This window comes from Salvia splendens, chromosome 1, assembly GCF_004379255.2.
Source record: "Salvia splendens isolate huo1 chromosome 1, SspV2, whole genome shotgun sequence".
Classification (NCBI taxonomy): Eukaryota; Viridiplantae; Streptophyta; class Magnoliopsida; order Lamiales; family Lamiaceae; genus Salvia; species Salvia splendens.
The window spans coordinates 36743574-36815662 of NC_056032.1; the positions used below are offsets into that span (position 1 = coordinate 36743574).

General features: G+C 39.7%; 4 protein-coding genes and 1 long non-coding RNA gene across 10 annotated transcripts in view; 2 read left to right on the top strand and 3 right to left on the bottom strand.

Annotated features, from left to right (window-relative positions):
• Positions 1-375: 375 nt before the first annotated feature.
• LOC121783012 (Werner Syndrome-like exonuclease) lies at positions 376-987 on the bottom strand. Its single transcript, XM_042181083.1, has one exon. It carries the CDS (start codon positions 985-987, stop codon positions 376-378), a length of 612 nt encoding a protein of 203 aa, XP_042037017.1.
• Positions 988-2614: 1627 nt separating this feature from the next.
• On the top strand, positions 2615-14343 carry LOC121748926 (protein SUPPRESSOR OF QUENCHING 1, chloroplastic). Of its 2 annotated transcripts, none has more exons than XM_042143510.1 (28): positions 2615-3097; positions 3203-3303; positions 3398-3454; positions 3528-3622; positions 4055-4154; positions 4493-4551; positions 5536-5660; positions 5971-6097; positions 6539-6626; positions 6712-6806; positions 6917-6979; positions 7059-7134; positions 7301-7411; positions 8028-8123; positions 9029-9151; positions 9722-9919; positions 10391-10495; positions 10601-10665; positions 10736-10829; positions 11006-11160; positions 11597-11646; positions 11754-11875; positions 11968-12072; positions 12189-12281; positions 12980-13016; positions 13266-13513; positions 13627-13776; positions 13975-14343. In XM_042143510.1, the coding sequence occupies exons 1-28, from the start codon at positions 2734-2736 to the stop codon at positions 14140-14142; spliced, it is 3270 nt and encodes a 1089-aa protein (XP_041999444.1). In that variant the 5' UTR covers positions 2615-2733; the 3' UTR covers positions 14143-14343. The 2 variants fall into 2 exon arrangements, with proteins under 2 accessions (XP_041999444.1, XP_041999453.1); XM_042143519.1 differs by having other exon boundaries at positions 6729-6807; positions 6919-6979.
• Positions 14344-27076: 12733 nt separating this feature from the next.
• On the bottom strand, positions 27077-29400 carry LOC121799473. Its single transcript, XR_006050320.1, has 3 exons — positions 29159-29400; positions 28243-28334; positions 27077-27389 (listed from the first exon to the last, which is right to left on the bottom strand). It is a non-coding gene; the product is annotated as an uncharacterized LOC121799473 (long non-coding RNA).
• A 28620-nt stretch (positions 29401-58020) lies between these two features.
• LOC121804818 (60S ribosomal protein L26-1-like) lies at positions 58021-58555 on the bottom strand. Its single transcript, XM_042204504.1, has one exon. The coding sequence runs from the start codon at positions 58553-58555 to the stop codon at positions 58115-58117; it is 441 nt and encodes a 146-aa protein (XP_042060438.1). The 3' UTR covers positions 58021-58114.
• A 7808-nt stretch (positions 58556-66363) lies between these two features.
• The window catches only part of LOC121748941 (solute carrier family 40 member 3, chloroplastic-like), a 7872-nt gene continuing 2146 nt past the window's right edge, over positions 66364-72089 (top strand). For 4 of the 5 annotated variants that reach the window (XM_042143531.1, XM_042143539.1, XM_042143546.1 and 1 more), the window contains exons 1-12: positions 66364-66728; positions 66924-67122; positions 67233-67293; positions 67775-67899; positions 68542-68631; positions 68710-68886; positions 68971-69045; positions 69145-69246; positions 69328-69445; positions 69526-69672; positions 71216-71322; positions 71409-71522. In XM_042143531.1, the coding sequence (XP_041999465.1) occupies positions 66589-66728; positions 66924-67122; positions 67233-67293; positions 67775-67899; positions 68542-68631; positions 68710-68886; positions 68971-69045; positions 69145-69246; positions 69328-69445; positions 69526-69527 (1089 nt within the window). In that variant the 5' untranslated portion in view covers positions 66364-66588 and the 3' untranslated portion in view covers positions 69528-69672; positions 71216-71322; positions 71409-71522. The remainder of the gene's footprint in view (positions 66729-66923; positions 67123-67232; positions 67294-67774; positions 67900-68541; positions 68632-68709; positions 68887-68970; positions 69046-69144; positions 69247-69327; positions 69446-69525; positions 69673-71215; positions 71323-71408; positions 71523-72089) is intronic. The other variant, XM_042143563.1, reaches the window with a different exon arrangement.

A 72089-nucleotide genomic window follows, 5' to 3' on the forward strand; every position in this document is an offset into this window, starting at 1 on the left:
TTACTATTTGTTTACTGTCTAAACTGGTAATTGGAGAGTGAAAGTAAAAAAAATGTATAATGTCTCGTAACCATAATTTAATCGGGGAATGCATGCTCAATTAGACATCCTACGCATGTAGGCTTATGTTGGGATACAATCCAATCCCAATGTGAATTTGCATTTGATCGGTTCCATTTCCTATCCATACAAAAAACATGCTAGCTGTCCTGCATATACAAAAATGCTTCTAATGGTTTAGCTTTTACGATCATTTAAATAATTGAGCAACATTTAAATAAAATAAGCATCATTCTTAATTAATAGTCCAAACTCCAGCTCTTATTTAGGCTGGTATATTTTAAAAAGGAAATACATATGATAATACTCAAAGAATTAAACCTCGAAAGTGAGCTTATGCCCAATTTTGAAAGAAGCAAAAGCATCAATGCAAGCATACTCAACTTGAGCTTCACTGAGCACTCTAGCCTCCCAATTACTCATGCACACATGCTTCGGTTTCAACATGTTGAGCCCACACAATTCCTTCGCAAGATCCTTCAGCCCGGGCCGCCTAAACCTGTAAGGCCAGCGGGCTTTAGCTGCAGCCCGAATGTCCTTGCTCTTGAGGCAATCCAGCCCGTACTCGTTCCTCAGCTTCTTCACATCGTCTTCGACCTCGATCCCTACGAACGTGAAATTAGGGCTGAGGAGAAAGTCCTTGATTGATTGGGGGATTTGGTCCATGTAGAAGAGCTGCATGATGAGGCATTTGTCGTTGATGCACAGCTGGAGTGTAGCGGACTTGTTGCTCATGTAGCTGACGTGATGGGGCCGCCACTCGACATCGAGGCCGACCACCGCGGGGCTTGTGCCGTGGAGGGCGGTGATCTCGCGGACCCAGTCGGAGGCGATGTGGGCCTTGTCGGTGACGGTGGTCTCGATGGTTGTTCCGGCGAAGGTGACATGGTATTTGGAGGTTCTAGGGTTCAACGAAATTGAAGACATTTCTGTTTTGATTTAGTGATAGTGATAGTGATAGTGATGGTGATTGCATTACTATCCTATTTATAATGATTGAATGCTTCATATACAAATGCATATAGTGCAGAAGATAAAAGGGTTTGTTGTTTAAGAGACTTTTGATCTGGACCTAATTTGATGCTCAAGTTAAACTGTCGAATGAAGATGAATCGAAGTCGGGAGCGATGTCATTACTCTGTATGGAGTTAGTGCATGGGCAATGAATGTATCGACGAAAAACCGCTTTGTAGTTTTGAACTAAAAACAATGTTCGATTTTAATTGGTGCGTGGCCTATCTTTTTGTTTAAACGTCACTGCCACATCTAATAATAATAATAATAATAAAATGACGTGGACGATTTTTTTTCCGGGCTCAACTAGAATCAAAGCACTATTACTCAATTTACAATCAAAATACTATCTCAAATCATGATTAGAGGTTAAATTAGAATATCATATCTAGACTAGCTAGGTTTGCTGGCTGACTACTTTACTTTGTGGTTGATTTTTCTATATAATCGAAACACCAATACCAGAACAGTATTAGAATTTAAACTCAAATACCTGCAAAACCTGGTATGAACATTAACAAAGCTATCAATTAATAGTTTAAACGGTTGAACCGGTTAAATTGATTTGATTTAAAGTGAAAATAAATCTTACTATATCATAATTAGAGAAATGATATGCTGCGCGACAGTGCGTGAGCGACCGCGACTGTGATTTAATTATTTTTTTTATCATTTCTCATCATAATTAAGCCGCATATGATTAAGTGGGTAAAAAACAGGTGGTATAAATTTAATTATTTCATGTTCATTATTTACATTCTAATTGTAATGAATTGCAACAACATTTTAAAAATAGGCCAAATGTGTATAGCCGTAATAATTCAAAAATACACATATTTTTTAGCGTTAAAATTACTTGAGTCATTAAAAGCCTTTAAACAACTGTGTGCAAATTCAAAAATATATTTAAATATTAGTATTTTTTTGGCATCATATACATTGAATTAAGTTCATATTATTTCAGTTACAAAAAGTAATTCACTCACAACACTTATTTTTTTTACCTTTCGCACTTTAGCAAATTTATAAACCAAGACTATTTTAGCAATGGACAAAAGGATTATAAAGATGCATAGTTAATTAATTTTCTTCTCTTTTGTATGCAAATTATAAATACATATTTTTATTCATTATGATTTACAAATAACTAATTATGTAAGTTTCGAAATTTGTTTTTCATAAATGAGTATAAGAGGCAAATTATGGTAACTACCACATCTATATCTGAAACTGCCATATAGGACGTATAAATTCATCTACAAAAATCAGTTTTATTAAATTATCTTCAAAATTCCCATTTTGTCTACGTATAGATTTGGGAAAAGCCGACTAATTGATTAATGATTATGGAAGACTACTATTTTCTCACTTCTTTTTACCCCAAAAATAAGTACTGACATTACTCATTAGTGAATAATTCCGTTAGATATAACGGAAACCGCCTCACAGAAATAAGTACTGACATTAGTGAATAATTCCGTTAGATATAACGGCAGTATTGATGCTGAAAAATTCGACACCAGAAAAAATAAGGGAGGGAAAAAATGAGAGAAAATCTTCCAACAGTTATATTGCAGAATTATGCATGTTACGATAAGGTTCTCAACTCCAACTCCCTACCACCATAAACCAAACTCAATCACTCTCCTTCCCTGATCGATGGCCTTGAGACTAGTTCCAACCCCCTTTTCACTATGCAGTTCAAGAACCCACTTCACAAATCTGTGCTTCTTTAACTCCAAATCAAAATTTCTCGAAAATCAGTTGCACAGAAAGGATAAATCTTCGAATTTATGTGGGAGGAGAACGATTGGAAGAACGGTGAAGGCGTGCGTGAGATTGGAAGAGAGAAACCCGCAGGAAACCGGCAGCAGCGAATGGGGGAAAGTGTCGGCGGTGCTGTTTGACATGGACGGGGTGCTGTGTAACAGCGAGGAGCTCTCGAGGTTGGCGGCAGTCGATGTTTTCGCGGAGATGGGAGTTCAAGTCACTGTTGAAGACTTCGTGCCTTTCATGGGCACAGGTAGGTAATCTCATGTTTTTGTTTCCACTAATTTCTATGTCTCATCTTATCAATGTGCAATCTCTAGAGATACTTTTTAAGATGTGGTCCATTAATTTGAATCAGGTGAAGCTAAATTTTTGGGAGGTGTTGCTTCTGTGAAGGGCGTGGAGGGATTTAATCCCGAGTCAGCAAAGAAGAGATTCTTTGAGATATATCTGGATAAGGTGATTCAAAATAATTTCATGCGATTCATTTATTTACCCGTTTCATTATATTGATAATCAGTTTGATTTGATTAAAGCATTTAACTTTTTGTAGTATGCAAGGCCAAATTCTGGCATAGGCTTCCCTGGTGCATACGAACTTGTAGAGCAGGTATACCAAAGCATTTTATTGCTCATTTTCAAAATTTTATTTGCTGTTGAATTTTACTGCTATTGAATAACAGTGTAAAACCAAATGCCTTAAAGTTGCTGTTGCATCTAGTGCTGACCGTATCAAGGTTGATGCCAATTTAGCAGCTGCTGGTTTGCAATTATCAATGTGAGTTTAGTTATAAAATCTTGATAACATTGTTTACACGGTGAAAAGCAATCTTGAAGTAACAATGGAGAAAAGGTTGTACTAACAGAGAGAAAGAATGTTAACTTTGTCTCAAGACTCATTTGAGCTTGAACTTCTTTTAATGGCAGGAATGTTATTCATCCTAGGCATTTTAATCAATATCATTATTATTCTAAACTCTAGCTCCATATGAGTGTTAATACAACTGTGTGAATACTTGGACATAGTGTATCGTAATGACCATATGCAAATAATGATTAGTCAGTAGAACCATCGCAGAATTGAGCATTTAAATAATGCAAGGCACTTGTGATGGCTACTGACATATTCATCATGTAATGATTTTAAAACTTTTATGTGATTATACCATTTCCAGGCTGTGAGTCTGTTCTGTTTCTGTTACATGAACAGGTTTGATGCTATTGTGTCTGCGGATGCATTTGAAAACTTGAAACCTGCCCCTGATATTTTCTTAGCTGCATCAAAGATATTGGATGTGCCAACAAATGAGGTGTGCTTCACTGCTTCTATAACTTCCTTTCTTGGTGGCTATTGTCCTTTGGTTCTTATTCTTAGTTATTTATTTGGGTGTCGGGGCTGTCCTTTTGTTCTTGTTCTTAGTTCTTATTGGACATTATTGGAGTCATGGTTTAGTGATCTAAGCTATTAAGTTCACTGTTATCATCTAATAGTTATTTGGACATTTCAGATATCTGTACATTGTAAAATATCTAGTTACTGCACTTCGCTGTAAAAACTCGTTGATCCTTTTGAAATATAAATATTGAGGGCTTGCCCAGTATGAAAAGATTGCCAGAACTTAGACTGATGGCGGGAATCTTTGTGCAGTGCCTTGTGATTGAAGATGCATTAGCAGGAATTCAAGCTGCAAAATCTGCTGGCATGAGGTAAGGATTTGTGGCATATTTATCATTTGGATTGTTCAGCATTGCTCCCAACTCTTCCTGCAGGGTTCTCTTTGTTGCATTTGAGTACATTGATGTAAGTCTATAATTTCACTTCACATGCCAAATTTTTGTCTTGTTCTGTTTTCAAATTATCATATGTAATGAGATTTTTGAAGTACAGCATGTTGTAATAGGTTGGGCTATACCAATTAATGTATGGAAAAGTATGACTAAATGCTCCACATTATAACAGTGTAAAAAGCACAGAGAAGTTTGAAATGTTTTTAGTTTGACACCCAACAGCAAGTGGTACGACCTTACTGTATCTCAGACTTTATTTGCAAAGTCCTCTAGGTTTTCAAGTGCTTGCTTTTTCCTTTAAAACCAAAGGAACCAGGATATGCTGGGTACAGTCACATTCTATAAGAACAAATCAATAATGATTGCCCCACCTTGTTAGACAGCTTGTTCTGCAATTGGTCTGGTTTCACCACTGCTTTTTTTCCCTCTATTAGGTCCGTGCACGACTCACAATACTTACCAAACTTTTAAAGCAGGACCATTTCTCCACTCGGCACTCACACACCACCAACCATTTTATTAAAACCCATGCTGTTGATGGAGGGATATCTCCTGTTTAGAGTTTCTATCTTATTATGACTATCTTGTAGTTTGTTCTTTTACTTTTGTTTTCTTGTTTTGTTTTGTATATTTTTTATATATCTGTTCTTGGTTTATGTGTGATTAACAGTTTGACCTCTTTGATAAGAGGAAAGTAGGTGTGGGGAAGGGTTTGGACCCTAACTCTGTTGTCTAGAGGTTATAAAGCATTATCATATTATTCAAATGTATCAGTTTAATGTTGAGCATTGGTCTCTACTTTCTTTCTTTTTGCTGACCATCAATTGAATGTCACCCCCTTTCCTCTTCTCTTTCTCATTTTGATAAATTTATGGGTTTTAAGAGAATTTGGTGTGCTTGCAGATGTATAGCTGTTACAACGACATTAGCTGAAGATACTTTGAGGGCTGCTGGTCCATCACTTATCAGGAGGGAGATAGGAGATATTTCCCTTGATGATATTCTTAATGGTGGCTCTGATTCTCATAGTATGTAGTTGTGGAAGTACACATAATTTCCATTTTGCATCATAAATGATGAACTAGGCTGAGACTCCTCTTGTATAAGATCTGAAACATATTTCATATAAAGTCCCATGTACTTGACAGATTTTATCCATTTTGATGAATAAAAAATTTGTTTTCACTGTTTATGCTTTTTTGTTGCTATAAACTTCGTTCTTTCTTTCAGACGATCAAGGGTAAATTCTCTTAGCCATACACTTTCTGCAATAGCATTGGTGCTTGATGTTGAAAATTTCTGATGCAAAACAATATCTAATGACAAGAAATATTGCAGATCCAGAGAGGCAACCTTCTCAAAACAATAGTGCTTCCACACAAAGTCTGTCCGATTTGTACAGTAAAGAAAGTGAAGCATTTCAGGGTAAAGATTCTATGGCAGATCCAATCTTCTCATTTGGAGGGTAAGGTTCTATTTATCAATTTGGTTTTTGCATAGGAACTGCAATATCTAGACGACCTCTTAAACTAGTTAGAAACCTATTATTGGGAAATGCAATTTTGTTTACTCTCATAGAGTTTGCTAGAAAAAGATCTAGGCTTGGACATTAGGAATGCTATGTTCCAATTTGTTGTGGCCAGAAGGCCTCAGTAGATATCTGACTCTGCTATTAGTCATGATTGCCTATTTTAGTTACTGAATTGAATGACTGTACATTTTTATTTTGTCTATAAAGTAAATTAGCACCTGACTTCAAATTTGTTTGGTCTCTTCTTCATACTCATCACATGTTTTTCACTTTACCAGTTATTCATGATGAACTTTAAATGCTATCAGTAGTGAGTAGTGTAAAAAGGACCATTCAGTCCGTTACTACTTGAATTGTAGAATGATTCTTTGACAGGTTTCAGGGTTCTCGGCGTAATATTTTGAGATATGGAAGTTTGGGAATCGCTCTTTCTTGCGTTGCCTTTATTGTCACAAACCGTAAGGTATACTACTTTTATAAAAAAAATGCAACTTGGGAAATTGATTACCTATGCTTCATTAGTTTAATTAAAGATGTATCTTTGCAAGCTTTCATGTCTATGCAGGCTATGCAGTATGCATCTCCAAAAGCCATCTGGAATTCATTATTTGGGGCTGGCAGTCCTTCTTTTGGACCCAAAAAAGGTCTATCATCAATAAACTTTTGTTAATTTCATCATCCTTTTGATCGTATGTTTTTCGCTGTTGATTATGAGATAAAAAAAATACAATCTAGTCCCTTTTGATTGGTTGCAGAAGAATCTCGTGATGATAGAATCCAACAGTTTGTCAACTACATATCTGATCTGGAGAAAAGGTATATAGAACTTTGATTTTGTAAATAAATTTTTAAGATACTTGTTCAAACTGACGCATGCTACTTTTTGTTATATAAGGGGAACTGCAACAACTGTGCCGGAGTTTCCATCTAAGCTAGACTGGCTAAACACGGCTCCCCTTCAACTACAAAGGGTATATCTGTGCACTATTAAGTGCTTTTTTACTTTTAGTCTGACCTGATTGAATAGGTTCACTTGAAAAGAAAATATGTTCCAATCTATACGCCCGCTTAGATAGTAGAAGCAAGTGGAGATCAAGTACACAGTGCTACTTCTGATGAAATCCTTTTATCGGACAGGATTTGATAGGAAAAGTGGTTATTCTCGATTTTTGGACCTATTGCTGCATAAACTGCATGCATGTCTTACCAGATCTTGAGTTTCTTGAGAGAAAATATAAAGATGCGCCGGTATGATCTTTTTCTTCTTTCTTTTCTTATTTCTTATTATTTCTCTAATTGTTTTATTTACGTTATAGTTGATCGGGGTGAAAGTTATCTGGTTCAAGAGTTGCTTTTATGTTGATTTCATTTATGTTCTCTCTCAAATTCAAGTTCCTTTCTTTTCTTTCAAATTTTTTAATCACTTGATAATTTATATAAATGGAAAATGTTGTCCTCCACTAATATAACCTCTATTCAGCAAAAGGTGATTATGTCCATCAGTTTTAGTTATTGTTGAAACTCCCATTTCTTATTCCATATCAACTTGGCAAGGATCTTGTCTAATCTATATATGAGTAAATAACCTTCCCCCCTTATGAGGCCTTTTAAGGGGGTGAGTGACTCATTTCTACACGATATCAGAACATAACCAAGTCGATTATGGATCTCTTTGTCTATCTCTTTGTTTCACACTTGGAAATTTTATGTGCATTCCTGCCCACATGTCATTTGGTGTTCACCGTCTAAAGTTATGTAGAAGATACAATCTATAAATTATTTCATGATAATGAATTCCCATGTTGTTTATAACTTTATTATGTCATGGTTTGTAAATGTTGTGAGTAATATATGGTTATTGCAGTTTGCTGTAGTAGGAGTTCACTCTGCCAAGTTTGATAATGAGAAAGACTTGGAGGCTATTAGAAATGCAGTTTTAAGATATGGAATCACTCACCCGGTATGTTTATGCATTCACCTGACTGTTTATTGGCTATTAAATTTATACAGTGTGACTTAGGCAGGACCATCTAACTTAACAAAGTCAGGAGCATGGAGAATTTAGAAGATTATTACCAATAAGATGAAGTAGTAAGGCCCTTCTTGGTATGATGGAATGGAATGAGAGTGGAAAGGAATAAAGGTAGGAATGGAATGAAATGACAATTCTTTGCATTTTTATTTCATTCCCTCCTTCATTCCATCATACCAAGCAAATGAATAGCATGGAAGTAGGAATCACATTGCATTCCATCATACCGAGAAGGGCCTAATACTTTGCGCATTCCGATTCCAAATATGTAAAGGTGCCAAATAAGACATTTGGATCAACATTATACAAGCATATAATTTTTACAAATATAAAGTGACACTTTAAGGTTACTTTCTATATCTGATCCCTCTTTTTTAGAATTCTATAGCTGATCCTTAATTAAGCAGAAATAAGCTATAGTTTATATTACTGGTTGCTGATTCTTTATTCCATTCAGGGTTAAATACCACCACCCAGAAACTCCTAATGGGAAAAAGGAATGTACATAAAAATTAAAAAGCTCAAAAAAGGTGAAAACGAAGGGAAATGAAAAAAGAAGAATTAAGCCAAAGAAAGTGGTTTGTTGCATTGTTGGTGGAAGTGGTAGCAGCAGCCATACTGGCCAAGAATAGAGATGCGAATAGTATAAAAGGGGAGTAACAACATATGAAAGAAAAATAAGGTCTAGGTGGATCAAGTTTTATCACCACAATCAATCCAACACCACTGACCTCTATGTAAATATATTCATGCCTATCTATGCATAATCGGCTTTCTGGAAAGGCCAATCATATTTTGATCAGTCACTGTGCTACTTTTTGAAACTGACTCAGGTGGTGAATGATGGTGATATGTATTTGTGGAGAGAATTGGGTATAAACTCATGGCCTACATTTGCCATTGTTGGGCCAAACGGGAAGCTTATAGCACAAGTATCTGGTGAGGGTCGCCGGAAGGTAATCACTTATGCATAGAGTAACGCAAAGATAATTCATCCTTTTCTCTTTACCTCTGGCATATTTGTCTCTAAACTTTCTAGTGCTGATGTGTATGTATAGGAAAGAGATAACTATGCTTGCATCTGTTCAGTTTTGGGCTTAATTCAGTTATATGATTGTCTAATTGTTGGCATCATGTTCTTTTAATAGTTTGGTCCAACCCATTACTAATACAGATTGATTATCTGATTCACTTTCAACTCAGTAGTCTGCTAATAATTTGGTTTGTTTCTTGTCTTTGTTTCTCTTTTCCTATTAAGCTTATGTAGAGCAGATATTATGTTCATGTTGTTTCATTGCTATTGTTTCTGAGTTTATCCATCTAGGGTCTGTACCCATTAGAAATCACTGCATTTCCGTTTTGGATTGTATAATATTGTTGTTCCAGAATGTATATACTTTCTACAGTTTATCACAATTAGGCATCGTTGTAACTTTAAAATAAGGTTCATTTGCTGATCAAATATATTATACTCAGTACTGCATGATATAAACAGCATTAACTTTGTATATACTTTCCTTCGCAAGGATCTCTATGATTTGGTTGAAGCAGCATTACTATATTATGGTAGTAAGAAAGTATTGGACAACAGACCTCTTCCTTTGAGTTTGGAAAAGGACAATGATCCTCGATTATTGACATCCCCATTGAAATTTCCTGGTAAATTGGAGGTTGATGTTCTCAATAACCGGCTCTTCATTTCTGACAGCAACCACAACCGCATAGTAAGTGTCCATTATCTACCCTAATCTCCTTGTCTTTGTAAAAGGGAAGGCTTCTTCCTCTCTTTGTGATTCCGCTTCTATAATCGTGTCTCAAAAGGCTAGCAATTACACTAGTGCATTTGTTTGCTTTTTCCAAGAGTGAGATGCATCATTCAATTGGTATCATTAAAAAACCATCACATTCATCTTTGTATTGCTTTTTTTAAAAACTTTTTTCGGTGATGTACAGTTGATTATACTTGGATGAAAAATCAGCAGGAAAATATATAAAGTTTCAGCATTTTCTAGAAATTTTAGCTTTTAAAACACATCCTAAGCTGCATAGCTTATCTTCATTTTCATAAAGTGATATTGCCAGGGGCCACATCATTTATTCTCAGCACACATTATCTTATTATTTTCAATGGAAGCCAAAGCTTGTGGAGATGCGCGTAGACTGAGAATACCTATTCGAGTCTTGATTGGTTTCAGGTAGTCACTGATCTTGATGGTAACTTCAAAATGCAAATTGGAAGCTCTGGAGAAGAGGGCTTTCGTGATGGTAACTTTGATGATGCCATGTTCAACCGCCCACAGGTAATAGTATTTTTATTCTTTTAACACTCATCTACTTTTTCAGTTACTCGTACGTTTTGAATCTGGCGATTCTGAAACAGTGATCACATTTTGTTTGATTTGTAGGGACTTTCCTATAATGCAAAGAAAAATCTCTTATATGTAGCTGACACTGAAAATCACGCTCTAAGGTAGCAGTTACCCCCTGGAAATTTTTTAAGCTTTCTGCATTCTGAATGCATTTTCCTTTGTATTCTTTAGGGTGATTGATTTCGTCAATGAGACCGTGCAAACACTTGCTGGAAATGGAAAAAAGGGTTCTGACTACCAGGGAGGAGGATCTGGAACATCCCAGGCAAGATTTTCTATTGTATTATTCACAGACAGTACTTGATCATATGACAATGTTATGATATGAAGATTTTATTATACGATGTTTTTAATCTTTTGATTGTGAACTTAATTAGCAGAAGAGACTGAAATGATAAGCTCACTGCATGGCTTGACATTCTTAAATTCTTATATTTTCAGCTCCTTAATTCACCCTGGGATGTCTGCTTTGATCCTGTAAACGATATGGTTTACATTGCAATGGCCGGCCAGCATCAAATTTGGACACATGCACCAGATGGAACTACTAGAACTTTTAGTGGTGACGGCTATGAAAGAAATTTGAATGGTTCGAGGTAAAAGATGTGTTGCAGTTATGCTGAAGTTAGGCTTCTGAACTGAAAAATGACATGAATTCGCCTCATATTAGGTGTAACGAGCTGGGTTGTCATGACATTTTATACAGTTTTCACAAGCAAATATGGATCTTCACTAGTCTATGACTATGACTATAGAATCCGAGACCAGTGTTTATTTTCATCTTTAGTCACTTGTTCGCGTAATGCCATTGCCTAAACAGTTAGTGATGATATGCTTTGATAGTGATAATTATCATAGTTTTCAATGAATATCTAACTTGCTTTAGGCTAAAAATTTTCCCCGTGAAGCATAGAAGCATCATACTTTTCATACTTGTGTGATTCTTATCTTGCACAATATCTGTGCTTTCTGGGATTATTCATTTATTCCAACATTTATGCTGACTGTGAGTTCTTTAATACGCTGATACAGTTCTGGAAACACTTCATTTGCTCAACCGTCTGGAATCACATTGTCACCTGGTACATGTTGACACATCAAAATTAGCTGCATATTGTTATTGGTGAACTGCTATGGTTTATATGATCAATTGTAAATGTTGAATATTTGTACTCGTTTCGTTTGGTAGATTTAAAGGAAGCATACATTGCTGATAGTGAGAGTAGCTCAATTCGAGCACTAGATCTAAAAACAGGAGGGTCAAGGTTACTAGCTGGTGGGGATCCGATATTCTCAGACAATTTGTTCAAGGCACTTCTTCTACCCACTCAAAGTTTATAATCTAGCACTATATATGCAAAAGGTAAACATATTTGTTAACTTCACTTTGTTATTTGTTGCAGTTTGGAGACAATGATGGAGTAGGTTCCGAAGTACTTCTTCAGCATCCTTTGGGAGTATTTTGTGGCAGTGGTCATATTTATATTGCAGATTCTTATAACCACAAGGTAACTTAACTGCATAAGAAGATGATAGGAACATGAGCTTTATAGGTGTAAGAGTGCTATTCTACTATTTTATTTTAGAATAAAGTTCACCCTCAGCTTGTTAATTTACGTTGCAGATTAAGAAGCTGGATTTAGCTAGTAAAAGAGTCACTACATTAGCTGGCACCGGGAAGGCTGGATTCAAGGATGGACCAGTTCTGGAAGCCCAGGTTGAAAAGAAGCTTTTATTTAGCTCTTCAGTATTTGTTTAATTTAAATGCACATGTTACTGCAGATATTACTTTTTCATGACCCTAAACTGCAATGGGTATAAGGAAGGGATAAACTCCATTCACTACCTTATACCTTGTTTGTTTGACGTATTAAAAAATCTGTACAGACTGTCTACAATTTCGGGCAACACATTTTCCCTTGGGCAATGTATAATTTTATACCAGGGGAGGATTTTATAATCTTATACCACCTTTTAGGCTTTTATCATTCAAAACAGATAAGGTTTAAAAATGTGGTATAAGGCTTTTATAATGCCACCTTTTAGGCTTTTATTCCTCAGTGGAGTGAAATGGGGAATAAGAATGAGTGGGAGTATGGAATAGAAAGGAGGAATTTAAAGGGTGAGGCCTTGTTTTTTCTTACAACCAAAATGAACGCACCCTTAGAATAAGGTATATGAGATGAATACGAATGATTGTGAACATTATACTTTGATCTTTTGTTATCCTCATATGTAGGTAATAGGAATCATTCAAACTATTGAGCACCGAGTCTAACATTAAAATGATCCTAATTCAACCTAGAAGTCTTTAAATTAATTATATGCTTGAATATACATGTATACTATTAGCGTCACCCTGACGGTTTGTTTTGTCCCTTGAAACATTATCGCTGATATATTCTAAATGTGCAGCTTTCTGAGCCTTCCGGACTCGTCGAAGCTGGAAATGGTAATTTCTCTGCTGCAAACTCAGTCGAAAGAAGGGTTGTTAGTATTGTACTACAGGCTTTCTACAATTTTTTGATTGAAATTTTAAAATTAATCTTTCAAAATAGATTGGATGATGGTTTAGATGTGAAAATAGTGTGAGTATTTTGTGGTTTGGATCGAATGCGTCTTTCTTCTTCCACAGCTTGAACTTATGTTTTCACCTCATAGCTGATACTTCAAGAAACCTTATATTTGACATTGTTTACAGGAAGATTACTCATAGCTGATACAAATAATAGCTTAATAAGGTACTTGGACCTGAACAAGAAAGTACCAGCACTTCTTACTCTGGAGCTCAAAGGCGTCCAACCTCCTACTCCAAAATCAAAATCACCACGCCGTCTAAGGAGGAGAGCCACATCTGACACGGAGACCGTAGTCATTGATGGTGGTTCCATCAATGAGGGCAGACTACGTCTGGAAATACGGATACTAGAAGGCTACCATTTCTCAAAGGTTCGCTTTGTCCCTCTCTCTCGTTTAAATATGTGGATAGTATATTCTGATGTTCATATTCTATAATATTCTGTTCTTGTTGTTCCACACTTTACACTTCCATGCATGTCTAGGAAGCACAAAGTAAATTCAGCGTGGAAATTGAGCCGGAAAATGCAGTATCTGTCGATCCTATGGATGGTAATATCAGCCCTGAAGGGTCAGCGGTTCTACAGTTCAAACGATCCTCCCCTTCACCTTCTAAGTGTAGAATTTTCTGCAAGGTATTTCCTATCTTTAATTGCTGTGTTTAGAATAGTTATAGCTTTTGTTTAGTTCCTTCAGTTTCTGTTATAATAATCAAAGTTCCTTTTAGATGTCCAAAGCATTGTAGATAGATAGCTGATTATATTGGTTTGAAGGAAATGTTGAAGAAATGTGAATGAAGTGTATGTTAGTAACATTGAAGCTTTAATCCGCAGGTATACTACTGTAAGGAAGATGAAGTGTGTCTATACCAGCCATTGATGTTCGAAGTGTCTTTTCTAGAAGTTGCTCCCGACCAAGCAGCCGCAGCAGAGATACCATTGCAGTACGTCGTGAAACCTAAAACGGAGACATACAATCAGCAAACTCCACTCGCCCGCTGAGCTTCACTGGTGAATTTACATGTACTTGTGTTGCATTTATGCAGCCATTCTGCAAATATTGTTGATTAAGAAAAATGTTCATGTATTAATATATCTCACATTGAAGAACAGTCTTTGTCTGAAGACTGTTTCATTGAAGAAAAGACAATTTATGACATACTAAATCATAATAAAACACACCGAGTCTATCCCTTTGCATTATAGGCAAGTCCCTACAAATCATACAATATGTGATCACTATTTTAGCATCGCCAATTCAAAATGTGGGAGCAACTGAAAAAAGTGATTAGCAGACTACTGAGTTGAAAGTGAATCAGATAATCAATCACAATCAGGTATTAGTAATGGGTTGGACCAAATTATTAAAAGAAAGAACATTATGCCAACCATTAGACAGAAAAGCAAAAGATTAAGATAATTTGCCCTCAACTTAAGGAAGCTTTTTTTTGCGTCATAAATTATGGTTATTTTTAAAAAATTTCAAACGATAGTAATTATGTCTCAATTTTTGTGTCCCTAAAAGATAAGTTTTTTTTAGTGTGGGGTTCATAAATGATAAACTATAAAGGAAAGATAAAAGATTTCCATAAATGAATATAAACTATTTCTATGAAGGGTGGAATGAATGAAAAAAAGAAAATTTAGCTTATGTAGGAACAAAGGAAATACATTAATTGAGTCCAAATTGAACAGAGCATTATTAAAATATAATTCGGCACAAGCAAGTTTGCTTCTAGAATTACAGTACATTTTCAAGTTATAGCATATTAGCATATACTATTTGCTAAATGATATTCTTTTATTTGGATTTAGGCCATACAACCAGCTTTTGGTTTAAAATTTTTTGATATCTTATTATAAGGATAAAAAAAAATTTAACTAAATTTTCAATTCTATAAAAGTAACTACTGTTGGAATCGTAGTCCGGTCAATGCAATTTGAAGGATCGTTCAAGTGATGGAATATTTAATTTTGAAGAAAAATTAAATAATTTATAATCGATCTACGCTCCGAGTAGATGATTGCGGTATATTCACTTTCTCTAAACCGATTCCCGGTGAGTGAGAAATAATGTATTAAAATATGTCATGATATATGAAGATATGAAATTAATTAATTAATTTATTTATCTATTTTGGACACGTAGAAAAAATAATGTGGCAAATGAGCATATGAAGAAAGCTTCGTAGAATGCGTGCATATTGATCGGGTCGTCTAGATACATCTCTCGAATGAACAACTACGTGAGAGGTGTCTAGGTATATCCGTCCAGGTTCATGCTCCATGATTGACGTTGTAACGTTTGTAACCGCCGACCGTTACAATTAGCCTTAATGGGTGCTTTGACTCCACCTCCACATGCATTGGACTTGGCATGACATGCATACTCTTGCATTCTCTACACCACTTCACAAGCATACAAAGCATAAGCTCTCTCCCTCTCTTGCATTGTTCTTATGTCAAAACTCTACCCTCACCTTCATCCAGTTCGCCGGAGCTTTGTTGATTGCGGTGTTGCTTCATCAGAGACGTAACCTGTTTTATCTTTGGGGACGACACGCCAATCTGAGAGCACTACCGGAGCGTATCTCGTCTTGCAGAAAGAAGCCCTCCTCAACTTGGCTTATTTTTACTATTTTACAGTGTTATTGTTATGATTTCAATATTGTAATTTTGTTTTAGTTTAATTTTCTTTATTATTTCTTTTGGGTTGTATTACATCCGGATAGTGTTTATCTTGTAATCCAGAAAATCCAACCAGTACTAGTATCATTTGTCTATATTTAGTAGCTACTTGTCCTCAACATTACAAAATGGTAATACTACTGCTAGTTTAGATCTGTCTATATTTAGTAGCTACTTGTCCTCAACATTACAAAATGGTAGTACTACTGCTAGTTTAGATCCAATTAATCAATTATGTTGGTTCCCAGAGTTTTTGTCTTTGCTAAATTGATAAACAATATTACTACCGTCTTAAAAAAATGTGTCATATCTGAGTACGTAACAATTATTAACATAAAAATAATTATATATTTGGGTAGGTGATATTCTTTTATTTGGATTTAAGCCATGTAACCAGGTTTTGATTTAAAAAATTATGATAGCTTATTAAAATTAAAGGATAAAGATTTTTCAACAAAATTTTTCGATTCTAAGAAAATATTGTTATTTGCGTTTTGATATGGACATTAATACTTGGTAATTTCTTGTATATCTATACTAATGTGACAGAGCCATTAAATTTCAATGGTCAACTTAATTTTGTACCCGAAAATTTATATGGTTAATGAGCAATAGATAGACAACAAATAAATTTTGCCCAGATCAAGTAAAAATTCTGCCCAATAGGAAATAAGGTCGGCCCAATAAAAATATAAACAGAACGGGTTTTGGGTCAACCCTACTCCGGGTTGCAGGCTAGTCTGGCCAGTCTAACGGGTCTTGCGTCAACCCTACTCCGGGTTGCAGGCTAATCAGGCTGAAATTTTATCGAGTTAAAAATTTACAACCTAACCCTAAAAGTTTGGTTTTCGAAATATAATTAAGAAAGTTTGTATTTGACTATTCGTTTTTTTAGTTTGGAAAAGTTATAAACTTTTGTCCATGTTGCGACATATGTCTAACATTTACATTTGTCATAATATTTGAACGTGGAAATTATCTACACTAGTATCACACCCACGCGATGCATAGATTTAATTTCATCACGATAAATTCATATTTTGAATTAATTAGTTAAAATCAGATATAACTATATTTTCTAAGGGTTAAAAATTATAGACGTGTAATACAATTTAAATGTATGATCCCAAAAAATAAAATTAGACAACTTTAGAAATCAACCAATCACATACACATATTTCATATAATTGTATTGAATGTGCATTATATATAAAGTAATTCAAAACTTCCAATGACCACTTCCATATCCCTGCTACAAAACAATAATCATAATTTTAGAGCATCTCCAATGGCGGACGTCCGGTCGGACATCCGCGACGGGCGACCGAGACGTCCGCCATTGTGGCGTGGCAAGTCGGATACGGACGTCCCGTAAGGACGTCGGATGTCCTCGGACGTGCGGGCGACGGGCGGGCGGACGTCCGCCATTGTGGCGTGGGTCGGACGTCGGGTATTTAATTTTTTTTTTAAAACTTTATATATACGACTCGTTGAACTTCATTTCATTCGCACCACTTGTGTTAACAAGTTTCTCTCTTCTTTTACTACAAATTTCATTTCTACTTAATGGAGAACGACAGGAACTCCCCCGCCACGAGCGAGTCGCAGACTCCGACGTTTCCCGCCGAACTGGAGGGAAACTCTAGCGGAAATGCGACAACGGTTCCGGCAATGTCGGGGATGGGTGGAATGGGTAGGATGGGTGGTATGGGTGGGATGGGTGGGATGAGTGGTATGATGTCCCCTTACTGCAATATGTACAATTGGATGGGTGGGATGAGTGGTATGGGTGGTATGATGCCCAGGGCAGCGGGGATGGGGGGCATGACCCCAAATATGATGGGGATGGGGATGGGGGCATGACCCCAAATATGATGGGGATGGGTGGGATGATGCCGGGGATGATGCAGACCATGCCTGGGGGAGGGGGTGGCAGCGGCCCTGAACCACTAGCGGACGATGTCTATCGGCCGGTTATCGATATGTTGTCTACTGACACCCCCTCCAGTTTTGTTCCGGAGACTCAGTTCACCGGCGTGGAAACTTTCTCTTTTGAGGAGTTGGGGCTATCTCCAGTCAGGGAGACTCCCGATGATGTGGGGGCAGAGGCAAGGGCAGTGGCAGGGGCAAGGGCAAGGGCAAAGCCACGGGCTCTTCCTCGCGAACGGTGGCTGAGGAGGAGGATGATGAGGAGACGGGAAAGAGGACGGTCTGGAGCGTGTGGGAAAACGTCGCGCTTTCGAAGGCTTGGGTTTCAATAGTCGAGGATCCCTATGTCGGTGCTAACCAGCATATTGACAGACTGTGGCATCGCGTCGCTGAAGCCTACCTCACACACAAACCGGCTGGGGCAAAGTGTCGCGTTCCCGAACAATGCCGGAAACAGTGGGAGCGGTTGAGGCCTAAGCTTAGTCGATTTGCCGGCCTCTACCAAAACAATCTCCGCTAGGCAACCAGCGATATGTCCGAGGAGGATGTGAAGAACCGTGCCTTGGCGCAGTACCCCGACAGATCCTTGAAGTTCAAAGATTTCGACCAGTGGGAGGCCTATCTCGTGGTGAAGGATTCCCAAAAGTTTTGTGGGGGTGTCGAATCGGACTGGCAGAAGCAGACGAAGATCAACGCTTCCGGTGAATACAGCAGCAGTGCTGGTTCGCACGAGCTCCCAGAAGCCGAGGAAGTGTCCCCGCTACCTCAATCAGACTCCCGCCGGCATCGTCGCCCGATTGGGCAAAAGGCTGCGCAGCGGAAGGCTAGGGGAAGCTGCAGCGGTAGTGGGTCGTTCGAGGTCCAATCGGAGGCCCCTGCTCCCCCAGAAGAGTACGATCGTCTCGCCCGCGCGCAGATAACGACTAGTTTGGTTCGGACCATGCATAGGTGGCATTGCACGACAGATCCTGTGTACAAAAGGATGTTGAAGGATGTCATCGATGGATGTCGGCGCGATTTGGGGATGCCACCCATTGGAGATGATGGCGCCGAGATTAGCGGCGGGGACGACGGGGGCGGCACGGGCGAGGGCGAGGGCGGCATGGGCGACGAGGACAACGCGGAGTGAGCCGAGTCTAAATTTTCCCGTATTATGTTATTTTTATTATGTAATTTTTTTCTTTTTTATTATGTAATTTTTTTTCTTTTTTTATGTAATTTTTTTTAATGAAGCATTCGCAATTTTCCCGTATTCCTTGTCAAAATTATAATTCTGTTACGTTTATAAATAATTGTGATTTTTTTTATTGCGGGAAGTCCTAGTGGCAAGGGCGATGGGAAGGGAGGATTGTGAAGGGGATGTCCTAGTGACGTGGCAGTGGGATGGGAAGTCCTAGTGACGTGGCAGGAGGTATTTTTGGGAAGTCCTAGTGGATGTCCGAATGGGACATCCGTGCATTGGAGATGCTCTTATATTATATTAATGGACATCATAAACACTCATCTGTTCATTTCTTCTTAAATGTACTTCCACCGCAGCCTACGTGTTAACCCTGTTTTCTCTTTAGTCTCGATGAACTGACGATTTGACATCAAATTTCGTTATCTCGAAAGGCATATTTAATTTTTAGAGCTATAGTCGAAATGAAGTAAATACGAACGGGTCAAACTCAATTCTCAAAATAAACTACAAATCTCATACTTACATGAAATGGTTTTAAGTGTATGCGTAAACGATTGCCTCCAACGCCACACTCACGTAGTGTATATAGTTCCTGCAATTACATAAACAATGATAATTACTCAAATCTATCAAGTCACACTCAATGAGAGTTAATCAATCTAGCAAATAACGCTTATAGAAGACCGTCTAATAAAGTTCAATCGCATGATAAAACCAAAGAATAAAGTTTATCGAAAGTTTTAGTGATAAATCTAGAAAATAAAAATTACGTAATGATTGGGTGGATTTATAGGTACCACTAGGGGCGGACGCAGAAATAATCATCCATAGGGGCTGAGATTTCTAAATTTTATTTTGATGTATATTTTTGAATAATTTAGATAATTTGTAGGGGCTTTTACACTATAACTTACACTAAACTTGACTAAATTTCAAAAAAAAATTAATAGAAAAAAGTTTAAAAAAATATTTCATTGAGGGCTTAAGCCCCTCCCCCTTACACTTTGGGTCCGCCCATGGGTACCACATGTCATGTATTTATAGTCCAATAAAAAAATGAAGAATTTATTCATAAAATTTTCACTTGTCACATTTATAATAAAATTTTAAAACTTTTTAACTTCTCAAAATTTAAATAAAAATAACGGTTAAAATGATAAAATGAATTTCATAAAATATCTCCTAAACGTTATCATGTAGTATTCAATACTACAAATAAGATAGTTGACTGTTCTAGTTAAACATTTCCAGTTAAAAACGGATGTCATTAAATATTACATAGAGAAGGTTTAATTTATGTTACAATGTTTCTATCTTTTATTTTATATTATTATTATTATTATAATGATAATGATTCATAATGATATTTAATTTATGCACACATCATATTGTAATTGATTAGCGGTTACTTTTTTTGATTCATCAATTAGCCGTTTTTTATATTAGCTGAATAATAGTGTAACTGTATATTATATTGGCTGAATAATAGTGTAACAATTCAAATATATAGGAGTATATATTTACGTTTCATTGGCTGTGTAACATTTATTCATATTAAAAGGTAGTGAATAATTAGCCGTTATTAACTTAATATACAAATTAGTTATTCAAATTTATACCTAGAATTTATAAATATTGCAAAATAAGGCCAAAACTCACATTTTATATACGTACAAATACAAAACAAGGGAGTGATCAATTGCTAACTCATCATTTAATTGCTAACTACAACTAATTTAAGACCATAGGATTTTAGAAATCTTGTGGCCTACGATTTGTCATGTGTAATTTCGTTTTTTATTTTTTAATATTAAAAAGATAATAGCAACTATTAAATTTAGAGTTTAGAAACACAATGTCAATAAAGCGTATGAAATACATCAACACAAAGACATGACAATGTCAATACAATTTCATATTGACATTGTACAAACATTGTATTGACATATTATGTGTCGTGTATTGATATAAAGCTGTTAACGAAATTTATGAAAATTTTCGATTTTTTTTTCAAATTTTGACATCGGAACATATGCAAGTGAGATCTCGTTAGAATCCTTATGAAATTATCTTTAATTTGATATATGTTGTGCGAAAAAAATTTAAATCGAGAAAGTTACATGCATTTTAAAGTTATGAGATATTTTTCAAAAGTTAATTACAACTAATTTGTTGTAAATTACCCTTATTGACTTTTTTGATGATCGTATTGACATTCTGGGATTGATGATATAGGCCATTGATTTGAATATCTAATGGCTATTATTTAATTATAGTTAGCAATTAAGTATTGAGTTAACAATATAACACTCTCCTACGAAACATCTATGTTAATATAACACGAATATGCGACTGGGAAGGAAATTAATTGGGTAAGATGAATGTCACGTAACACATACTCCCCCTCCGTCCGCGAATAGCTATGTCACTGATCAGAATAGTAATTTAAATTAGGGGTGTCAAAATGGGTAGCGGGTATCGGGTAATTCCTCGGACCTAACCTTATACCCGTCAGGTATTTGGAACCCGCTGCCCAAATAAATCGGGGTCGGTGCGGATAGTCTAGACAAGAGGAATTTGGGTATCGGGTACACCCGATAACCTACTGGGTATATCCGATATACCCACAAAATACCCGATTGACATAAGGATTTTATACTTCAACTATTTCATTCCCTTCCCCCAGCCTCCAACCAACACCCGCCTCAACAATCCTTTCCCCCACCCCATCCACCACCCTCCTTAAGGTACATAGATAAGAATTGGAGAATTAGAGGAAGTTATTAAGAAGTGATAGGGTGGGAACTATTGCTCAGATTGAGGAATGCAATCCAACTTGAAGTTAAATAATAAAAAAAAATTGACACAAAGTCACTAAAGATTTTGAATCAACTAAAAAAGAAAGGTTTAAGATCAAAATAGAATGACTAACAATGGGTTTGGACATACTCCCTCCATTCGCATGTCACATTTTGACCCAACACGAGTTTTAAGAAATATAATAGAAAGTGAGTTAAAAAAGTTAGTGGGATGTGAGTCTTACTTTTATATATTAGTTTTATAATAAAATGTGAGGGGAATGCGTTAATGGAATGTGTGGTTCATTACCAAAAAAAAGACAAGTATTGACAGATGGATCAAAAAGGAAACCATTGACAAGTAATACGGACGGAGGGAGTAATACATTTGGTTAAAAAATCCAATTAACTCTTATCCCCTCTCTGTCATTCTCTCATAGATTATATGTTTTGCTAATAGATTATACTCATGATATGACTCCATGGTAATTACTCGACAAATATAAGTTGCTAATACATTTGATCACTTCATCACAGGTGATGAGGAGTCGGGTCGGGTACGGGGTACCCGTTGGGTCGAGTGTGGATTACCCGTCACAGGGTTTACCCACGGTGATATCGGGGCTAGCATCGGGTAGAGAAAACTAAGCGAAATCGGGTGTGGATACCTGCGGGTACCCATTTCGACACCCTTAATTTAAATGCACATTTATATTCCACATAGTGTAGCACTGTAATTAATTAGTAACAAAATTTTTAATGTGATATGGAACATTGTTGTTAAAATGAAGGAAATAACTGAAAAATTGAAGCATGATAGTGGAGTCCTACGTTTGGTACCCCTCACATCGTCATACTGCCCTCTAAATATGTTTTATTTAATTCATATTATAACACATCATATAAATATTTATTCACGGTCTTATTTATATGAGAAATATTTGTAACAAACCAGCTTCTATCCACAAACCAACCCAAGTCTTTCCAGCGTGCTTTGTCCTCACTCACACGCTCCCTGGAGGCAGCTTTCCAAGGGGTCACCCATCTTAGAATTACTCCAAGCCAAGCACGCTTAACTTCGGTGTTCTTATAAGATGGATGCCGGAAAAGAAGATGCTCTGTTGGTATAAATAGCACCTAGCAAATCTATTAAGCTCTCCTCGAATATGCAGTCTCATACCTGCATATCCTCGGAATCCCTCTCGCTCGGGTGTGTTTCGGTTCATTCATGTCCCCCTCCGCTTCATATGTAGGAACCGCTCCTTATCCATGCTTCTGCACCGGCGTCACTCCCTACTCTTGCCCCCCGGCGTTACACACCTCCAACCAATGGTTAAATGTCATCCTTTGACTAATAAGTATACTACCATAATTCTGGTTTTGTAAATTAAGTTTTAAGTTTAGAAGCAACTTCTAACGAACTGAAGTGTAAATTTTGTAAATATATAAGTATAGTTAACCTAATTTTTCATTCCATTTTCAGTAAGCTTTTACTTGTTTATTGAAATGTAATATCAATCTTTTATGGCTATGAAAATAAATACCATCCCTCTTTTAGTAAAGTTATTAGGCATATAAATTTATTAGTCATGGGTGAAGATCTATGAAGTAGGAGACTGAAAGATACGTTTCTACTTCATAACAAATACATCCTCCCATCACGTGTCATGCATTGACATCATAATTTGAAAAGCAAATGGATAATGTTGCAAATAGAAGTCGAGTGGGTACATGCAATTTGTTTTAGTCATACCAATTACCCGAAAGCCGAAATGAATCTCTGAAAAATGCATATATTCGTTGAATAAATTCAGTACTCCTATATTATTGCAAGCCATACATAGTAACCATCGACCGATCACACCAAAATCATTGACAACTTTTTATACGCAGTATAGTTTTTTTATACTATCCGTCTACAAAAATAATCTTAGTAGCTGATGAAACGTACTTTAATACAAAATTTGTAAAATAAAAAAAATAGAAAGAAAAAATGATTAAAGTATCATCAGTAAAAAAATGGAACTTACCTTGTAAAATACAATAGAAAATTTTACAATAAATTGCGATTAGGGATCTCTTTTTTTCATTTTTCGCGAATAAGAGTCGCAGTTCATTTTTGCTATAAATGGTAATATGTCTAACAATTTACTAGCTCATTATACTTCTGTTTCATTTAAAAGTAAGTACTGCTCCATACAAGCGAGATATATATTCTATACTAACTTTTTTCCATCGATTTTTATTAAATTTGAGTGTCGTTGAAGGGTCTTCAAGAAAATTATATCTATATATATGAGATGCATTTGCAATGGTAACATATAGTACTAGAAATACACGAGATATAGGTAAAATTAATTACCTGGAGTAGTACTATTTTTATAGGAAAAATAGTTAAATGTATTAAAATTCAAAATGGAGCAATTTAGAGTATGAATATAATTGGCCAAGAATTTATTTATGTGCTGTGAGCCTGTGAATGGTTGTGGTGGTCCCAACAGTGTCATATTGCGTAAAAGGTTAAATATTAGGTATACATCAATTATTTTTATAGATTGAAATAGAATAGTAATCCCTTCTCCAATTGGCGGATTTAAATTGAGGATTCAATCCATCAATTCTTTTCTTGTGTTATTTCAATTATTTTTTCTATAAAAACTCCTGCATTATTAATATCCTAGTTCTGATAAATCAGGCAAAGTATGGTACGAAAATGCCTCCACGCCTGTGTCATGCAGTGAAAATATGATAACATTAACATCATAATTATAAAACGACTCCTATTAGATTTCAAAAGTTTAATTGATGTATCTAAACTTGAACTGACCCTAAATTAGGATTGCATAAATGATTAATTTCCAAATTTCTAGTACTAAATATAGAGTATAGAGTATTTTGCAAAGGTTTTAATGCAGGTCGAGAGTTGGCGAAAAAATTAACTCTTGCTAACACCCATCATTGCCTCTCTCTCACACCCAACAATTCATCTCTCTCTCGATCAAAGGAAAAAAAAGCAGGTGAACTTCAATCTTACTACTCCATTTTTCTTTAATTGCAAATGAAGAAGAAGGCGGCGTCGGTGCAGGAGGGGCAGAAATGGATCTAGGAATTGTAAAAATCATGGATTAAATATGCCCGGTCAATGGTTTTGACCAAAGAACAAATGTGACGAGACATTTAATTTTGTGAAATTAAATGATATAGCGTCGATCTACATTTTACGTAGATAAATGTAGTATATTCACTTTCTCAAATCCGATTTCCGGTGAGTGAGAAATAGTGGATTAAAGTTGGGCATAATTAGCTTTTAATTAAAGCTTGGAGCATGTGCTTAGGGAATAATTAACTAGTATTAATTATCCCACATTGGAAGATTAATACATCTTTAATGTGTTTAAATTAAGTGACTTTATGTTACTTAATAATTATAGTGGATCAAGATGGGTGAAAAAGCCCACACGCGCGCGCCGCCGCCGCCCGGCCCGTGCTCGTGGGCGTGGGCGCGGGCCGCGAGCCCGAGCCCGAGCCCGATCTCGAACTAGGACTTGGACTTGGATCTTGGCAATTGGTCTTTGGGTGGTCTTTGGGCTTGGCCCAAACTATTCTTTTTGGACCACCGCCGAGTCAGCAATCCAAGTGGCTTGACACGTCGTCAAGCGAGGCACAGTCACGGGTGCCACGTGAGAAATCCACACGCTCCACACACGGATGGCACACTCCTGCCACACGCCTGTAACCGACGTCGGTTACGAATTGGCCATGATGAGCCTTCAATGGCTGGTTGACCAAGCGCGGCACCTTTGGCACCAAGAATGATGCCACCTGCCGAGAAGCCACCAAAGTTTGGAGGATCTGACTTCAAGCGGTGGTACCAGAAGATGTTGTTCTACTTGACAACATTGGGCGTCGCCAACTTCCTCACGGAGAACGAGCCGCCCGCACCAAGCGACCAAGAGACTAGGCTCGAAGTCATGGCAGATTATGAAGCTTGGAGGAAAGAAGATTACCTTTGTAAAAATTTCATTCTAAGTGCTTTAGATGATAGTTTGTACAATGTATACTCCAATGTAACCACATCTAAACAAATGTGGGAAAACCTAGAAAAGAAGTATAGCATAGATAATGCTGCAGGGACGGAGCAAGTTGTAGCTTCCAAATTTATGGACTACAAAATGGTCGACTCTCGACCCGTCATGGAGCAAGTCCAAGAGCTCCAAATGATCATCCACTCATTAGTGGCTGAAGGGATGACCTTGCCCGACAAATTCCTAAGGTGCACGATCATTGACAAGCTCCCTCCAAGTTAGAAGGACTTCAAGTGTTATCTCAAGCACAAACGAAAGCAGATGACCCTTGAAGACTTGATCGTGAAGTTGCGCATCGAGGCCGACGTGCGCAAAAGTGATCAAAAGGCTAAGGGATTCACCCCAAATGAAGCCAAGGCCAATCTGTTGGAGCGGGGCGGACCCTCCAACAAACGCCCTCGCCCAAACCGTCCAAATGACAAGGGGAAGGGAAAGCAGCCTTCAAAGAAGTTTGAAGGCGACTGCTACAAGTGTGGCAAACAAGGCCACTTTGCAAAGGACTGCCGCAGCAAGAAGAAGAAGCCGGCTGCCCACGTCGTTGAGAAGGAGTTCAAAGACTGGGATGAAAACGACCTCATTGCTGTGGTCTCTGAAGAGGTCAACCTTGTTAACAACAACAATGGTGGCTGGTATATTGATACCGGCGCTACTGCACATGTTTGCTCCGACAGGAGCAAGTTTGCCTCCTACACTGCTGTCGAAGGGAGGAAAATCAACATGGGGAATCAAGCATCGTCCGAAGTCCTCGGCGTTGGCAACGTGATTCTCATGATGATGTCTGGCCTAACTATCACGTTGAAGGATGTGCTGCATGTCCCGGACATCCGCAAGAACCTAGTGTCAGGATCAATACTAGTTAATAAGGGGTTTAAACTTGTATTTGAGTCTGATAGGTTTGTCTTGTATAAGTTTGGAAAATCCCTCGGAAAAGGTTATGTAACCGACGGGCTTTTCAAGCTTAGTGTAGCAACTCGCAGTGTTGCAAAGCCATTGGCCAATAATAATAAAGCATCTACTTCCTCTTATTTGACCGAGTCTTCAAATTTGTGGCATTGTAGATTGGGACATGTAAATTCAAAAGCCATTAAAAGATTAGTGAATTTAGATTTACTAAAGGCTAATGAAGTGGATAATCAAGATAAATGTGAAATTTGTCTTGAAGCAAAAATGACTAAGTTGCCGTTTCACTCTGTAACACCCCTTACGCGGTTAGTTTTAACCAAATAAGTGACGTTACCTTTCGGTACGATCGATAAACAAAACCTGCCTATTTTTTTTTAACCATTTTGCAACACTCAACATACAATACTATCATAAAAGAAACTAAACCTGATAACACAACTATTTACTACTATACATAACAAAATAACATTAACCTGTTTATATAGACATACCTACAACTCCACTAGCAAAAATAAGGTTATAACCTTACATTTGTAACCAACTATTTACAACCAAAAGATAAACTAAGCATGCCACGTGTAAACTACGACTGTACTAGCAAAAAGGGAGGTGGTGACTTGACACGTGCGGCTGCCAACTAGCGAGTTCACTCGCTTCTATACTCTGCAAGAGGGAGAAGAAAGGGGGGTGAGCTTCGAAAAGCTCGTAGTGTAATCGCATTCCAGAATAAAACCTCTAAAACTTCAATCTATATCACTACCACAAGTAAACACTTTATTACCTGGAATGTCGTACAACACATATTCAATTTACATCGGCATCAATATACAAATTTAAAACAATGTCACCCAGTACAAGCATTAATCATGCAATACTTTCAATAATAACCATCTATCACGTATCAATCAGAACTATATAGCATCATACAACATAACTTTACCTGAGGAAAACATAACTGTTTAAAGAATTCAAAGCACAACCATATTATTTCAAAAAAAAATAGAAAATCACATTCTGCCCCCAAGTTATGCTTAGTGATGGACACGGGTACACGGACACTATCTGTAGCCCTATGAGGGCATCTATCATGTAAGTCCGTATCGGACACTGTAATCTTCCATATGGCCTATGCAATGCAACTGTCATATATTACCCATATAGGGTACATTTCAACAATCGATATATCATATAGACCATCGCTTCGGTTATCCAGAAGACGAATGATCAACATGTGTGCAGTACTGCTGTCCTATGGCATGCCAACTATACCCTGTGGTTCACTCAAGCAATGGGGCACAACGCAACTATTTCATATCAACTCTCACATTATTCAACACATAATTATTTAAATCACTTTGCATAAGAAATACCACCGTTTCTGTCACTTCACCTTGAAAGTACACAAAATCCACACAATCATTCTTAAGTTCTATGGCATAAGTATACGAATCACACAAACAAGTAGTAGTATTTATCAAAGTTTAAGGAATTAAATTCTAGAACACGCGTACACTACCTGTACACGTCAAAAAAAAACCCGCTATTACTTGCTTAGTCAACCATGGAGGTGCCCTTTTCCCTTATCGCTTGTGCTTGCACTCGGTTCACCTAATTTTTCAAACAATCACATATACAAATTATAAATAAACACTTAAAGCACAAGTATGGAAGCCAAAATATCACATCTATCTATCTCCCTTTTAGCATAAAAACCTTTATTCTCAACTTTTAAAGCTTTAGAAAAATATTGACTGCATTACATCAACTTCATATAATAAACTGACTTAGCTCGGAGATAACTAGGGGTAGAGCCCTACACCAAAATAAACCCCTATGTGTCTATTTTAATTACAAAAAAGATTTTTCTCAAAATTCCAAGGGACTAGGGAGTTATGAACGTTTGACTACAGCCTGCCAGTTTGTGACAGATTCTGGCGACGGTTTAGCATGAATTTTTAAAAATAGCAAACGTTGACGAAACGATCTGAAATTTTGCAGACATCTTACCAAGACCTTATAGTATGCATTAAAATTTTTAGAACATAAATTATATCATGTTAAAGTGGCCGAAACTGACCAGTACAGTAGCATCAGAACAGCCCACATACAAGCTATTTCCTATTTGTGTGTCATTGGGTAATTTCTCCAAACATTTCATGTTCAACAACAAAATTACATGGTTTTAGTCCAATTATGATTCATCTCCAACAAATGAAATCCCAAAAATCAGATTTTTCCTATCACTTTCATGCTTAAATATTATATCCTACTTCCAATTGCATAGTTCAATAGCCAAATTACACCAAAGCATCAAACAATAAAATTCCCAAATCTATGAACCCTAATTTTCGACCAAACAACAAGATTCACATCAAATTAACATCACTACTATACTTAGAAACATGATTGAAGAGGTTATGGAGGAAGCTAACCTCTAAATTCAACAATTTTCCAAAGATTAGTGGAAGCGGGTTTGCAACCTAAGCTCCAAAATTGAGGGAAAGAAGGGGAATTGAGAGCTTGGATTGATGGAGTGTTTTACATGTTACGCGGTGGAGCGATCGGAGGAGTCGCGGTGGCTGATCGGAGGGAGTAGAGACTGTTGAATATTTTACAGAGAGGAAGAGAGTAGAGGGAGTACGAAAAAGAGAGAGAAGAAATAAGAGGATGACTATTATTTTTCTATTTTCTTTTCCTTAATTTCCTTCCTAACTTTTTTCTCCACAAGACACGTTTTTTTCTTCCTACTTACTCATCACTTTCAAAACTTTTTTTCTTTCTCTTTTTCTTTTTCTAATTCTCTCATTAATTCTATTTCCTAATTTATTTCTTTTATTCCTAATAAAAACATATACACATAAAACCTCTAACTAAAAATCTAATTACTAACTCTAAACTTCTAAAAGATTTGGATATTACACACTCGGTTGAACGAAGCACAAAACCCCTTGAATTAATTCACACGGATGTATGTGATTTAAAGATGGTGCAAACAAGAGGTGGTAAAAAGTACTTTATCACTTTCATAGATGATTGCACAAGGTATTGCTACATTTATCTTTTAAGAAGTAAAGATGAAGCAATAGAAGCGTTCAAAAATTATAAGAACGAAGTTGAGAATCAACTTGGTTGTAAAATCAAAATGATTCGAAGCGATAGAGGAGGCGAATATGTAGCCCCGTTTGAGGAGTTATGCAACGCAAGTGGTATAATTCATCAAACAACTGCTCCATATTCACCACAATCTAATGGTGTTGCAGAACGCAAAAATCGAACTCTAAAAGAGATGATGAATGCACTGCTTCAAACTTCAGGATTACCACATAACATGTGGGGGGAAGCTGTTTTGACAGCCAACTATATCTTGAATAAGATCCCTCTCAAAGGAAAAGATGTCACTCCTTATGAGTTGTGGAAGGGAAGGAAGTCATCCTACAAATACCTCAAAGTGTGGGGGTGTTTGGCAAAGGTGATGGTTCCTCCGCCCAAAGAAGTTACAATCGGACCTAAGACGGTTGATTGCATCTTCATTGGATATGCACTTAACAGTAGTGCATATCGATTTGTTGTTCACAAGTCTGAAATATCGACTATAACAGTGGGGACAACAATTGAGTCAAGGAATGCCGTATTTCTCGAAAATACATTTCCTTGCAAAGACAAAGAAAAGGTCGTAACCAATTCTGAGACAAGAATTGAAGAAGAAGCCACTAGTTCTAAACCAGTGGAAGAAGAAGCCACTAGTTCTAAATCAGCGGATGCAGAACCTGAATCGCGCAAGCGTGCAAGGCCCGATCCTAATGATACAGTACTAAGACGTGGTAATAGGGTCAGAACACCAAAAACATTTGGTCCTGACTACATTGCTTTTATGCTAGATGAAGAACCGACATCTATAAAAGTAGCTTTCGATGGCCCAGACGGGTTGCATTGGAAAGAAGCTGTTCAAAGAGAAATTGATTCAATTTTGCTAAACCACACGTGGGTGTTGGTTGATCTACCTGGTGCGAAACCTCTGGGTTGTAAATGGGTACTTAAAAGAAAATTTAAGGCCGATGGAACAGTGGATAAGTATAAAGCCCGACTAGTAGTAAAGGGTTTTAAACAAAAGGAAGGACATGACTTCTTCGATACATACTCACCTGTAACGAGGATTACTTCCATCCGCGTGCTTCTCGCGATTGCTGCATTGCACAATCTTGAGATTCACCAAATGGACGTAAAGACTGCGTTTCTAAATGGTGAACTAGAAGATGAAATCTATATGGAACAACCTGAAGGGTTTGTAGTACCTGGACAAGAGAAAAAGGTCTGCAAACTGGTTAAATCCCTCTATGGATTGAAACAAGCGCCATTGCAATGGCACTTGAAGTTTGATAATGTGATGTTATCAAATGGGTTTAAAATCAACGAGTGTGACAAATGTGTCTACATCAAGAGCACTAATAACGGTCATGTTATAGTGTGTCTCTACGTTGATGATTTAATCTTGGGTAGCAACACTCAAGTAATTAACGATACAAAGGCCATGTTAAAGAGAAACTTTGACATGAAAGACATGGGTCTAGCCGATGTAATTCTTGGAATGAAGATTCTAAGAACGAATGATGGAATCATCTTAACACAATCACATTATGTTGAGAAGATATTGAATAAATTCAAAGCCTATGATGGCGCGCCGGTTAAAACTCTAATTGAACTCGACGTTCACTTGAGCAAAAACAAAGGCGAGCCCGTTGCTCAAGAAGAGTATGCACGGGTCATCGGGTGCATTATGTACTTGACTAATTGCACTCGACCTGACATTGCTTGTGCCGTGAACAAGTTAAGTCGTTACACGAGCAATCCAAGCAAAGAGCATTGGAGAGCTCTTGTGAGGGTTTTGAGATATCTAAAACATACTCAAAATCATGGGCTACTCTTCTCGAGATACCCCCCGGTACTTGAAGGGTACTGTGATGCCAATTGGATATCTGATAATAGAGACTCACTTTCGACAAGTGGATACGTCTTTACTATTGGGGGTGGTGCTGTATCGTGGAAATCCACAAAACAGACATGTATAGCCCGATCAACAATGGAATCGGAGTTCATTGCCTTGGATAAGGCTGGTGAGGAAGCCGAGTGGCTTAAGAACTTCCTTGAAGATATTCCATTTCTGTCTAAACCAGTGCCACCAGTGCTAATCCACTGCGATAGCCAAGCGGCTATTGGAAGGGCAAACAATGGTTTCTATAATGGTAAGTCTCGACATATACGTCGACGACATAACACCGTGAGACATTTGATCACAACTGGCGTGATTACAATTGACTATGTGAAGTCAATAGATAATCTAGCGGATCCGCTAACCAAAGGGTTAAACCGTGATCAAATGAATAAGTTGCTAGAGGGAATGGGTTTGAAATCCACAAACTAAAGAATTATCATAGTGGTAACCCAACCATGATGACTGGAGATCCCAAGAACTTGGTTCAAAGGGACAACTAAGCTATGAGAGTTCAAGAGAAACACTCAACTATATCTATTCCCTAAGAGCAATAGAGTGTTGGAGAAATTGCCTTGTGGTAAAGGCTAAGTCTATGACTTTTAATGATTCTTAAGGATCTCAAAGAGATGGAGTTCTCAAAGAGACCAAGTATGGCAAGGTACTTGACCAAGAATCACCTATATAAGTGCGAAGTATGGTCGCTTCATAAAAAATACTTATGAATCCAAAGTGGTGTCCAAGACCGCAATGGACACAAAACGTGAGAACGGATGAGGTCGAGGTGTTTAAGTGTTAACACCATTGTCTCGGTGCACGCCGTGGGGGATTAGTTCAAAGCATCGCGCTACTAAGCCGCCTGTGTATCCGATGGTGTCGACTATGGAGGGTTCAAAGTCAACAACTACCTATCCTTATGCTTATATACCTCTCGAGGGTTGAGCTTGTGTTTGCATGCATATGCATTTGGCTATTTCCACTCATGTGGGGGATTGTAAAAATCATGGATTAAATATGCCCGGTCAATGGTTTTGACCAAAGAATAAATGTGACGAGACATTTAATTTTGTGAAATTAAATGATATAATGTCGATCTACATTTTACGTAGATAAATGTAGTATATTCACTTTCTCAAATCCGATTTCCGGTGAGTGAGAAATAGTAGATTAAAGTTGGGCATAATTAGCTTTTAATTAAAGCTTGGAGCATGTGCTTAGGGAATAATTAACTAGTGTTAATTATCCCACATTGGAAGATTAATACATCTTTAATGTGTTTAAATTAAGTGACTTTATGTTACTTAATAATTATATTGGATCAAGATGGGTGAAAAAGCCCACACGCGCGCGCCGCCGCCGTCGCCCGCCCCGCCCGAGCCCGAGCCCGTGCCCGTGCTCGTGCTCGTGGGCGTGGGCGTGGGCGTGGGCGTGGGCGCGGGCGCGGGCCGCGGGCCCGGGCCCGAGCCCGATCCCGATCCCGATCTCGATCTCGATCTCGATCTTGATCTTGGACTTGGACTTGGACTTGGCAATTGGTCTTTGGGTGGTCTTTGGGCTTGGCCCAAACTATTCTTTTTGGACCACCGCCGAGTCAGCAATCCAAGTGGCTTGACACGTCGTCAAGCGAGGCACAGTCACGGGTGCCACGTGAGAAATCCACACGCTCCACACACGGATGGCACACTCCTGCCACACGCCTGTAACCGACGTCGGTTACGAATTGGCCATGATGAGCCTTCAATGGCTGGTTGACCCTGCATGGTGGCTTGGCCTATAAATAGGCTAGCCATACCACTGCATTAGGACACAACACATACAAGCATTCTCTGCATAAGCTCTCTCCCTCTCTCTGCATTGTCTTTCTGTCGAAGCTCTGCTCTCTCCTCCATCCAGTTCGCCGGAGCTCTAGTGATTGCGGTGCTGCATCAATAGAGACGTAGCCGTTTTACCTTTGGGGACGACACGCCAAACCGAAGAGCACTACCGGGGCGTATCTCGTCTTGCGGGAAGAGGCCTCCTCGACTCGGCTAAACTTAGTTCACGGTTCTTTGTTTCGAATTCTTACGTTGTAATTTCATTTAGTTCAGTTTCTCCTTTTCTTTCTTTTGGGTTGTATTACGCTCGGTTTTTGTTATCTCTTGTAATCACCAGAAACCAACAGGAATTTGAACAAGCCGGTGCTGAAATCCATCATAATTTTATGTCGTATTTTTCTCAAGACTATACTCTAACTACACATATCTTTCAAACCATTTAAATTGAAAACTCTTTTTCTTAAGACTATACTCTTGGCAAGGTCCCTTAGATATGTAATTTCTTCAACTCCAACTTGATAATATAATTAGCCAAAGGTCTTTGTAGCTCCGGATCACTAAATTTGTTTTTGGCATTTAGATTCATCACTTGCAACATTAATTAATTATTTTTAGCCCATAATTTATATTTTGATCTTTATCGCCACACATACACAATCAAGCTGCGGCTGAGGCAGTGAAACAAATTTCTTCTTTCGTCAAGTTTAATTTAATTTTATAATTTTTGTGGAATGCAGAGAATGGGTAGATTCACGAGCACTTTGATCCTAATTTGGTGGTTTTCGACTACGTCATAAACTACACTCGGCTTGAGTCTGCTGTTGCAACTGGAGCAGGTTAAATTTCATTTTGTTTTATTTTATTTTATCATAGTCGTCAGAAATAGTAGTATTGAATAGACTTGAAAAATGTGAATTTTCCGGGGTGGGATCCCCTGCTGTGCTCCCCCGGATCCCCTGCTGTGGTGGGGAGCACAGCAGGGGCTGCTGCCCTCTCACATACAAATATTTTAATGATAAATTTGAATTATTAAAAAAAATTAATATAAAATATTTTTTGTGAGGAGCAGCAGCCCCTGCTGTGCTCCCCACCACAGCAGGGGATCTCATCCCGAATTTTCTTGTCAAAATAAGATGTTTGGTAGGACTATAGGAAGACATTTTATGTGAGTTTGACCCAGATGTATCTATTCTCGATCCATTTACCCGACTATTCCAGAAAATAATTTGCTTGTCCATTAAAACCACTTTTGATTTTCATCAAATATATTCCTGGTTTGTAATTTGCACCATGCCACAATAGTCCAAATTCCAGTGACGTTTTTTGTTTTGGTCAAATTCGTTGCTGTATTTTGCCGACAAGGTGTGGGTTGGGGCTCAATAACCCGTTTTACCTTTTGCAAGTGGTTTGGTAATTACCGAGTCCAACTTATAAATCATTAATTAGTTTCAAAAATATTTATAGCATGTATATAGTTTTATCGGAATTTGGTTTACTCGTGTTAGGGTGGTGGATGGTGTGTATCACTGGGAGACTGTATAAATAGATCAAATAAGTCTACTGGAAGCAGTAAATATGAATTTATTGGAAATACAGTCAACTTCACTGGGATATTAGATACAGAGACTCGATATAATCAATGTAAGTCTTCAAACGTATCTATATATATATGTGTGTGTGTGTGTGTAGTGTATTATTTATTTATAGCATGTTTACTGTAATTAGAATATGACAAATCTATTAAAATTGTTTTAGAGAAACAACATCACATTCCGAGGTGCGTGCGAGGATATATAAAGTTGTGATGGAAGAGTTGCTTCACAAAGGAATGGGGAATGCTCACAATGTATATATTTATGCTTAATTTTTATTATTGGCCAATATTCAAATTGCAATTAATTATTGAGGCAATATATATATAATTTCGATTTTTTGTAGGCTATCCTGATGGGTTCCTGATACGACCTTTCGTCGTATCCCACGTTCTCCGGCGTCCTAGCCTAGGATCGGCGGCGGGTTAGACGTGGCTGTGCGCGGAAATTCTCTCCGTCGGGCAGCTCAAATCTAATTTGTATAAAATTCTCAACCAAACGTTGGGCAAAAGATTAATTCTTATTCATATGAATGAAGTTTGTGAACATAGCCCTATTTATAGACTAAGGACCCTAGGGTTGGTTCGACTCCTATCCTAGTTCATCTCGGGAAAGAACCAACAAAGAAAACCCGAAACGTTTATGGAAAGTAAATAATCAAAAATAACTAATATCCAAAAATACGTAATAAGAAATAAATAATAATAAAAAGACTCTTCCTATGACTACTTGGAAACGTAGTCGCCCAACAAGTCTGGCGGGCGACGATTTCTCTTCGGCCTCGTTGACGCGATCGTTGATTGCTTTTCCTTCACCACGGTCGCCGGCGCCTCCGTCGACTCTTCGCCCGGTGCCTCCGTCGACTCCGCGTCCTCACGGACCAACTCCGTGACCGGCTGCTGTGAAGGTTGCTGCTCCTGCACGGGGTCCGTATCAACCCCCCCTCATAACAACCTCCTTGTCCTCAAGGATTACATTGGGGTACCTACGTTGCACGAGTTCGAGCGGTTCCCATGTCGGCGACTCCGTACCATCCGACCAACGTACTAGCACATGCTCTAAGGGCCTACCGTCGTGCCATAACACCCTTCTATCCAACACCCGCACCGGATATACAATCGGTCTATCTCCAAAGAACTCCGATGGCAGCTCCATGCCACTATCCGCGTCGCTCCCAGCCACAAATCCTCGAAGGAGGCCCACGTGGAATACATTGTGAATCCTACTCCCCTCCGGCAAACGCAATCGATAAGCGACCTGCCCAATACGTTCCAACACCTCAAATGGGCCGTAGTAACGACGCGCCAGCTTAGCCGATTGGGGCCGCGCCACCGAGTGCTGCCTGTATGGTTGGAGCTTCAACAAGACCCAGTCGCCTGCCTTAAACTCCAAGTGCCGACGATGCTTGTTCGCCGATTCGCGCATACGCTGCTGGGCGCGCTCCAGATTGCGTCGTAATTCCACCAACAATTCCCCCCTTTGACGAACGATCTCCGCCGTTGAGGGTGGCGTTGCCGCCGAGGGTGGCGCGAAGATCAAGCTGGGTGGTTCTCGGCCGTAAAGGGCCTTATAAGGCGACATTCCTAACCCCTCATGATGGAAACAATTCAACGCGAGCTCGGCCCACGGAAGAAAATTCGCCCATTTGGACGGTCGATCCGAAGTAAAAGCTCGTAAATATTGTTCCAACCCCCTGTTCCGTACCTCCGTCTGGCCGTCCGACTGCGGATGGTAGGCCGTTGAAAAGTTTAATTTTGTGCCGCTGAGGCGCATAAGCTCCTCCCAACACAGATTCAAGAACACCGAGTCCCTGTCGGAGACCAACGTTTTGGGAAATCCGTGGTGACGAACCACCATGTTGATAAACAAATGCGCTACTTTCAAAGCGTCAAATCTCGTTGGCAATGGGGCGAAACGCGCGTACTTAGATAGCCGATCCACGACCACCATGATTACCGTGTAGCCCCGGGATTGAGGCAACCCCGTAATAAAGTCCATGGAGACATCCTCCCAAACTTGGGACGGAATTGGTAACGGTTGCAACAACCCGGCAGGTTTCTGAGTTGAATACTTCGTCGTCTGACACACGAAACAGGCCTCTACGAACCTCTTCACCTCCTTTTTCATGTTGGGCCAGTAAAAACCCATCGCCACGCGGCGTAGCGTGCGCTCAAATCCGGGATGGCCGGCCGAAGGCGAACTATGATACTCATTCAGAATAGACGTCCGGGTCGAGGAGCGAGAGCCCACGAAAATCCGCCGGTTGTAGTACACTAGTCCATCCACCCATGACAGATGCGGCGGTGCCCGCCCTTTCTTTATTTCTTCCGTAATCTCCCGCATTTCCGGGGACGAGGCTGTTTCGCGACGAAGCACATCTAGCAACTGCGGGATGGGGTGCGCCGCCGCCGCCAGGAGCGCGCCATCATGGTCGGCCTCGAGGCCTTCCTCGACCTCTGGTGTTGCGTCTTCCTGCTGGTCGGCCTGGTCGGCGGATTCGCGCCTCGACAGTGCATCAGCCACCCGGTTTGCACTCCCTTTCTTGTACTCAATAACAAACTTATACCCCATGAGCTTGCGCACATAAAGCTGTTGGTCCGGCGTTTGCACAATTTGTTGGAGCAATTCCTTCAAACTCTTTTGATCGCTCCGGATAATAAACTCACGTCCCAGCAGGTATTGACGCCATTTCTGCACGGCTTCCACTATAGCGTATAACTCCTTATGATACGTGGAAGCGACGCGACGGCGCGGACCAAGTTTCTTACTGAAAAACGCGATTGGGTGGCCATCCTGAAGCAAAACCGCACCCACCCCCGCATCGGATGCGTCCGTCTCGACGCAGAAAGTCCTCGCGAAGTTGGGAAGGCGAAGGACAGGCGCCGTTGTCATGGCCCCTTTTAGATCCAAAAAACTCGCATCTGCCGTTGGGGTCCACACAAAAGCCTCATTCTTTAACAATTCCGTCAAAGGTGTTGCAATCATGGCATACCCGGCGATGAAACGCCGATAGTAACCGGTTAGGCCGAGAAACCCCCGGAGTTGCTTCACATTCTTCGGTGTAGGCCAGGCCGTCATAGCACTAATTTTGCTGGGGTCGGCCTTAAGGGTCCCATCGCCGATCAAGTGGCCCAAATACTCGACGGTAGAGCTGCAAAAAGAGCACTTGGATAACTTAACGTAGAAGCTGTGCTCCAGCAGTACGGTGAGTACGGCGAACAAGTGATCACCATGAACTTCTAACGATGGGCTGTATACCAGGATGTCGTCAAAAAACACAATGACAAACTTCCGCAGCATTGGTTGAAAAATCGAATTCATCGCTGCTTGAAAGGTGGAAGGGGCGTTTGTCAACCCAAAAGGCATCACCAAAAATTCGAAGTGACCGTCATGGGTCCGAAAAGCAGTCTTAAAGACGTCCCCATCATGCATCCTGATCTGGTGATATCCCGAGCGCAAATCGAGCTTAGTAAACACCCGTGCCTTGCCCAATTCATCAAAAAGCTCGTCCGCCATGGGTATAGGAAAATGGTCCGGGACCGTGACGGTATTCAGTGCGCGATAGTCTATGCAGAAGCGGAAGGTACCGTCTTTCTTGCGGATAAGGAGCACTGGTGACGAAAACGGGCTGTTGCTTCGCTGGATAATCCCTTGATCAAGCATGTCTTTGACCTGTCGCTCGATCTCGTTTTTCTGGAAGTATGGGTATCTGTACGGTCGCACGTTCACCGGCTGGGTCCCCGGTAAAAGGTGCACGCGATGGTCAAAGGGTCGAATCGGCGGCATCCCCACTGGTGTGCCGAAGACCCCTCTGAATTTCTCCAAAACCGCCAAGACAACCGGCGACAGGTTCGCGGGAAACTCCTCCCGATGTGTCGGTTCTGATTCCCCCTCGTCGAGGTGTAGCAACACTACCTCGAATAAGTCCACGTCGTTCCCCGAAGTCGACAACATGGATACGAATTGTCGATTAATGCGACGGGGAGGCGTCACGACTCCTTTCAAGACTACCGTCTCATCCCCGTGTTGGAATTCCAGGGTCTTGCCTGCAAAGTCTGCAGCCACCTTTCCCAGGGATTCCAGCCAATCCATCCTGAGAATCACGTCCGGCCCGTGTACTGGCAGAATGTGTAGATCCACCAAAAACGTCGAACCTTGCATTTCCAACTTCGTTTGGCGCGACACGTGAGAGCATAAAAGAGCTTCGCCATTCCCCACAATTACCCGAAAAGGTCGAATCGGGGACAGGGGCAGATGCAACGACTTTGCTATATCGGGGTGTAGGAAGTCCCGATCACTCCCTGTATCGATCAGCACACTCACATCGCGTCCCTGAATTATTCCCTCGACACGCAGCGGTCGAGACCGCCGGCCTCCATGCAGGGCGTTCACAAAAGCGACCTCCTTTGGCTCCAAGTCGTCCCCAATATCATTCCCGGGACCACCCTCGTCCCCCATATCATCCTCGTCCGCATAACATAGGAGACGTTGTTTGCAAACGTGGCCCATGACCCATTTTTCGGGGCAATGCCAACACAAGCCCAGGCGGGAGCGCTCCGCCTTTTCTACCTGAGACACCCGAATCACCCCTGGGCGCTGCTGCTCCGGCGCTCTTCCCGAGCTCCCCTGCGATGCCCCCGTACCCGTTGCGGCCCGTGGCGGCGGGTGGGTGCTGGAGGACACCGGCATGGTACGGTTGTCGCGGTTCTGCCAAGGCCGACGTGACGGCCTGTCCGCTTGGGAGTCCGCGAACTCCAACGTGAGGGCCATTGCCGCGGCTAGGGATGGCGGCCGATGGAGCCTCAGCCGCTCCTGTAAATCCGGTTTAAGACCAGCCACAAATAACGTAAAGAGGTCCGACTCGGATACTCCCCTAACCCTATTTAGATATTTCTCGAAGGTGTCATGGTATTCTTCCACCGTTCCTGTTTGTGTGAGCTTGGCGATCAGGCCGTAATAATTCTTGAAACTCTGCCTATCAAACCGGTGTCGCACGTCCTCCAAGAAATCTTGCCACGTTACGAAGTCGGTATTCGCACAATAATTAAACACCCACTCCGAAGCTGGAGGGTCAAATAACATCACCGCATAATGTAGCCGTTGTGCCTCCGGCAACATCAAGTGGTCAAAATAATAGGGAACCCTGGACACCCAATTCGTTGCATCCGAACCATCGAAACGGGGTGCCTGCATCTTCACACGGTCCGGTTTGTCGTACCCCGTTGTGGATGATTGGAATCGCTGGGGGGGGTCCCAACACGAGGCCGGTCTCTCAAATTGTTGCTCCAGCCCCCCTCCCCTGCCACGGTAGGTAAGGCCACCCGGCGGATTCCAGCCCCCAGCTCGCCCTCGGTCATCCCGACGACCACGCTCCGTCCATGGGCCCTCGCGCGAAAAACGGGTAGGGTTTCGCGACTGAAACTCTCGTTCCCCCGGATTACGACGGTGAAAACTCTCGTCCCCCCATTCATCGCCCTCGTCGAACCCTAAGGGTGGTCCTGGATCGCGGGCAGTTGCGGACTCGCCGTGCTCGCGCCGGTGATCGGACTCGCTTCTCCACGCTTCCAAACTATCGATCTTGTCCATCAAACGGTCTAATTTCTGACCCATCGGATCCTCGGGGCGTGAGTCGTTCCCGAACCGATTTTCAAAGTCGCTATCGTCAAACTGTGGTCGCTGGTACATGGTGGTGTCGCGACCGACACCTGGTTGCTGAGCGCGTCCACCGAACCTGTTCGGTGGGTAAGATTCTTGACGGTTTGAGCCCCACAAGGCCTTGCCGTTATTGTTGTATCGCTTCATGAGTACTGGATGAAAGCACCAGATGATACGACCTTTCGTCGTATCCCTCGTTCTCCGGCGTCCTAGCCTAGGATCGGCGGCGGGTTAGACGTGGCTGTGCGCGGAAATTCTCTCCGTCGGGCAGCTCAAATCTAATTTGTATAAAATTCTCAACCAAACGTTGGGCAAAAGATTAATTCTTATTCATATGAATGAAGTTTGTGAACATAGCCTTATTTATAGACTAAGGACCCTAGGGTTGGTTCGACTCCTATCCTAGTTCATCTCGGGAAAGAACCAACAAAGATAACCCGAAACGTTTATGGAAAGTAAATAATCAAAAATAACTAATATCCAAAAATACGTAATAAGAAATAAATAATAATAAAAAGACTCTTCCTATGACTACTTGGAAACGTAGTCGCCCAACAAGTCTGGCGGGCGACGATTTCTCTTTGGCCTCGTTGACGCGATCGTTGATTGTTTTTCCTTCACCATGGTCGCCGGCGCCTCCGTTGACTCTTCGCCCGGCGCCTCCGTCGACTCCGCATCCTCACGGACCAACTCCGTGACCAGCTGCTGTGAAGGTTGCTGCTCCTGCACGGGGTCCGTATCAGTTCCTCAGCAGGTGGATTGACTACGATCCTATATTGTGATAGATTTAGAGCCCTCTTTCCTAATACTACTAGGGCTCGTTTGGTTTCCTTGTTAGCCATAGATAGTCATCTCTATCCACCCTCTATCTCGTGTTTGGTTTCCATGATAGCAATCTTTCCGACCCGCATCAACAATCCCATGACCCGTCACGGGTTGAGTTATGGAAAACAAAAATGCCGATAACTCCATCTCATCTGCTACCTGCGATTGTCCATTGTCACTAAATTGAAGATTGCACATTTTGCACCAATTGACTCCAATACCCCTTCATTTACTCCATCTCCATCTACCTCTGCCACATTCGAGCAACAATTCCAGAGGGCGACGAGTTCGGTGAGAGGCTGAAGTTCGAGAATTTTAGTATTGCGGAGTTTGAAGTCGAGCTTTGAAATTGTTAAGGAAGAGAGCATGATTGATGAGGAATCCGAGCTTCTTCCTCTCGCGGGTGAAGCGAAGGGCGAATGACTCAATGGAGTAGATCTGGTCGAGGTACTCCTTCCTCAGTTTCTTGGTTTCTTCAGCATCTGCTTCAATCCGTAAGAATGTTTCTGTGATCTGTTCATCTTCGATTTACCCCTTCGGATCAAATCGCGTTGGATCGAATTCAGTGGATTTCGATTTTGATTTGCAGTCCTGATCTGAATGATGGTGGATAAGGTAGATCCCGCGCAGAAGCTGTATACCACAATGCGCCTCTGGGAATTCCCGGATCAGTACTTGGTTGAGCCGACTGACGGATCCTCCGCATCGATTCTCGCTGTTAGCCACCTTGATGGCTCCATGAATCTTATTGGTAATTTCATTCCTTAACATTTTTCTCTTCCTCATAATCCAGTCTAATTTTGTGGGAAATGTCTTTTTTAATGCTCTCTCCTATTGTATACTTTAGATGAAATTCCTCAATGCAACACGGTTCGAGTTCCTAAAATTCAGACCATCTATGGTGTGGTGGGTATGTTCAAGCTTTTGGTAGGCAAGTTTTTCAATTACCTTAAGATAATTAGCACTTATTCATTTTCTATCGTGTTTTCATTACTAGTGATACATTTAATTATTTACATATTTTCACCTATTTTCTTGCACCAGTAGATTAAATACCATGAAACATGAATACATAAAACCCGACGGGGTTGAATTCTCGACGAGATGCAGCAGTCAATCGTCCGGGATTGCGACTTGGAGATCCGAAATTGTTGGGCGGGACTTAGGGTTCCACGAATTTCATTTGTGCGCCTAATTAAGGCTGGAAGAGGACAATCTTGGAATTTTTGGATTTCAACAAGGATAAAACCGACAATGCAAGTGTGTATCTACATTTTCGGTACCTCGTACCAAACATAGTGTTAACTAACTCGAGATATGGAACAATAAAACCAAACAATTGGAGGTGATTATTAACTCCACCCCTAAACATGAGATTGGTAATTACAATCTTCTACCCTATGTTAGTCCAACATTGAAAACAAACGGGCCCCTAGAGTTAAGTGCATATCGGACTCCGGTTTTTTCATTCTCGGGTAAATTGAAATTGTTAATTTCTAATTTATTTTTATCTCACACCTTAATACAAATACTATTAGATGTCCGGTTTAGTTAGGTCAATCACATGCATTTATATTTGTGTTGTAACTCAAAAATAAAATTTTCCTTCCTTTGCTTACAGGGAAGGTGCGTTGGCAAACATATCTGGACGACATTTTGCTCAAGTGATTGCAACACATGTATTATTCTACTTCTTACTATGCATTTAAGTACTAGTAATTAGGCTTTCATATAGTACAACATTTCAAAATTTCCGTATAGATATATTGAATAGAATTCTAAGAAGCATGTTTTTTGTGTCACATAGTGGTGAGCTCGAGATCGACGGATTGGAATTGGATCAAGTTATATGGAAGATAACCGAACCGGTCGGATCAGTTAGCAAATTGTCGTTGCCACTTAATCAAATCAATCCTCAAACCGAGTCACGCAAGAAAATATTTATAACTCCAAATTTGCACAACTTTAACAGTAAAGCGGCAAGTTCGGGGTCGATCCCACAGAGAAGTTGGTGTGTCGAGTGTGTGAGTAGTGAACATGGGGGTTGACTGCTGACACGCTTTAACTTGAGAGTTTTTAACTACTGTCTTTAATCTAGGCAGAATTAAACTAGCTAGCTTGATCAATGGAACTTTAACTACTGGGTCAAGTGAATTGCAGGTAACAGCAGAAAAGTAAATGCGAGAATGTAAACGAAAATAACTTTGATTAAACTAAAAACTGAGTACAGCGTGAAATTTAAACTAAGATAACACTTCGGAAACTAAGAAAGCGGTAAACACTGAGAAGAATCTCAGCGGGAAACTTAAGATAACGCTAACAGAAATGAGTATTCTGCAGCGCTCCCTTCGGTCGCCCTTTTAACTAAGCTATCTAAGAGAACTGAACTAAACTAAGCTAGAGAGCTGAACTACGCTAAGCTAAGCTAAACTAGACGGAAAGTAAAGTGTCGGATTCCCTCTTTGTGATGGCACACCCTCTATTTATAAGCTCGATTCGGCCTCCAGCTGGATAACGATCTTGACAGGGAATATTCGCTAATGCTGAGAATGAGCGACTCATTGATTGCTACGTGCCCTTTCTTCTAGAATGACGACGCTTTTGAGTAACAGATTCCTGACTCAGCTCCGTCCTTGCGTCTCATAAGCTAGCACGTGTCCCCTTCTAGAACGTCGTCCTTGATAACAGAATGGTGCGCCATATCCAACTCATTTCCTCACGTGTTCTTCTTCTAGAAGCCAGCGGTCCCCGCCTAACTGCTTGATCACTCCCCCTTGATCAACTCCCCCGATTCTTGGCCTTTTATCGCCTTTTGTACTTGCTTGATCAGTTCGGCCGTGCTGCCTTGGTCAAGTGTCATTTCTGCACATTTAACACTTGTTTTCCGCGATAAACCGATCAAGTAGCATACATTTTACCCTTAAACCGATGCATGAAATGAGCCTTATCAAACTGCTCGCACTTAAAACATACTTGTCCTCAAGTATAAAGAAAAAGAAAAGAAAAAGATAAAGGCAAATTTCAGGCATGGTTTACTTATTTCACAAGTAAAAGAAAAAACGAAAAGAGAAACAAGACCTTAAGATAAAAACACGTATTCACATGCATGCATTAGACCGGATAATTTTCCGACAATCATACCCGAGGTCGAGGTCAATCTATTTGCCAGTAGCTTGTGTTCCTTTTCTTTCGCTTTTGCTTGATCAAGGTGTCAGCTTGTCAAGATTGCTCAATTTAAAAATCACTGTTGGATTCACTCAGTCACTCATTTCTCACCAGAGATGTTAGGACTGTTCACTCGGTGTTGCCATAAATTTAATACTTTGAATCGGACTGCACAAGATAGTTCCTTAAGGTCTTTGTTTTGGGTTGTAACGGGGCTCAAGGGTAGTAACGTATTAGGGTAGGGTCCTAGGGGTTCTAAGTTCAAAAATAAAATTTAAAAAGAAAAATCACATGAGTCAAAAAACCAAAGATTTGACTAAACTCGCTGGACCAGATTTGGGATATTTATTCTTCCTCTTCTTGATGCTCTTTCTCGGTCAAATTTCAACCTTTAGCCTTATAACTTTCGGCTTAATTTTTTTTTTACTTTTGATTTTCTGGGTCAGGTTACAACTATTTCCTGCCCCTTTCTTTTTCTCAAACCTTTTCTTCATTCCTAATTTTTTTTATATGATCAACCCGATTGTCTAACTTGATCAACCCGGCTACCCTTTAATTTGAACATTTTATCGCCATCCCCTTTTGTTATATTTCATTTCTTTGACCCTTTTTCTCACGTGATGTACAACGTAAAATTTGGTTTTAAGGCTTCAAAGAATGGGTAAAAGTGTATGGCTCAAAGTGGTTAATTAAGGGGTGCCTTGATTAATGAGGCGGGTTTGTGGAACGAAGGAAAAGAAACGGCTCAAGTGGTTAAGTCCTAATGCCTTTAGTCCTTACTACTTGTGCAATTTTCATCTCAATACTAAAAGTCAGCCTCTCGTAAAAGTATCTTTTGTAAAAATAGTAGAAAGTGTTCTACTTTTGGCTTATAACTCACATATAGAGAGACTTCACGGTTGGTTTAGAAATTGAGCATTTCCATCATACTTGCGTCGTTCAAATTGATCAAGTTTTTGCAATCAAGTTTTTACATGCGAGCATACTGAATCCTTTTTCTAACTCTTCCAAAAGGTAATCAAGTCTTCCCTTTATCCGATTTCATGCATATTGCCTAATTTATTACTAACAGCAATTTGTTATTTTTGTTAAAAAATTTTAGCATGTATGATTCTACTGTAACTAACCTGTCCCCCCCTCCCCACTGCATATGAACTCGTCCTCGAGGGACTGGATGCAGTGGAAAAAAGGGTTAGGCACATGCAACGGCACAACAACAAACAAGGGAAACTTCTCACACTTAGACCAGACACTGGGCTAAGTGTGAGAAGTGCCAGCGATCAACACATGCTAATATAGAAAAAACATAACACATAGGTAAAACAGACAACAATTTCCATAAACTTCTCACACTTAGTCCATACACAGGACTAAGTGTGAAAATGGAGTCAAAACAAAGTTTACACAAAGAAACAGAGTTAAGGGTGATACTACTGCCTTCTAGATGGTTGAATCAGGGGATGTTGCACGCCTTCCTAATAGCCTCCATTTCACAGGCATTCCTTATTGCCTTCATGGCGTTTGTGCTCATCGGAGCTCCTTCTCCTGGGTATTTTTATTCTTTTTCTCCTTCGCTGGGAGAAGCATGCTGGCAGCGTTAGTAAGCCCCATACCTTGGTTGGTATGGTGGCCCTTCTTGGGGGGAAGGAAGGATACTTTCTTCCCCCTTCCTCTTGCTCCCTTCCTCTGCTCTCTCATGGTTGCTCTCCACAGTCTTGCTTGCTTCAATGACTGCTCCGGTCCCTTGGTTTTCTCCTCATCCGCTTGCTGCCTTGAACCATCAGCTTCAGGAAGCAGCTGGTTCATTGTCTGGTGGCGCGTCCTTCTCAGGATGGAGTCTTCCTCTATAGTCGAAGAAAGGTTAAATTCTGCCTCCTTTCGTCGTAAAAGAAAATCACTGGGAAGAGGCAGCCCTTCTGTTGGTAGTGGCTGAGCAGCGTCCTTAGACCGAGAAATTCTTAGGCGAGCTTTTAGGGCAGTGTAAATCTCCACGGGGTCAGCGCCGGTGGGAAATTTTCTGAGTACGGAGTCCATACGCCTTATATCAGCCGGGTCCACATATTGGGGTGGGCCGATGAATCTATGAGGCAATAATGGGGTACTGGTGGTTGGTGGGCTGGGTGGTGACAAGGATCTCTGATTATCACTGTTGATACCGGCTCCTGAAGAAAATGAGGAAATATTGGGAGTCTCGAGTTGATTGCCCTGCATTTCTTTCTGATTATGATTTCAGGTGATTTGAACTTGGAGAGAATTAGATGAGGATAGCACAAAGGTTCTGAAGTTAGTTGATGGAAAGTGAGATCCAAAAAACCCTTTTTATACTGCAACCCCGACTGTTGAGATTTTTGCCAGTTTGAGATCTCTGCGCCTGTTCAGACTTGTTCGACTCTTCACGTGCAGGCGCACCTTTTTAGAGTGCCATGTGGCAAAGCTTCTTCGATACGCTTCCTCATTCTCTCCAAGACGTCTCTTCATTGTGACAGTTGGCGTCGCCTGACACCTCTCTAATTACTGCACACGTCTTATCATCACCTGCCTTTGTCAACTCAGTTACAGTACTACCAATCAAATTCGATTTGCACTGATCACGTGGACCATTAAATCCAGATGACGACTCACATAATTCCACTTGATCAATTTCTTTCTTCCACTTCCGACTTTTAATTTTCTAAGAAATAAAAATAACACATTAAAAACTATTTACACTAATGAGGATTTGACCGAGTTCCCATGGAATGTTACTTGATCAGTTTAATAGATTTGGAATTTGTCGCTTGATCAAGCAGACTTCCCATGAGTACCCGATCACTCCTTCTACCTGTTCATTGGTGCGAGCTAGGCATTAGTAGTGGAATGTCGTCCACTACAAACGCCTCCATTCCGTCCCTTCCTGTCGACTCGCTTGCTACCAAGTAGTCGGCCATATCTGCAAACACTGCCCTTTTTTGTGCGTGTTGTCCCCAGCTTCTCTGTTTGCTTTGATCAATTTTTCCTTCCTGGCAGATCCGCTGTTCTTCAGATTTTGACTTGATTAGATGCAGGTAAGGTTCAGGGAAATCGGTTAGAATGGTTTCCCTGTTTCCTTACCGCATAATTCGACGCAGGTGATTCACCTCTCTGTCCTCACATATTTTCTTATCCATTGCTTCCCATTCAAACTCATGTATAAGTAATAACCACTTGTGCAAACGCGGGTTTGATCCCCTTTTCGCCAAGAGGTACTTGACGGACGCCTGGTTTGTATACACTATTACCCTGGAACCAAGTAGGTATCGTCCGAAGTTTCCAAATGCAAAGACTACTGATAGCACTTCCTTTTCGGTCGCATCATAGTTCCTTTGTCCCCGATTCAATGTTTCTGACACGCAGAGGGAAACGTAACTCTCCCCTTGGATTTTCTGACTTAATACTGTCTTCACAGCATGATTGCTAGCATCGCACTTCACCTCAAAGGGGTGATTCCAGTCAGGGGCACGTATTTTTGGAAAGTTTATCAATAGGTCCTCTAGGAACGCAGCCTTGCAGCCATCAGAGAACTCAAACTTCATGTTATTTGGGAAAAGCTTCGTCAGGGGCTGGGCTCTTTTTGCGAAAACCTTGATGAATCTTCTATGGATCCTGGCGCGTCCTAAAAAGGTTCTGAACTAGACGGAAAGTAAAGTGTCGGATTCCCTCTTTGTGATGGTACACCCTCTATTTATAAGCTCGATTCGGCTCCAGCTGGATAACGATCTTGACAGGGAATATTCGCTAATGCTGAGAATGAGCGACTCATTGATTGCTACATGCCCTTTCTTCTAGAATGACGACGCTTTTAAGTAACAGATTCCTGACTCAGCTCCATCCTTGCGTCTCATAAGCTAGCACGTGTCCCCTTCTAGAACGTCGTCCTTGATAACTGAATGGTGAGTCATATCCAGCTCATTTCCTCACGTGTTCTTCTTCTAGAAGCCAGCGGTCCCCGCCTAACTGCTTGATCACTCCCCCTTGATCAACTCCCCCGATTCTTGGCCTTTTATCACATTTTGTACTTGCTTGATCAGTTCAGCATTGCTGCCTTGGTCAAGTGGCATTTCTGCACATTTAACACTTGTTTTGCGCGATAAACCGATTAAGTAGCATACATTTTACCCTTAAACCGAAGCATGAAATGAGCTTTATCACATAGCAACTAGGTACATTATTGCCCAAGTCATGCACGTCTAAAAGGGATCCCAATTTGGTGAGATGACTAACTATACATACATTAAATTTAAATCATCTACCTTTTCACCTACACATGACAACAATAATACTAACATTTACTGAAATAAATTTTAGTGCCTATTCATTGAATATTTGGTTGGCGATATTTCCACACCACTCTTTATAGTCGAAACAGCTTTTGATCTCTTCCAGGTAAGAAGGAAAATAATAATTAATAATGTATATATCCACCAAATAAAATTATAAAGTACTCCTATTATTCATTTATATCCAATTTAATATGATGCAGATTTCATACAATTTTATACTCACTGTGCCTGGTCTTGGGCCGAATCAGTGGGGTGATTGCAGACAACTCTTGGAACAGTGCAATTCCACAAAAGTAGGCATCATAAAAGGTAGTTTTAATTTTGTTCCAGGTTTTAAATTTTGAACAAGTAGTAAAATTGAAACAAAAAACTTCTCACCATTGATATGTTTCTAATTTCAGATTTTCGACCTATTTTTCTCAAAACAATTGCTGAAGCTTGATAAATCTTCTAGTAGAGGGATGTTTATTGATTCATGCTATCTTCATCTCCACCTTGTTAGAAAATACATCTGGATGTACACACCTTTACTTCGTAACAGGGTAAGATATATTACTAATATTCTTTGACTTGTTTATTAGAAAATTTACTTTAGCTTTCGTAGATTGTGTTGCTTTTACTTAAAAATAATTGAGTGAACTGTATGAAACGTCCCTAACTTTTGGGTTTGTAACACTGGTGACCCCTAACAAAAAAAATACCACCACAGGGGTCTAACAAAATATATAATCACAAACCAGGTTTTTTCGGACGATAAGACCCTCAGGTCTTGAAAGGATATTCTTGTCTATTTACTGACGCCGCCTCTGCAGGTGCTCTGCATGCACCTGCAACATGCACTATGACTGACACCCTACCAATGATATGACCGAAATGTCATGTCTTCTCTCCTCTCTCTTCCTGAAATAATGCAGACGGTTCTCTTCCCATACAACACCTATTGTATGTACTTGCATTGTTATTTTATGAAAATTAAAACACTTCTTTTTCTCTTCCCTCCAATTCACTTTCACTCCTTTTCGCTCTCTCATCTCACTCCACTCCATCACTCCATTTTCGCTCCATTTTCAGAGGTTTTCAGTCGCCATTTTCATCAATGCCGCCAAAATGAAACAGAACTGGTTCCTCTGGAGCATCCTCCTCCCGTAGTTCCTCACGGCGGAAAAAGCAACCGCCACCGCCACCATCACCTCCACCAGCGGCTGCACCTAGACGCGGTCCGGAGGTAATCGACGTAGACCCAGAAACATGGGACATCCGCGATCCTGAGCTGGATTTCTTTGTCCCGAAGGAGGAATACAGTAAGTTGTATTTTAAAATTTCACAAATCGTTCACTTGAATTCCACCAACCAAGAGATTCAGTCTGTGATTTAGGGTTTCGAAAATTGTTTCTTTTGGGAATTTCTTTTGAGAATTTATTTTGGGAATTCCACCAACCTAGACGCGGTCCACAGGTAATCGTTCACAAATCGTTTGGTGCTCTGATTTTGGACTTTATATGTTGTATTTGTTGGTTTAATTTTGGTATTATTCTAATTTTCTAATAACCCTAACAGAGGAGCTTCCCGAGAGGTTTTCCGTTGCTTTTCATCACGGTGGTTCAATCTTCGAAAATCAATGAACAGAAGAAGTATGTTGGGGGTCATTTGACATTCTTTGACTTTTGCAACATTAACCAATTCGAGCTCTTAGATCTGTCAAGTATGGTGTTGAGGTTGAGGTATGATAGGAAAACCGTCTGCGAGTTCTATTACGTTCATCTAAAGTATAGTGATGAGTGTATGGGCATTAACATAGGAGGTCCGTTGCTGCTCATTATTGACGACCCACATCTGACTGCTTTTCTCGAAGTCGCGGCTACTAGCACAATGCTAGTTCACATTTACGTCGTCGAGATTACGGCGGTGGCCGCCTTACTCAATAAGCGAAAGGAAAAAGCGGAGGAGTTTCTAAAATAACGCAAAGCATGTAAAAAATCCATAGTGGTCATTGAAGAGATTGATGAACCTGAACCAATTGTGTCGAAGCCTAAACCGAAAAGGAAGAGACAACAGTAGGAGGAGCAGAGGAAACCATTGACACCATTATTGATGATTGAGTGGTACCCTAGGGATGTTGAGTTTGAAGAGTATTTGACCAAAAGTTTAGAAGACAAACATCGGCAGTGGAAGAGGGAAGATGAGGCAGCTCGTAAGAATTTGATGGAAGCATTTGCATCATGTAGTACTACAGAAGGAGCACAACCCGAAGCAGTTGTGGTTAAGGTTGAGGTTGAGGTTGAGGTTGAAGAGAATGATGCAGTAGTTGGAGTTGTTGGACAAGGAGACATCCATGCATGCGTGCAAGAGGTGTAGGTATTGTTTGTGATTTATGAGTTACAATATTGGGTGTTCTTGTGATTTATGTTTTATTGTCTATTGTAGGACGTCCCAATCCCAGGACCGTCATCAGTTGATTCCATGACAAGTCCTCCAACTGGGCAATCATTTCCTACTCTAATAGGACAATCAATTCTTACCCAATTTGTATCAGATGTACAACCTGAGGTTGAAGCCATAGAAGAAGAAGTTAAAGAAGTTAGAGTAATTGAACGAGATGCCCACGAATGCGTGGCAGAGGTTACTATATAACTTTGAACTACGCTTGTGATTTATGTTTTACATTGGGTATTCATTTGTGATTTATCTTTTTGTCGATTGTAGGTTGTAGTTCCAAGGGCGCCAGTTTCAGATGAATAATGTATTCCAAGTCCTCCGATGGAGCAATCAATTCCTACTCCTTCACCTGCATATCCACGTGACCAAGTTTCTGACTCAGTGGAAGAGCCGAGTGTAGTTGAAGAGAATGTGTACCAACCGAGCATGGAATTTTCAGAGGAACCTCAGTGTCAACCGCAGTTGGAAGTTCCCATCATCGAGGACATTCCGGATGAAATGCTAATGTCAGGATTTGAACGTGATGTGCAAGATGGAGCTCCAACGGCAAAAGTATCTGATGTGCCGGAAGTATCACATGTTGTACTGGAAGTACATGATGAGCCAGAAGTAGAACCTCCAGATGAGGTATACATTCCATCATTTGAGTATGTTCCGGACGGCTGCCATCTCCATAACGAGGGACCTCCGACTGATGATGAAGATGAGGAGATCGACCATTTTATCTCATTGGCACACATGTGCCGAGATGAGTAGCTGTTTACATCCTATTATGAATCCATTTTCCAGAAACAACATGCGTGTCAGGAGCCAGAGAATGTAGACCAGTCGGGGGAAGGTGAAGACTAGCCGGGGGCAGGGGAGAAACGGCGGAGGAAGTATTCGCCTTATGTGGAAAAGAGGAACACGACAGAGAACCCACTTTGAGAGGATGAAACCGTGGACGAGCTACCAGATATTAAAGACCTTGAAGATTTGGAGGGTTTGAAGAAGAAAGGTATAAAGTATACCCCGTTCAAGCTCCGGCCTAATGAGCTTCCATTGTGGAAGCCTGGTGATGTTTTTAAGCATAAAGATTTCTTCTATGATGTTTTGATGCAGTATGCAATAATGACCAGACGGCGGGTGCACGTGAAAAAAATAAGGGCGACAAACTTTGTGTCGTGTGTAAATGGCAAGGCTGTGAGTGGTATGTGTACTTGACGAAGCTCTAAACACACAACGATCATGATTATGTGGTGATGAATATGCAACGGGATCACGAGTATACATGCTCCCAAATGTTGGATCAGAAATGGCTCACAGCAAAGTGGCTAGGTGAGCGTTACATGGAGAAGATCAAAGCCAACCCTCACATTCCACTGGCAGCCATACAGCAGTGTGTCGATGAAGATTTTGGGCTGAAGATCGGTAGGATGAAGGCATATCGAGCCAGAGAGCACGCACTGGACGGCATCTTCGGCTCTGCGGCAACCCAATATAGGAACTTGTTCTACTACAAAGCCGAATTGGAACGGACACACCCTAATTCCAGCGTGCATATACATTATGAGAATATGAGGGATTCTGGCGCCATAGGGCCGAGATTCCTGATGTTCTATTGTTGTCTGGGACCATTGAAAAAGGGGTGGATGCGGTTATGTCGGCCAATTATCTTCTTGGACGCTTGTTTCTTACGAGAAATGTACAAATGACAGCTAATGACAGCAATGGGAATTGATCCCAACAATGGCTGGTGACCGATTGCTTGGGCTGTGACCGAGGTGGAGAGCTACGTCCAGTGGAAGTGGTTTCTGGAATACTTGTCTGATGACTTTGACTTGCATGCAAATGGCTCAAGATATGTGTTTATGTCTGACAAACAAAAGGTATTGTTTATGTGATTTCACTCATTACATACATACTTCGGATGTGATTAAAGTTTAATACTCTATCTGTGATTTTATCAATACATTCAGTACTGTCAGTGTGATTATGTGGTAATTGTGTTGTGTTGTGTTGCACTCGGTGGCAGGGTCTTGCAAAAGTGATTCTTGAGGATTTCCCACAGAGCGAGCAATGATTCTGTGTTCAGCACATATACAACAATTTCAAGAAGAGATTCGTCGGAGAAAATTTCAAAGACTTTTTGTGGGAGATTACCGTAAGTACAACCCTCGAACATTACGTGGACAAGATGGACGCTTTGCGGGCTGAGTATCCTCAAGCACATCAGTGGCTTTCTGGGTTGCTCCCAAAGAAAAATGGGTGAAGACATTTTTCTCCCAACATACTTGTTGCGATGTACTCCTCAACAATATTTGTGAGACATTTAATTCAAAGATTGCATTGGCTCGAGAAAAAACTATTATCAGTATGTTGGAGGACATTCGAACGAGTCAGATAGAAAGGATTCAGATCAGAGGCCAATGGATCAACAACTACGATCACACAGTCCCACCTGTTATCCAGGAGCTTGTGGATAAGTTGTACGCGAGAGCTTCTTCGTGGAGAGCTACATGGAACGGAGAGGCTTCGTACCAAGTATCATGGCTGTCTGCCCAATATGTTGTGAATATGCGCGATTTTACATGCTCCTGCAGACTGTGGCAGCTAACAGGGATCCCGTGCACTCATGCTATCGCTACAATCAACAAGAATGGCAAGGATGTCACGCGATACGTCTCTCGCTATTATTTGAAGTCCACAATGATGATGTTGTACGAGAATGTCATTTACTCAATCAATGGGGTGGACAATTGGCCCAACATTTCTGATGGTGGATTCGAACTGGCACCCCCAAGGACAAAGCGACAACGTGGACGACCGAAGAAACTGAGGCGTGAGGAGCCCCAGATTCGTCTTTATGCGAACGGAGGTGAGTCACTGCGACGAACCTTCGTCATGAGATGTCGCTGGTGCGGGCAGGAAGGTCATAACAGGAGGACATGCAGCAATGATCCTCGGACAGATGCTCGTTCTGAAGTTTGGGAGAGTTCACAGCAAAGTGGGTCGCGTACGACAGATGGGAGTAACTTGCCCGAATCGTCAAACAATCGCCAACGCCAAGAGGTACTATTCATTAAGTATCCGCATATATATTCTCTACTCGTACGAAGTGGTTTCTCATATATAATATTATTTGTTGCAACCTAATATTTCGGCTCCGGGGCCTAGCACTCGGACCAGGGCCAGGACTCAGCCTCAGCGTTGTGGCCGCCGCGGTGATCAAGATTGACAACCTTACTTACTGAAGCAGCGGTGGAAAAGTTACATATTATTCTAAAAACTTGGTCTTTGTTTGGAGGTTTTTGAGATGGTTTTTGTCAAACAGTATGGTGCTTATATGTTGAATGATGGTTTTTGTTTTGGTGTCCGTATGTTGAATGGTGGTTTTTTAGTAAATATTTTGGTGGCAGTGATATGTATGTTTAATTACTCCCGTACGTAATGAAAATTCATGTGATGGAGTACTTCGTTGGTTATTTTTCAGTTGTGTACATAGTGTGTTATTTCATACAAATTTGAATACTTCATTCGTGATTTATGTTATTTCATACAAATACTTCATTCGTGATTTATGTGTATAGTTTGTGTGCCTGATTTGTGACTAATGTTTGATTGTATCATATTCGTATGATATTCGATTGATATTCATATGACATCTGAAAATGGAAAATGTAATCAACATGACAAGATAACAAAAGAGTCAACACTACATAGCTTTGTTACAAAAGTAGAAAAATTACAATGCATAACAACAAGATTGTGATTTTAAACTTTCGGGACATTTTGGTTGTTTTAGCAATTTTGAACGTCAAAGCTTCACACTCGTCAGTTTTCATGGCCAATTGTAACTTCAACGCTTCACACTCCTCAGTTTTCGTGCGCAATTTCTCTTCAAGAACACCTTCAATTAATGATTTGGCTCTAAGCTGAGATTCGAATTGGTCTCGTTCAAGTTTCACTCTTTGAAAGTAATTGTCTTGGCTTGGGGATAGATCCGCATCAACCCATCGAAAAAACTTGCAATCATCTTCCTGCAGAATACTTTGTCATTAAACTTCATGCCAACAAAATTCATATCAAAACATAATACATGATTTTAACCTTCCATATTGGGCAGCGATAGTAACGTCTACCCGGGTTAGCAACCGTCCTAGATATCACAAGCTCAGCCTTAAGATCATGATTATAGTTAACAATTTCGGGACGAGTCCAATTCCAATTGAAACTTGACCCGTAAGATTCAAAAGAAGAAGAAGACATTGCAACATGACCTGAATTGAATTCAACATTACAAAATTCAAATCAGCATTGCAAGTTCGACGAAACATAGCATAGTAAACCTAAAACCATAAATCGAGTTGACTGACTTGCCAAAATTTAAACCAGAATTGCAAAACAATATGAATCATATGCTAAAAAAAACAACAAATCACTATTTCTCTCTCAAATGAAATCCCCAAAAATTTGCATACCACTGTAACCCTAAAACCATTAATCTAGTTGCCCGACTTGCCAAAATTCAAACCAGAATTGCAAAATAATATGAATCATATGCTAAAAAAACAATAACAAATTACTATTTCTCTCTCAAATGAAATCCCCAAAAATTTGCATAGCACGGTAACCCTAAAATCTTAAATCGAGTTGCCCGACTATAAACCCTAAACCCCTAATTCGCATTGCCAATCGAGTAGACTAAAGGGGAAATCTCATACGTTACATGATGCAAAAAAAATCAACAGAAGCACACTAACTCGAGTTAGGGATGGCGATGAGTGGGGTTGACAAGACGACGAAAGAAGAAGAAAACGAAAGGGGAAGAAGTAAGCTGAATGAAATCAATAGAGGGGGGGAGATAATATAGTCGCAGTTAAACATCATAAGAAAGTAGAAAAGCAATAGGAAAGTGGAAACAACAGCCTGTATGATTTTAGACATCTCTTACACATCAGGTAGTAGTCACAGAGTAGGTGTGCAGAGTTGTGCAGGTTCGGGGGATAATGAGACTAAATTGCCCTTCAAGCCATTTGAGCATTTTCATCTGGAAAATGGCAAAAAAACACCAGGTTTGTGATTGTATATTTTGTTAGACCTCTGTGATGGTATTTTTTTTGTTAGGGGTCACCGGTGTTACAAGCCCAAAAATTAGGGACGTTTCATGCAGTTCACTCAAAATAATTTTGGCTCTTATCAAATTATTTTAGCAATACACAATTTCAAAATTATTTGTGTAATTGCATTTTCAAATCCATCTATTGTAGATGGTAGATTTTGCATTTTCAAATACATGTATGACTAAGAAAGGTTTTCTTCCTATGAGACATGGTATTGTATTGCCAAAGAAGGATTGTCCTTCTAATGACAAAGAAAGAGACAACATGAAATGGATCTCGTATGCTTCGGCTATAGGATCTATTATGTATGCCATGATTTCTACTAGGCTAGATGTGGCATATGCGCTTAGCATGACAGGCAGATTTCAACAAAATCCCGGTGAGGAACATTGGAAAATTGTTAAGACTATTCTTAAGTACCTTATGAGGACTAAAGAATATTTCTTAGTCTATGGTGGACAACCAGAGTTATCAGTTACTGGGTACACTGATACTAGTTTCCAAACAGACCATGACGACTATAAGTCTCAGTCTAGATATGTTTTTGTCCTCAATGGTGGAGCAGTGAGTTGGAATAGTTCCAAGCAAGGTACAACTGCCGATTCAACCACCGAAGCCGAGTATATTGCTGCATCTGAAGCTGCCAAAGAAGTTGTTGCTTTGTTAGAGTTCGTTAAAGAACCGGGTGTCATTCCGAGTGCCAATAGTGCAATACCTTTGTATTGTGACAACACTGGTGCTGTTGCGCAAGCAAAAGAACCCAGAGCTACGAACATGAACAAACATGTTCCCAGAAGATAGCATTTGATCAGAGAAATAATTAAAAGAGGGGACATAAAATTAGAAAGAGTACCCACTGATGATAATTTGGATGATCCTTTCACCAAACCGTTATGTATAGCAAAACACAACAAGCACTTTGAGAGCTTAGTGTTAAGCATGTTGGTAGATGGCTTTGAATCAGTGGGAGTTACAGTTTTATATGTCTTAGAAACATTTTATGTTGAGACAATATTACTTGATCAAATTATATGAAAGTTTTATTTCCTATGGGTTTTGTGCACTTATTTGAATAATTGTTTAAAATGTTTGTATTTATTCTAAATATTTGTTCCCTTGAATTATGACTGTCGTTAATGGTGTGAGACATTAATGATATAGTATAATTCTAAAATAGCCCTAACCAATGATCATCAAGAATGGGATATTGATGATATGTTATAGGTTAGCATGGGGTTTGCATCATATTCTTCGAGAATGTAGTTGTTCTCACAACTATGAGATATCAGATACTCGTGATGGACACATGGTATACTTTGGAGAGTATTGGTATACCCTACTATTAAACTGTTTTGTTTTGTTTTTTTTTTGACCAAAAACATGAATTATGAATATAGCTAATACAGTCATCATAAGTGAAACAAAATCCATCAAAATCACATAACATAACTTGGTTTCTCTCATCGAAACAGATCCAAAAATTAACAACCGTTTTAAAAAAGACGACGAACCTCCTAATCGATAGTCTGCATGATGTCCTCGGCGGTGAACTTGGTGCCCTTGTCCTTGTCTGCGACGGCGCGCCCCTTCTCCTTGCGGTCGAGCAGCGATTTCCGGTCCTTATCGAGGCGAAGTTTGGTAATCACGACCTTGGAGGGGTGGATCCCGACGTTCACCGTGGATCCGTTAACCTTCTCCCTTGTGATGCGCTTGATATGGATCACCCACTTCTTACAGTACACCTGGACGACCTTTCCCTCTCGCCCCTTGTAGGTGCCGCGCACCACCTGGACCTCGTCGTCCTTGCGCACCGACATCGAACGGACGCTGTACTTGGTGCGGAGGTCGCCGAAGAGCGGCGCGCTCATGATGACGCGGCGGAGGCTGGACGGCGCCGTGAAATGAGTCTTGCGGCTCTTGCGCCGGGAGGACGACACTCTGGGGTTGTACTTCATCTTACCTTACCTTTTCTGTCGCCGCCGCCGCTGGTGAAGGTGAATTTGGGGGTGGGGAGTGGAGCTATTAAACTGTTTTGTTAAGTGTCTATAGTTTATTAGTACATGAAGTATGTAATAGTCCGTGGATCTGAGGTCATTACACATTTTGTTTGTTGAGTGGTGTGCTTTGATCCTGTCCAACGCTTTGCCTCCCAAAGGAGGATTGAGACACGGACTTGTGTTGGGTATATCATAAGATAAATGGAAATGGTAGTTGAGCCAAGATTGAGATTCATTCCTCGATTAGAATTTCGAGCGAACACTCAAATTCTCTATATTACTTGACCACTAAGTCATTGGCCAATGCAAAGATATATTCAATTAAAGTAATTGAATATGATCGAATGGGTCATTTCATAAAGATGAGATAAAGTGATTGAGCTATTTGGATGACACATGACAAATCTTAGGCTCAATCGGGTGGTTCGTTAATGAAATGATATTACTATAAACTTTGTGTAAAGGCTTGTTTACCGAATTCACGTAAACGTCTTTCATATATCGAGCTACGCTGCCAACGCAGTCTAGGAGTTTTGTGCAGACTTCGATTAGATCGTCATCGATAATGAGGGTCTAAAGGGTCACACTATATGTGTATTTTGATCCGCTCAAGGGTACAAAGTTGGAACTGTGTATTATATCTAATGCTAGTCCAAATGGGAGATTGAAAGGACTAGTTTTAACACCCGTGCTATGCACGGGACATAAATGTTTCAAATTATAAATACAAAATAAATGAATATATAAAACCATAAACCATGTATGGCTATATCTTTCACCCAACTATTACATTAGTACGCACAAAAATAAAATGCATATACAAAAGGCACAAATACACACAAAGTGACAAATGACAAAAAACACTACACAACCATCTAAATTTAATAGACGTTTTGTTTTATGAGATATATATAACAAAGACACATTCAATAAAAACACGTGTAAGATGGGGAGAATCCTCTGCTGGGTTATACTATAACATAGCGGGGGTTGCTATGGTTAAACGTAACCACTATCATATGAAAAGCAGTAGGATGGTAGAATTTTAAACACGTAGTACTCTAATTATATTTCTCTCATTGTTTTTCCCTATTTCTTTCTTTAATTAAATATCCGGTGGGCCAATGCAACTTTTTTACATGGAATAGCCTTACTACCAATAAACTTGTAGAGCTTAATAGAAATAAAAAAAATGAAAACAAATTAGAGAAGGTATTGCTTCTTATTTCTTATTGAATGGTTGTAGAGTTTGATCTTTAAAAGAATTTAAAATAGCATAAAGTATCTAAATTGACCAAATGCACATAGTAATAGTTTTTTAAATTTAAACTGAAAATATTGAATAGCTTGGTTGATAGTATGAGATAGTAGTAGTTTTTTTCAAACTTTTTAAAAAAGTTTCCAATATTGCAATGATGAGAATCGTGAGCAACATTGAAATTTATATTTCATACTAATCCAACTGAATAACTCAAAATATTGAAATTTAAAAACAATAATCAAACTTTCTGTCTAATATATGCTAACTTAAAACTTTTTTACAAATTTAAAACATTAGTGAAACATTTTGTATGTATGGTGTAATTACCCCTCAATGTAGACTAAAACCTTTAATCATTCATGGACTCGTTACTCTTGAAATTGCAACACACAATTGTCAATGACTAAAAAAATGTCTTTTAAGAAATATGCCAACATGAGCAAACAAATACAAAAATAAATTTTTTTCACAATTAATATATTCGTTTTTGCCAAATTTAAATTCAATACAAGAAAATATACCTAAACATGAAAAAATAAACTAAGAAAAATTAAAAAATACTTGAAAATTTTATCGTCCCCCTTGAGTTGAAGTAACACCAAATTTACGATCTAATATAAAGAAAATTACGTATAGTATGCGTTCGTATTAATAAAAATGTTAAGTGTGATGCAATATTGTTCTTGGTTCGATATTGATATTAATTTAGTTTTGCATTTTTATCATTATTATTTGGTATTTTATTAATTATTATTTGGTTTAACTAAATTTTATTTCAATATGTGATAATATGGTTACATATTCCAATATTTTAAAAAATCTAAAAGGAGAAATATGAGTAATCAAAGTTAACTCAATTCTAACTATATACTATGAATTTAATTACTTAGTAAAAAAGAGACTTCAACATTTTATTTTCCCTCTTGAGTAGAAGTAACATCAAGTATACGATCTAACATCACGAAACTAACACATAGCATTGTTCGTATTAATAAAAATGTTCTTGTGATGCAATATTGTTCTTTGTTTAATAATAACATTAATTTAACTTCACTTTTTATAATTATTTTGGTTTAGCCAAATTTATATTTAATATATACATATTTCATGATTTTGAAAAGTCTAAAAGATAGAAATATAAGTAAATCAAAGTCAACTCAATTCTAACTATATATATATATATATATATATATAGACTTAATTATTTATTAAAATAGCTTAAATAGTAAATATAATAAAAATTTATAGTATATAAATATAATCTATAAACAATTGCAATATACCAAAGTGTAATAAAAATATTCAATAAATTAAATGTCAAAATTATAAATCAAACAATTACTATAGTATTATTTAATCTAATAAATCAAAGTCTAACTCAATTGTAAGTATTCTTACAATATCTCCAAACACTTAAAGCACGTGAAATCGAATAGTCCTTGATTTTACTTTAATCAATTATACCAAACTCAAACTTTAAAAAAATCTCTCTATTATACCTTTTTCTACTCAAAATTTGAAATTATATTGCTTGAAAATATATCCTACACTAAAAGCTCAAATTAGAGTCCAATTAGTATACAATAGCAATATTTTATGAAACCCTAACTAAATGATGCGCCACTCTCACTCTCTCTCACCGTCTTTCCCCATTAACGCCTCTGTCGTGGCTGCGCCTCCGGAAGCGTCCTGCCGCCTCCTCTCTTGACCGCCCCGCCGCTCCGGTGAACCATCCGGCACAGCCGCCGACGTCACCACTCCTGCATAGCAGCGTCGCCGCAGCTTCATCTTCAGCTGCACTCACCGCCTCACCCATTGGCTGCTGCCTCCGTTTGCCGACGCCGCCGCCTTCTTCGCCTGACGCCGCTGCATCTCCCTTCAGACGCGGAGAAGGTGGAGAAGGTTGATCTTCTGCACTTGAAGAACTTCTCTCGAAATGAAAATGAGAGAAAATTGACTTGGGAGAGAAAATTTTGTTAATGGAATTTTGAAAGATCTTGCTCCATATTTATAGAAAAATATGGCTTCATTTAGGAATTTTGGTGTGAAAGATCTTTTTCATAAATCCAGATTGATAGCTTTTTTTTTATGTCTTGTAAATTACAAATCTTTTTGGAATATGTACCACCTCCTTGTTTCCCACTGATCAATGTACCACCTGTCTTGTAAATTACAAATTATTTGGAATATGTATCATGCTTCACTTAAATCTAAATTTTACCGAACCAACTCCCATTTTCCCACCCAAAAGGGTATTACAGTAATTTTAATCAACTATACAGTTCTCAAAATGACCAAAAGGGCAAACAAAATAGCTTCACAATTTCCCGCCAAAAAGGCAAAAAAGTCTTTTCATTAAACTGACACTTTAGATTATGATAGATATGGCTAGATTAGATTAATATTGATTAAATAATTATAGTTGTGCTACAATTATAATAGTCCATAAGCCCAACAATCATGGAACCCTAGTGACTCACCATCTATATAATGGTTATTTATTCTCCATTGTGGGAGAGGAGAAATAGCGTAACATTAGAGAGAAAATACGCAAAGCTTTATAGAGAGAATTCCTAACTTTATTCTACGGAGTGATTGTACCGAGGGATTGTTCCCGCATCGGATCAGAATACACGTGGACCTCGATAGTAGTGGATTCAACTTGCATGACACAATCGTAGAAGAAAATAACACAACAAGTAAGATTTAGTTCCGTTGTCTATTACGTGCTCAACTTACAATATACTTATGAATCTAAATCTATTATTCTTGTCTGCAATTTCCGTTGTGCTTATTAGATGAATACAAGAATTCCTAACAAAGCAGACAATAGTCTACTAAGTACAGTAACTCGGAAACCCTAGATCCATCAATCGCATTCAAGGCAACACACAAGAGCCATAAACCAACATGGTCAAACTCACACTTGGACACAGTCTTCCCAAGCACCAGCAAGAACCCACGAACATAGTCTAACCACAAGACTAGAAACCAGTGGTTCCCGCAACAGCTACGCTCACTAATCCCTCACACATGCGGTTTATACTCACGCGCATGCGTGGATCTAGTAAGCACTTAGGAGGGGCATTTGCCCCGCCTTAAATTTTCCATTCCATATATATATTGCCTATTATAAATTTATTGCTTTTAATTTTTCACTAAATGCATCTCCTCAAATTCTTAAATTTTCTTCATAGATAAATTTGCCCCCTTCCCTACAAATTTCTGGCTTCGTCCCTGCTCACGCGAAAACGAGGGAAGAAGATAATCTCTTAAGCATACACACATAGAGAAAGAAGCATACACACATAGAGAAAGAGTTGAGAAGACAAGGGTCAGAAATCCTAATTTCAGAGAGTGGACGAAAGTTGAACCGTCGTGAGAAATGAGAGAGTGATGAGAAATGAACACTACCAAAAACGCTAAATAGTGAGGGGCAACCTATTCCTTAGTAACTAGTGACGGATAAGTGAAGGAAAAATGAACATACCAACGCAACCGCCCTATGTTTTCCGCCAGTTAATGAGTTAGTAATGTAGTGACGGATTTTTGTGATAAGCTTTTTAATTACAACTCTATCTGATATTAATCTGTCACTATCCTTGTTTAGTGAAAGTTGATGATTAGTGAAGGAATAATCTGTCACTAAATAAAGAGGTTTTTTTGTAGTGTAATGAATGGGAGTGTGACTTGTGAGAGCATCTCCAGTAACGGCGTCAAAATCGCGACGCCGATTTTTCGCCGACGCCGGTTCTGATGCCGAACCATTGGAACCGGCGTCGGCGAAATCAGCGTCAAAATCGGTGTGGCCATGCCGATTCGCACGATGACGCCGGTTCCGACGCCGATCCTCACGGCGCCATTGTGGGTCCCGGATCGGCGTCAAACCGGCGTCAGATTTTATTTTTTATTTTTTTTTCTTTTGAAAACACTATATATACGCGCTTTGAACGTCATTTTCATTCGCACCACTTGTTTTAACGAGTACTCTCTCTACCTTACTTTCTGTTCAAGATCAATAACGAGCAATGGAGAACAACTACGAAGGTACTCCAGTGACTCCCGGGGGATGGTCTCAGACTCCCCCGCCTCCCGGTGTAGGGTCTCAGACGGCCCCGACTCCCGGGGTAGGGTCCCATACTTCCCCAGCTCCTGGGGGAGGTGGTTGGCCTCCGATGACCGGGTACTACAACATGTACCCGTGGCAGCAGATGATGCCGGGGTGGGCACCCGGCATGCAGCCCCCTATGCAGAAGATGCCGGGGTGGGCACCCGGGATGCAGCCACCGGCGCAGCAGATGATTCCCCCGGCGCAGGGGACGCACGGGTGGACAACGCCTATCGGCCGACTTTTGATTTTTCCACCGGTTCTTCGCACACATCGACCCCAACGGATGCACAGTATACGGAGACCTTCTCCTTAGCGGACTTGGGTTTTGATATGAACGAGGTTCCAGAAACTCTCATTCAAAGCCAGGGAGTAGGGCGGGGTAAGAAGAAGGGCAAGGCCAAGAAGGTCGGCGAGTCGTCGCAGCCGGAGGAAGTGGACGGACGCGGAGAACGTTGCGGTTGCCAAGGCGTGGGTGAGTGTCTGCGACGATCCTCTCGTTTCGAACAACCAGAGGATCGTCAACTTGTGGCCAAGGTAGCCGCAGCCTACAGGGCATTTTGCCCTGAAGAGAGACCGTGCACCGGGGAGGAGGTCCGGAAGTGCTGGGACCGAATCAGGTCTGGCGTCTCTCAATTTTTGGGTTTGTACGCCAACGCCCTCCGCATGCAGACCAGTGGCCAAACAGAGGAAGACTGCAGGAGGATTGCGGAGAGAGCCTACCCCGATCCGCAGAAGAAGTACTATGAGTTCACCTACTGGAACTGCTACGTTGTGCTCAACGAGTAGGAGAAATTCCGGGCAGGCGTCGACGCTGGCTGGCCGAAGAGGCAGAAACTGAACTATACCGGAGATTATAGCGGCAGCAGCGGTGGTTCGACAGACCTCCCCGAGACGGCCCAGGAGGTCCCGACTCCTCGTTCGTTCGGTCGCCGACCTCGCCCGGTTGGCCAAAGGCGGGCGCAACAGGTTGCGAGGGGGGGCACCCCGAGTTTCCAGGGGGTCCATTCGACATCCCCCCTCGGCAGGTCTACCGAGGAGCTCAAATTCTTCGCGCGCCAACAAACGCGCGCTCAAATGGTGAAGACCTTAGCCGACTTCCAAGCGGCGGTGGACCCCGAGGTGAAGGATTTTCTTCGTGTATTGCTCCAGAGCCAGCGTGAAGAATTGGAGGCGATGAGGAGGGACACCGGCGGGAATAGCCGCGGCGTAGGTGGCGACGGAGGCGGCGGCGACGACGGTGAAGAAGCGCTGGGCGACGACGGAGACGAGGACGGCGGCGAGGAGTGATTTTGTTTTACTTTTTTAAATTAATGCACTTTTTAATTTTTGTACTTTTTTTTAAATTATTGTACTTTTTTTTTAAAATTAATGTACTTTTTAAGTTTTAATATTATTATTCGAATTTTCCGTATTTGTCTCGTAAATTAAATTCCGTATGTTGATACGAGTGTAAATTAAATTATATAATTGTTATTAGTGATGTGGATAGGTAGTGTGAAGGCTATGTGAGGGCTATTTAATGTCCAGTTGATGTGGCAAGCTGATGTGGCAGGAGAATTGTAGTGCTGATGATGTGGCAGTGTGAAGGCTATGTGAGGGCTATTTGACGTCCAGTGTTACTGGAGATGCTCTGAGAGAAGTCACCGAGATTAAAACACACACTTGACACGTGGACCAAAAGCTCAAGATTGGGCTGCCTAATAATGCGAAGGGGATATTGGGTGTTATAGTACTAATATGGAATTATGGATTGAGCTCCAAACTAGGGGCCATATTCTTCACATTTGAATTGGACATTTGTGAAATTGGAGCTTCAATTTCAATTCTTTCTATTTTATAATTTAAATTCAAAATAGTACTATAACTTTTGTTTAACTTTAATTAATTTCGTAATTTTAGTGATTTAAACAAATTAAGAGTTTATTCATTCATTGGCATGATGCGTCACATTCATTTAAATATAGTAAGACTCCACCTTTCAACTTTAGCCTTCCATTCATATTTTTCTTAAATTATTATTTAAATCATAACTTTTAATAATTTCAATCAATTTTATAAGTACTTTTGAAAATAGCAAATGAAAACTTTAATTTTATGACTTTTTCAATTATTCCACATGATTAAAATTTGAATTAAATTTAATGAGATTTTTATACTACCTTTTATTATTATATTTTCCTAACATACAGAATAATAATCATTTAAAAATGAATCATAATAGTGAATCCATCTGTAGAGATACTATCCTATTTATTTATTGCGTAGTTAAATTTTACACTTTTTTAAGAAGGACAAATAATTAATAAAATCATAAAATTTGATAAAATCTTATCTATTTCATAACTTAAAAAAAATGGCTATCATATCGTTACTTTGATATTTTTTTCAATTATTCCATAGCATGGGAAAGTAGCATTTTATCCGATACTGCACATTTTCCACTCTATCAGAAAAAAGGAGGATTTTCCACAGCTTGCAATTTTCTCGCAACAATTTAGCACGAAACAAAATCAAAAGTGAGAGCCGAATTCACGGGTTTCAATCTATCAGCTGCATGAAGAAGAAGAAGAAGAAGAAGAAGAAGAAGTGGAATTAGGTGTAGGCATCAAGGGTAATTTTATGGTTATCGGCGTGGTTACCACTGCTCAGTCCGCCGCTTTGGTTTTCCGTCGCCGTCTGCAAACTATTGCTACGCCGTTTTCTCCTTTTATTAGGTTACGCCCTCCACGACGGCCGAATACCTGTCTCATCCCTAGTAGGTACCATCCGCTTCGCTGCTATTGGAAAAACGTACTTTTTTTTGCCGCTATAAGTAGTTAATTGAAGCTATGTTGTTAGATTTTTTTTAATTCACTTCCTGTTTTACCTGAAGTTGTGAGACTCAGGTGTAAAAATTACTCCAGTATGATGTAGTACTACTAGTTTATTGTTATTCATCTATTATTTTCTTGCAGGCTTGACTCTTTTAGTTTAAGGTGTTCATTCACTGATACTGATGTCTGTGATTCTGTTGCTAATGTTGAAGTCCATGAGGATCGTACCACATCTCCTTGTTCAGTTCCAGTTGTTCATCTGAAATCTGATTGCCTGGACGCAGAAGGACTTCATTTACTTGGTGGCAATTTTGTGGATACGGTATTGACAGCATTGCCTGTAAGTTTTGTATCATCTCACATATCCCTATTTGCGAGATTCCTCCGTTTTTTGAAACAGTGAATTCTGCACTCTTACGTTGGCTGTGCTTCTCCTTGGGGTTTATGTAGGTCTTGTCCGAAGAGGAGCAGAACACCATTGCTTCAACTCCTGCTCCAGCTGGACTCTATGGTTAGTTTTCTCCTGTGGGAAATTAGAGCAACGCATGCTTGATGTGATGGTGACGTATTTATTAAGTTTAACATGTAGTATTTCCAAGTACACATATTTTCCTATGGAAAGCTTTTATGATAAAAAAATATAATACTACATTATTCTCTGCTCTATAAGATATTTGATTAAACTGTTACAACTATAGAGGGACTGGAAACTTCCCAAGTGACTAGGTTTTTAAGTGCTGCCTTATCATTGAAATATTGCTGTGCATGAAATCACTGTTTACCAAAGGCATTTTAAGAAAGGTGAAACTATTTGATGAACAGAGATATTTCTCATTGATCCATGATTCCATGTCATATATTGCTACAATTCTTGAAAGTCTGGAACTAATTTCTCACCATGTTCCTGTTGATGAAAGCAAATTTTATATCCAGCATATTATGTTATTTATTTGTATGATTGAATCTTCTAATGAAATTGAATGTGTAACTAGCTTTATACGCTAGCTGCTTGGTCGGGAATTTGGTTGAACAGCTGTGGAATTTTGCTTGGCCTGCTTCTATTGCATTGATTCATCCAAGTCTTCTTCCAGTGGCTGTCATGGGCTTTTTTGCGAAGGTATCCGTTCCTACAATCACTAGGCCATCAAATTTAGGATCCATGGAATTACCTATTGTACTGCAAGAATTGATGTTCTATGATAAGACAATTGAAATGAGTTCTACTCATAGAGAATCATGATGATGTTAGAACCTGGGTCTTGGATCTATCTAGAAATTCTCTTGCAACTCCTTTGCAACATCTATCTTTCCTATGAATTCCCTTACTGCATTTCCCTTCATTTAAAGGTATCGCTTATGCCCTGCCTAGAAAAGTTCAGGTCTTTTCACATTTAATGTGTTACAAAGACGCTTGTCATACATTCGCTTTTCCCAATGGTGTTATGTAATTAGCCAGTAGACCTAAAACTTATCATTTGTGCAGCTCTCTCACACTTAGATTATGACATAAGAGTGTTGAATGCACTGGGTGCAAAGTAGATTCCTCCACATCATCTACTGTTTTGTTACCATCTAATTTTTTCAGGTTCACATGAAAAATGGGTAAAGCACTGTGCGGGGTTATCATTCTGGTCCCCTCCCTTTATAATTTTAACTCACCCTTTTCGTAGTAAAATTCCATGTTTCGTTGTATTACAAAAATGAAAGAAAAGAAAAAGAAAAAGAAAGGAAAACTATTGAACCTTCTGTACCTTAACAGCTTGCTGTAATAGTTGGAGGGCCTTTGGTAGGGAAGCTGATGGACTACTTTCCAAGAGTGCCTGCATATAATTGTTTGACTGTTATCCAGGTAATTTTACTGGGACTACAAGAATGTTCAATTTCAACATTTAGCCAAAAGTTATATTCTCATACTTATTCACTCCAGGTTGCTTCTCAATTGTTATCCGTTGGAATGATAATTAATGCAAATAGTATACACCCCAATTCTGTGTCTCCTGTACTTCTCCAACCTTGGTTTGTTATGCTTGTATTAGCTCTAGCCATAGAGAGGCTGTCCGGACTAGCTCTAGGGGTTGCTATGGAGCGTGATTGGGTTGTTTTGGTATTTCCTTTTTCTTCTTTACTAGTAAATTGGAACCTCCTTTAAGTATTTTCTCTTATTTATACTGTTCATATGATATTTCAGTTAGCAGGAACAAATAGACCGGTTGCTCTCTCTCAAGCAAATGCAATGCTTAGTAGAATTGATCTACTCTGTGAGGTGATCATCAATGTCTTCAAGTCTGTTTCTGTAACTCTTTAGTGAATTTATAGTTTATTAGCTCTGGTGCTTATAGCTTTCATATTCTTGTAATCATAGATTGCAGGGGCATCATTATTTGGCATATTGTTATCTAAGTATGAACCTGTGATGTGCTTAAAACTAACAGCTAGCTTGATGATGTGTTCACTGCCCATTTTGGTAATATGCGGCCTTTCTATTTCAAAAGTGTCCATTATGTCTAAACGTTTATCAATTTCAGCTGGCCTTGCTCTGTGGCAGATTTTGCTCACATGGCTAACGAACAAGCTTTCTGCTGGTGTTCTGGCCCATGCCAAATGTCCACAAACTGGTTCTGGATGTTCACCTACAGGATATTCCCATGAGACTGAAAATATATGTAATCTCAGTGATTTTCAATCTTAATTTCTCAGTTTTGTTCTGTTGTGTTCTCTGATTTAGCTGTCCTCTTCTGCACAGAGACATCAGGTATACATGCTATAAAGCATGGATGGTTTGAATACATTCAGCAGCCTGTTCTGCCGGCAAGCCTGGCCTATGTTTTACTCTTCTTCAACGTTGCTCTTGCTCCTGGCAGTCTAATGACTGCTTTCTTAACACATCATGGTATTGTCCACTCTTTGAATTTTGCAAACAGCTCGATGAGTAGCATCTGCTGGCCTTGATTTAGAAGAAACTGATTAATGCATGGCCATGTCAGTATAGTATAATTATTTTTTTTTTCTTTAATTTTTATTCCTTGGATAGTTATTTGACTGAAAAAATCTGCTTTTATCAACTTTCATATGCCCCATTTTGAATCTCATTTAATCCATTGATTGATTTCTTTTCTTCCACCAACTAATGTGTCTAGTCTGCTGCTTGTTTGGTTATCTGGCTTGCTGTTGATGTGAGCATTTAGTTTGCAAAAAGGCTAGACACTTGTCACACTTCTAAATTCCTTTTGTAAAAAGGCAAAACACAACCTGCTGGAGAAGCATGGGAAGGTATAATGCCAGTATGAAAGAAATGGGAATTAAAGTGCTAAACTTGTTTATCTCAGGAAAATGAATAACTTAAGTAGGAAAGAACTTGCAAGTTATTCTGTTGGTACATTGGTTTACAATTTGAAGTTCATGAGGGGAGATACTAATTTTAGGAAAAGTAGATTAGCTTAGTTTCTTTGAGGAGACCATTTGTTTGTATTTGGAGTTGGTGATCCACTGCTTCCACTAGCAGATACAAGAGACTCTTAGCGAACATAAAATACTACTCCCTCCGTCCCAAGATATTAGACTCGTATACCACTTTGGGGTGTCCCAACATACTTGAGCCATTTCTATTTATGGATAAAAATCTACTTTATTACCAACTCCACTTACACCACTAAACAACACCTCCTAAATTCTTGTGCCAAAAGAAATGAGTCTAATATCTTGGGATGGAGGGAGTATTTCTATTTGGTTTTATTGGAGGTATATACCTATTTTTGTGAAAAAAAAGTAAAAGAAATGAACCTGATGTCCTATACCTAATTACCTATACTATTCCACTAAATGTGGAGGAACCTACAATCTATATGCCTTTGTTTCACGATTCTCCATGGAACACTAACTACATGTAAGGATGTAACTTTTATGTTTGGATGGGTGATTAGCTCATCTGTTACAAAATTGGAGAATTGAGGTTAAGTAGGGACCTAAAAGATCCAATGTTATTCTTTGGTAGACAATGATTGCCTTTTTTCTTTGTTGAGCCTGAGCGCTTGAAGTTTATGATGAAACATGAAACATGAAATGTTGATAGGGTTGGGCATTTAGAGGCTTTTGACGTTGATATAAGTATATAGTTTTGCTTTTATGTTCTCATCTTGGTTATAGAACAATGACTAACGATTTTGTATTCTATTTCTATTCGATTAACAATGCATTTTCTGTCAGAGAAATGGATGCATGTTATGTCATAGAAAGCTGTACTGATGTTCTCAACATTGTTTCCAGGCTCATGCATTTTTAAATCACCCAACTTACATGCATGTCCTCTGATCTCTCCTATTCTTTGTACTGATCCTTGTCTCTCTGAAGGATGTGAAATTTAATGTTTGAGGATAATATTTTCCCCTTCATATTGGTTCTCTTTCTTTGTATTCATGTGGTTGTTATTGCTACAGGTCTAAATCCTTCAATTATTGGAGCCTTCAGTGGATTATGCGCTTTCATGGGTGTCACGGCAACTTTTGTGTCCGCAAAAATGGTCAACCAACTAGGCATTCTGAAGGTGTTGTTCTTAAAGTATTTATTTTGTTGAAAGATCTTCTTTTGTAGTTGCTAATCTTTGGTCCTTATGTTAATCTTTTACACCAGGCTGGAGCAGCTGGTCTTATCTTTCAGGCTTCACTTCTTACCATAGCAGTTGGTGTATATTGGAGTGGTTCTTTTTCTCACTAGATTCCACTCATGTTGTTTTTGTTTTTAGTTGTAAGTTTCTTCTCTGTTTTCATCTAAAACTTGAAAATAATAAGCACGTGAAATGGATGCATTTGAAGTTGCATTCACCTAATCACAGAGTGCCAGACAACTAAAATGCTGCATTACCAAAAAAGAACACACGGTCTTCTTAATAGATTTTGTTTCAAGATATTTATATAAACACAATAGATTTAATGTTTGACATATTAATTATCATGTGTGTAGGCGACCCATATGCAATATGGGGGTGCATATTTGAACAGGATTGTGTTGTTCTTAGATACTTGTAAAATATGTACTCCTTATAGATACTTGTAAAATAAAACATGGGTATATATTTGTCGTGCTTTGCTTGTCTTAATCTTGTAGGATGTGTGATGCGCCTTGACATTCTCTAATCTTTCAAATATATTTGACCTGTCTCTGTTACATGTTCAAATTTATTTATTTATTCTTTATGACAAGAAAAAGCTTGAGATTTTATCAATATCTTGTGTATACATATAATAAAGTTCTTTTGCAACTTGAAACTATATCAGAGCTTCATTTGGACCTCGCTGTTAAAGTACTCATATG

Excerpts from the sequence above, each read along its gene's own strand:
- LOC121783012 (XM_042181083.1), bottom strand. The coding sequence starts at position 987 with ATGTCTTCAATTTCGTTGAACCCTAGAACCTCCAAATACCATGTCACC.
- LOC121748926 (XM_042143510.1), top strand. The coding sequence starts at position 2,734 with ATGGCCTTGAGACTAGTTCCAACCCCCTTTTCACTATGCAGTTCAAGA. Across the intron at positions 6,098-6,538 it reads CCAATCTTCTCATTTGGAGG|GTTTCAGGGTTCTCGGCGTA; the intron begins GTAAGGTTCTAT and ends ATTCTTTGACAG. Across the intron at positions 9,920-10,390 it reads ACAGCAACCACAACCGCATA|GTAGTCACTGATCTTGATGG; the intron begins GTAAGTGTCCAT and ends GATTGGTTTCAG.
- LOC121804818 (XM_042204504.1), bottom strand. The coding sequence starts at position 58,555 with ATGAAGTACAACCCCAGAGTGTCGTCCTCCCGGCGCAAGAGCCGCAAG.